Genomic DNA, 71,579 nt, shown 5'->3' on the forward strand with positions numbered 1-71,579 from the left:
CCCATTTCGCCTTGTTAGGGACCAAGCAGTGATACAATGAGGAAACAGGAGTTGTAGATGAAAACTGGGTTTTTATTTACCCACAAGGTGCAAAACCATTGCAAACCAAGAATTTGATAACTAGGCCTATAGATGGGTTTCTCGTCCACGTCAGCAAGGAGACCAAAAGGAACGTAATAATCCTGGTCAGAACAATGGGGCAGACTGTATAGAGGATACTTTGTAGGACATGACCTCGAGAACATTTGAAACTGTTTGGGGAGAGATTTCAGAGACACAACCAGGAATGAGGAAGATATGGATAGTGGTTTAGCCAGCTCTTCATAACAACTCATCAACAATAGTCTTCCGGGATTCTGAAATCGGGGAGGAGATAGCGGGGGGAGGAAATGAATGAATGTGGATGAGAGCCGTGATGTAAGTGATTGCAGCTACGGCTGTGGGGGTGCTGGAGACATGATCGAATAGACTTGTATGCGCCTGAATCTCCTGAACACGGCGCGACCCATTCCTAATCGATCAGAACTAAATCGGCAGAGAAAAAGCCCATTTTTAAGCACCTATTCCCCATGCACATGCGCAGATTGCCCACGGATTGTGATGCCACGCACACCCGCCCTGGACTGTTCCATCAGAGGGGGGAGCTTCGGTGGTAGTGTGAGTGGCTACAGACCACTGCACTTAAATATAAACATTAGTCTACCTGGAGACTCAATGAGGTAATTGTAGATGTCGCCATAAGACGCGTCTGGCGATTTAGTGGGATCATTGTTTCATTATCCTGTTCGGCTGAAAGGACACTGGCCACCGAAGCTCGCCCCTCTGTGGGAACAGTCCAGGGCGGGTGTGCGTGGCGTCACAATCCGTGGGCAATCTGCGCATGTGCATGGGGAATAGGTGCTTAAAAATGGGCTTTTTCTCTGCCGATTTAGTTCTGATCGATTAGGAATGCAACCACTTACATCACGGCTCTCATCCACATTCATTCATTTGCTCCCCCCACAATCTCCTCCCCGATTTCAATGTAACGCGGAAGTGTAGCGGTCTATTAGGCGCTCTACAAATTAAAGTTATTATTATTATCATTCTGTTTACAATTGAACATTCCATGAAAATTATCTATAAATTCTGCATCTTCTGAAACATTTATAAACAGAAAATTCATAAAAAATGGCACCAAAATTTGGTAAATTCCAGTAAATATTGCAATTTTGAAACTTTTTTCTTCTCTTAACCCTTTCCCCGCCAATAACGTCGTACAACGGGTTTCAAGTTCATGCGAATTCTGCCAATAACAGCGTACGACGTGATTCTGATCATAATTTCATATTTTCGCCATGGTATTCATATTTCACTCACGGAGCCTTGTCGGATGCTGTGTGAGCCAGCACAACTCTGCAACGCTTCAATACTGCCACCTGGTGGCTGATCGGCGAGTTGCAACCGGAAGTGGATCTCTTGTGATCACGGTGCGTCTCCCTATTCCGTCCGGCCACTAGTTTATCGTCGCGGGACTCAATACACACACCGTGGATATGGATCTTTGCCATAACTCAATAATCTACATGATTTGGGCGTGTATTAGTAATATACAAACCGGAAATGGATCGCCTCGATCCCCACCACATAACTGGGATGTTTGCTCCACTCTCATCGCCCAACGGTACGAGAAGACTGACGTGAGTTTCAGCGTTTTTGTTTATCATTTTCTATACAAACTGCTCTGATCAATATATCACCCATACTACATGAAGCATCTAACGACTATCACGGAATTATAAACGACCCTCCCCCCCTCCGTTCACCCGCGCATGATCAGTCATAACGTTTAGGACCATGTACAGTTGAAATTTTTATTATAGCGTCGATCGGTATCAAACTGCATTTGATGATCTAATATGCATTTGTGCCTATATCTCACGTTCTGGGAAATACTGCAGAAAACGATAAAAACATATTTATACTCGACGGTATTTTCGTATGAATGTGTGAATGAAAAAGTAAAACGTTCCTACATCCTGAACGATAGATAATCGATGTTGAATGGGCCATAGTAATGTCAATTTAGCAATACAATTTTAAAAGTTATAGCCCTGCAAAGAAGGTGAACATCTCCATAGACTTACAGTGCTGGCAGAGATCAAACAGCGATGGATATAAGCGTGGCAGAGAATGGGTTGTATCATAACTGGATTCAGTATCCCGAATAACCCCCAAAACAACTCCAACATTGTTGAAATTGATCAAGTAGTTTCTGAGATTTGGCCATTTAGGCGATTATGCAAATGTTTGCTAATTATGCAAATAAAAAAAAGTTGCCCAACATTTACAACTTAGCATCCGGCAGTTTCTGAGTGCTGGGGATCCGTACTATCCATATCCATCATAAAACTTTGGTGGTTCCGAAATTTCCGGGTTCACAATGGGGCTCTATGGGATGGCAAATCAGGGGGACCAGACCTTGCTACCTTGAGCAAGGAACAACCCTGTCCCGTCCCATTTTCAGCATGAAACAAGACTAGAATAGGGCTTACTTATGGGACCAGTGCTCTCTTACTGTATATGGAATAAGACGAATCGCATCGGCGATCCTACAAAAAACAATGCATGCGTGTGTTCCTGTGTGTGTGTGCTAACCGCTAACATTGAGGATAATTGCATGCCAATTAAAGACCTCTGAACAGGTCCTGCATTATTATTATTTACTATTGGCAAAAATCTAACTCAAGCTGATCTAGTCATTTCATTGCAATGCTCAATCTGTAGACTGTGGGCACCATGGATGCACTCATGTACCAACCACCCACCAGTGGAATACAGCCTCCTGTCTGATCAAACCAGCAACATTTTAGTTACACGTCAACCTCCTTACTTGTAGGCCAACCTGCCACCTCTCCACATAGATGGTCACACAAAAACCAGCTACCTGTCATTACTAGGGCTGTCCCCGACTAAGGATTTGGATGGTCGACTATGATTGGCCAAAATGTGCCGTTAGTCGACTATTGGTAAAAAAAAAAAAAAAAAAAAAAGTATATAATATATATTTTTTCCATTCCATTTGGGCTGTGGGGGTGCTTAATGTCTGAAGGAGTCGACTGAAGCCTTCTTGTCCTCTGCAAAAGCATGCAATTGGTCCACTGATGGATACATCTTGATATTTGTCTAGTCTAGTGTTCATTAGATGGGTGAAATCCTCTTTCAGTGCCTCTGTGCCTGTTTTCGTAGGCAGTTAGCCTCTGGTATGCGTGCCATTAGCGTTAGCCACGGTTCTAGGCCTCTTGGAAAGAATGATAAATAAAAATAAAATTATATATATTTTTTTGTATTCGACTAAGAGGTTGGCAGTCGACCACGGCTGCTTTCGACCAATTAGTCGACTAATAGGGGTCAGCCCTAGTCATTACATATAGAGCAAACACTTCAGACACATGAACGAGTTCCTTTATCATCTCTCCACATCCATGCACGTCTGTCGTTTAGGGTTTTCATGGCACCTCACACTTGCCTTACCGCTTCCTGTACCCCACGTACAAACATGAAGACACTGACAAGTGAAGACTTTTCAAGGCAAGTTTTTTTTTTATTGGCAAATACTTGAAATAAAGTAGTAGCAATGCATCTATTTACAGTACGCCCCTCCAACAGCGACAATATCAGAAAGCCTAAAGAAAACACACATAACAAGGTTTGATTATATGATCGTTTATACGCACACGTTCTTTTTTTGTTTCAAACATAACACGTGCACTTATTTTCAGTTTTTGGTTTTGGAAACATCTAAAATTACATTTTGAAAATTTTCTTTCTCCTTTTAAATAAAACAATACAATTAAATCTGAGTAAAATCAATATACATATTAAAAAAAAAAAAAAAACATGAAGAAAAAAAACATAACATGCAAGGTATGTAGTGCATCATCACCAACTTTATTTTGTCTACAGACAGACATGTATAGAGACACACAGCAGGGCCCTAGAAAAGAGTGGAACCGGTAAAAAAAGAAATATGTTAAAGATACAGTAATTAAACTCCTAAAAAAATGCCAAGTTGTTCTTATATTTGTATTAATTTAATATATGTGCAAAGAAGCTTATTCATTTCCTACATGAATATACCTGTTTATATCCCTAATGCTAAACTCTATATAGACTACTATCACAACACACACACATTGTGGCTTACAAGCACTCTCATAGCAAGGGGCCACTGACCTCAGAGGAGTCAGGCATAAGGGGAACTATGACTGCAGGTAGTCGTGGTCTATTTTAGCTACTTCAATGACATCGCTTGAATTCGCATTCAGCTGCATTTACACCAATGCAAGGCGCCTTTTAGCATTCAGTTCCGAGTTACGTTTGCTCACAGTCCTTTCCCTCATTCTCGTTGGTGTCATGACCAAATTTGATGCTTGTGCATAGACGTGCCACCCAAGGGTGGCGTATTATCACGCCGAAATACAGGCGTACATAGGCCCAGAGACACACACCCATCCTTCAAAACAGTCAGTTATTTCACCTAGAACTGAATGCACGTCTAGTATCTCCATTCAAACATGGCTGCCTAATATCTACTGGGTTAAGTCTTTACTCTGCATCAACTGGCTAGTTGGTTATGTTATGAGACTATAGATGGAGAGGCAAGTGTGGGAGAGGCTTGGGCAGAGGAACTAACAGAGGAACTGGCAATGCTACAGATGTACTGTACTTACAGGGTACAAAAGATACAACAAGGACTATGCTCTTCCAAACAGCCTACAGTGACCTACGCAGAATGATTCACTTTTCCATCTTTTCCCTCCACAGACAGAGCAGTGAACGAATGCAGTAACAAGATTACAGAATACAACCTCTGATTGATGGTTGTCACTCTGTTAAGTCCACAGCCACTGCCAGAATTGAGCAGCATTTGGCTGGTAGTGGTGCTACTGGTGGCTTACTACTCTTAAGTGAAGCACTGCGAGTATATGAGCCAAGGTATGTATCACACAAGTACAGGAGTCTGGTGGCAAAGCCGCTGCTCTGGCAGGTGATACAAGGTGATAAATGGTACATACAGTAGTTGTTACTTAGCAGTTCAACTGTTCTGTGTACTGCCTGTTTGGGCTTAGGCATGTGTAAGGACATACAAGGGAGAGTATTGCACATGTGGTTACATTAAGTAGCTTAGTGTAATTAACCAACTACTGTAATTATTGTATTACAGTAAATGAGCCCCATAGTAGCCAATAACTAGTTGGCCCAGTGAGCTTCAGGCAAACTTGCAAATATACGTTTAAAAGCAGTCTCAGGATCAGACATGCCAGATAGCCTGCCCCTCGACTAAAAATGTTACAAAAGAAAAGATAAAATAAAATAAAAGAGTCAAACAATCACTAAGAATCTCCATTTTCAAACTAGTACTAGTCTACTGTTGCCACCCATGGGCATTTTGCTCTTATGCCATGCTCAGGTTGGATTCCTTTGAACATGGTCAATGAGCATGATATAAGAGCAAAATGGCCACGTGTGAACATGGTCAATTGAGTAAAAACTAAACGCAGCCGATTACCGGGTGGTTGTGAGCTCAACCATGCGCTGTGCTGTAGTGTACTTTACTGTGCTTCCATCTGTGTACATATATCAAGTACATTATACCAATTAATTTACCAGCCAAGTTTCCAAGTAAATTATGAGCAATGATTAGCTTGCAAGCAACTGCCCAAAATCAAGTTTAGCCTGCTTAAATCAAATCAACCGTGTAGTTATGACACTCATCAGCCAGCTGAAAATCTCCACTCATGCCTGGTTATCCCACCCCTTCGTTACAGGAGAAACCAATTTTAATGAGTCGGACGAAAGGAATAGCAGTGGATATAAAAGGGTTAAGTTACCAATCAGAGTTTGAGTTCCGATTTCTAATTCTAATTCCCAATTCTATCTTCATGGCGGACATGTTGCGCAAGTCATCCTGTATCTGTAGCTAGTGCTACATTTTAGGGCTGTCTTAAATACTTCAAAGCTTCGTTCGACATGGGATTCGAATATGAAAAGAAAATTCGATTTTCAACTCTGGCTCTCTTTGTTAACTACAACAAGCAATGCCGTTTGTTATTTAAGATGAGGTCGGACTCGGCACTGACAGATTTGTGTTCATTGTGCTGCTTTTATAAAGCCTCAAATGACGGCTTACAATATTTCACGAAAGCAAAGTGTTTTGTTTGTCTAAGATTTTAAAAGGTTTAAACTTTACAGCACTGACAAAGTTGAACAAAGTGCTGTACAAGTCCCACAACATAATATATTTTTTATATATTCAAAGCTTCTAATTTAAATCGAATCTCTGCCCCGAAGCTTAGAATTCCAAAATAAAAATCGAAGATCAGCCCTACTGCATTTACTGACCGATATCGGGAGATCACATAACTATGGGGGGAGGATAGATAGAGAAAAAGAGGGGGGGCATTGGGAGAAGGGGAGGAGACTATGCAGTGTAGGCAACGTGTGAGACTATATGGGAGGTTGGGGGGTTACTGGCGGATGTTAAGAGTAGATTTTTGCCAGTCTAACTCTTTATTCCCCTCTTCCAATACCATCTCCCTCTCTGTCCTCACCTCCCCTTTTCTCTTCTCCATCCTCTCCCTTTCTGTCACCACCTCCTCCTCCCTAGCAGCCGAAGGTCTCCTGCGAGGCGTAGACCATGTAGAGGAAGCCATCCTCGTCGCGCTCCTGCTCGTAGATCTCTGAGATGGACGTGGACACCGACACCATGCTGTGCTGGTTCACCAGCAGGAAGAAGGCCTGCGTGGGGTTCAGCTGCAGGCGACGCCTGGGGTGAGGAGAGGGAGAGGGGAGGGAGGGAGGAGAAGATGAGAGAAGGAGAAGAGGGGGCAATGAGAGGGAGGGAGGAGATGAGAGAAGGAGAAGAGGGGGCAGATGAGAGACAGAAAAAGAGACAAAGAGAAGGAATGGGGAAAAAAATAAACTGTGTGAGAGAAGTGTAACTATTACTCTTGTACTGACAAATATTTTATTACATGAGCGAGTGTGTTTTTCCTTCCCTGTATCGTGAATGTGAACAGGACACAAAAAGGACAAGAACTTGTCTTAAATTAGTAGCTGTGATGTAGGGATGTCTTGCTTTCAGCAGCCGCTCCTGCCCTGGGTCAAGCTAATTATGCAATGCTTGGAAATACAATTTCTGATCATTCTGACGTTCTGTATTGGTATCGTCCCATATCTTCCTACCTTTCGGGTCATTTGGATAACAAAAAAGCTATTGCTGCAGAATTCCTGCAGAATTCAAGCAGGGTGTAGGCTAATATCCACACAGAATGTAGAGGGAGAGATAGCCCACCCCCATATATGCGTGCATACATGGCACTATTGTGCACAAATCATCTTGCCTCCTTATTAATTTCAAAACGTGAAGGTACCTGATGAGAGAGAGGGAGAGGGAGGGAATCAAGATGAGCAGTGCCTAACATCATAATGAAAATCATAACTGGCCAGCAGGTAATGAATGCAGTGTGATGCCCCTCCATTCTCACTGTCGGGAAGCCTTTGAAAAGTTGTGTAGTCTCTCTAAATTAAAAAGGGATTTCACAGTAACATTGTAAATTGTAATGGAAACACGACTGCATGCGCTCTATTATATTATCTAATCCGCACGCTTCTTTAGTAATGTATGCATAATAGGGTTTAAGCATAATAAGTTAACAAGTGTTTATTTGCATCTTGAGCATGGAAGCGAGATCCGATCACAAGTGGTCACTCAAGATGTGTGTGGAGACACATTCTAATACCAGGTGTGAACAGACGTACTTAGAGCTGCCCACTTGTGATCGGATTACCCAGATCGGACCTTAATGCCAGGGGGAAAGTCTAACTGCGTTTTACAAGTAGGTCCGAATGTGAGTAACTAGGGGTGGGACAATTCATCGATCCAGATCGATATATGGATCTAATTATCAATGATGCAATAGGATCGATGCAATGTAAAAAGATTGGTTCATATCGATACTCTTATTTTGAAAATCCCGTGGCAAGTCTCATTTACGCACAAGCGCAGCTCCGGCAGCTGGATTCGTGCGAGATCATCACGCATCATGTGAAAACAGACCAACAGAAAACAACAGCACGTGAAGCGCCAGTGTGTGAAGACGTTACAGCAGGGCTCCCAGTGCACCTATTTGGTCACTTTTTGCAACCCGAAATAAGTCCCTGCTTTGTTTTGCACAACGGGTCCAATGAGTCTAACATGCTTTGCATCCTCGCCATTCGTGTATGCCCACGTCGCCGTAAAAATCTAAACTAACGTTAGTTTCCAGCGCTAGCTAAGCTAACCCTGCTCACAGGCGCAGAGAAAACAGCGGAACAGAGTTCCAATAGTGAGGGAAAGGGGGGGCATGCTGAGCCAGTCTCTCTCTCTCTCGCTCTCTCCCTCCCTCCCTCTCTTTACGTCCAATGATTTTAAGTAGCAAAACGTTACACTATAAAAACTAACTGGATAGTTGATGATAATAAACATAGTATAGATAGTATTTACTGAAGATGGCCAGATAATGTTGATATTTAAACGTAAAAAATAGAATACATAATAAATGTATACATGATCATGCAACATAAAACAATTGTTGTAGGAACGGTTTGGGAGAGATGTAGGGAGGGGTTTTAGGTTGTGTGTTCCAAAAAATGGAACTTAAGTTATTTCAAGTTTCTTTAATAGGATGTGAATATTTTAAAGCTCAATATATAAAAATGTGGCACTATACAGTGAACATGAGGTCTATTTGTATTAAAAACAATATTGTTTTTCATTTAAATGTCTGGAAGAGCTAAAAACAAAAGTCTAATTATATTTTAGTTTCCTTTTTTGAGTTGATATAAATGTTACTGCTTGTGTTAAATGGGCATATGATATTGTCTCATATCGATCGCAGGCACCTGAATCGAATCGTATCGTGGCAGACTTTGTGATATCGGCAAATATCGTATCGTTGTCCAAAGGATCTGTATCGTATCGTGATGAAACTGGTGATTCCCACCCCTATGAGTAACCTATACGATCTAATGTGGTGTCCTGAAATAGCAAGTGAAAGATATGACTGGTTTCCGTTATGATTATAACAGGATAAGTCCGTAAAGTATGTAGGTATTTAATTATGGCAAAGTGGTGCTTTAGTCTTTTACACCAAATCTGTAATAGACACACATTTCACTTCATTCTGTATGAGCTCAGGCCTGTGCCTGTGAGAGATAGGTGCCAAGCAACCAGGGGCGACGTCACAACAATCCATAAGAAAGGAGGTGGTTGCCGTAGCAACGCAGTGGAAGGATAGGGGGATGGAGCTAGTTGCTCAAGATTGGCATTCTTTAAAAGAACACCACGCTCATTAGGGAGACAGAGAGAGGAGCGGTCGCCGGACAAGATATAGTGATTTAGCCATATTCCACCTAACGATTGCCTCCATGAAACAAAACAAACAATGCAGAGGATCAAGAGATAACACGGACAGAGGCTGATAACGATCGATGACAGGCTGAAACGACCGAAATCAAACACAAGGCTGATCTATGAGTGACACCAGAGACTGCATGGCTCAGGAAGACAACAATTTGAGGAAGTAGAGGTTACAGCCTTTGTTTAAATTCTATTACAGAGGGCGGCCGGGTAGCGCAGCGGACTAAGCGTCTGTCTACACCACAGAGACAGTGGGATCGAATCCAGCTGTGGTGCTTCCGGGTTGGCCGACCGTCCATACTAACACAATTGGCAGTGTTAGCGGGTGGGAAACCCGGCGAGGGTGGGTCCTGGTCGTTGTAAACAGCGACTCCTACAGTTCGGTCGGGGCGCCTGCACATCAAGGGAAGGATCTAGGAGAGGTAGTGTGACCTTCCACACGTTACACTCTCCCAGTGAGAGTCCGCGCTGCCAAGTGAAAAGAAGCGGTGGGCTGGGTACACATGTGTCGGAGGAAGCATGTGATAGTCTCCGCCCTCCCGGACCGACGGTAGGGGGTGGACCGACGGTAGGGGGTAGAGTGCGCAACGACCAGGAAGGGGATTGGGAATTGGCATAACAACTAACATTGGGATGGGAGAAAAACGGAAAAAGAAGGGGGGAAAAGATAATAAAAATAAATCTATTTCAGAGATGGTGGGTTAGCACAGTGTTTCTCAATATCATGCTGGTCAGCAGTCCTTTGGCTGGATGTCTCAGAGACTATTCTCTACTGTTAGATTCAACACGGCAATCTATTAATGCCAGCGATCCCTGAAGCTGGCGATCTCACTGATCCATGAGACCAGCGAGAAACACTAAGCTAGTGCACTGTTGGTCCCACTCATTTTACCTAGAAAGATCATCATTCACATTAATCATTTGTAACAACAAAAGGAATGCAATCCCCCATTCAAATGTCCCCAATTCTCTTTTTTGTGGAAACCTCTTACATATCTCCAAATCAGTGTCTCCCATAGGTTATTTTGTTTTTAAATACTTTTTCTCCTCCTATATTTTCTGTATTTTTCCCATCCCAATTTACCGGTAGTCGTTATGCCAATTCCCCCCTCCCCGGTCGTTGCGTGCATTTCCCCCCTACTTGCCGGTCTAGGGAGCCCTGAAGTCTATCAGAAGCTTCCTCCGATACATAGGAGACAGCCAGCAGCCTCTTTTCACCTGACAGCGCGGACTCTCATTGGTGAAGTGTAACGCGTGGGAGGATCACACTACCTTCACCAGTTCCTTCCCTTGCTGTGCAGGCGCCCTGACAGACCTGTAGGAGTCGCCGTTTACAACGACCAGGATACCACCAACCGGCTTCCCACCTGCTGACACTGCCAATTGTGTCAGTATAACGACTGGCCAAGCCGGAGGCACCGCTGACAGCCGGATTCGATACCAGTGTCTCTGCGGTGGTAGACAGATGCGTAGTCCGCTGCGCTACCCGGCCGCCTTGTCTCCCAAAGGTTCTAAGAGTTATTTGTGCTAGTGAGAGGCTAGAGAAGCTGAAAAGTGTTGCATACAACTCCATAAACTACCTGTGGTGGTGATGTCTGCTAGCATATCCTAGCATTATGAAACATACCATGACCGTTTACGTTTATCAAAAACAGATTTCTCTTTTTCTCTATGCTGTTCCTGTGATTCTCACTAAACCTCAATCTAGTGACCACCATTTACAAAATATTAAAAAAGACCAGGTCAAACCGCTTGACCAGATTAGGGGCATGGTCAAAAGGTGTCATTGAGGATTCGAGCCGTCTCTGGGATATACCCGCTGTCGGCCACCATCAGTGCCATCTAGTTTTCTGTTGACATGTCAAACATTTACCGGTAATGTCAGACATGTTAAACTTGCATGTTTAAAAAAAAAATAACGTTTTATTTCATGTGTACTTTACAGATAACATTAATACCCAACCGACCATTATCTAGACAAGCGGTTCTCAAACTACGGGGTGGCGACCCAAATTTTGGGGTATATTTACTCTGCTTGATGGTTTTTGTAGGAATCAAATCAAATTATTTTTGTAGGAATATAATGTTGCAAAAGATTATTTGAAGCCCATCATCTGTAGACACTAGAAGGGCTCATTGAACAATTTCGGAGAGAGAGCGCGGACAACTGGATCAAAGATCCGTTCATTATGCATGTCGCAGCAGGCCTACCACTGTCTGAGCAGGAAGCGCTCAATGATCTTTCGTGTGACGAGCTACTGAAAGTAAAGTTCACTGGACAGGCCCTCGCAAAGTTCTGGATATCAGTCCGGAACGAGTACCCAGTGTTGTGTAATGCTGCGCTGAGAAAGCTTGTCACCTTCGCATCAACATACCTCTGTGAGGCCGGATTTTCAGAGTAGAAGCGGATCTCCGCCAAAGCGCACGTGAACGCATTTTCTTTATGTTCTGGCAACATATTTTGGCTAAATATGCCTCGTTTTATAAATGTGTATACAGAAACAATTCCGTTGGTTTTGTTGATAATATTCATTAATTTCATTGATAACATAGTGCTGTAATTTCATTTTCTAATACGTACTTTTCGGACTATAAGCCGCGGCTTTTTTCCCCATTTTTAGACCCTGCGGCTTATATAACGGTGCGGCTTATATGTGGACCAAACCCGAAAATATTGCTTTTTTTACTGCATTGAAATGTTATTTATCTGTTCCCTTATTTGCTAAACTTAATACAACTTGTAAATGAGTTAATTCTTGTTATTTGTCCGACAGTATTGTGACAATCCCCTCTGTGCACGAACCCTTACATATGGTAATTAAACATTAAAACACCTGCGGCTTATAGTCCAGTGCGGCTTATATATGTACACATCATTCAATTTAGCTGCTGCGGCTTATAGTCAGGTGCGGCTTATAGTGCGAAAAGGACGGTAAATATGCATGATCAAGTTCAACAACATGTACTTTTATTTTGATATTCCTTATTTCCATGTTGTAATTACTTGTGGGGTCGCCAAAATAAATCCTAAATAAAATGGGGTCGTGGTATAAAAAAGTTTGAGAACCCCTGATCTAGACATTACGGACATGGACCTACCTTGAAACGCTGAATTTGTTTACATTGGATTAACCCCCACAATATCTTACAGCTGAACTAAGAATGACCACAAAAGTCAGTCAGTGTGAGGTGCAATAGTAGTCACAAGAGGGGCTATTCTCTCACCTAACCTCACCTCGTACTCTTGGCTCACTCTCTCCCCGCCGACTCAATTTACACTCCTCTCCCTTTTTGGCAATTATCATCGCCCAACCAACACCCTCTTCTCCTATAATTAGTTCAATGTATTTATCTTTCTCAACTGACCCTCTCGCCAAAGCTCCCACCCCATTCTTGGCTCAGTACATCTCCTCCTCCTCCCTCACCTCCTCTCTACTCTTATGCGACCATGTCCAGACATGTAAACAAAACAAACCTAAAAGAGGAAATTCACCCAAAAACTGAATTTAAACTGTGCTATCCTAGTGATCTTGGGCAGTTAAATCAATATATGTAAACATGGACAACATGTTTCCCTAAGCCGGAAATCAGAGCATCAATAATTTGTGACCAAAACACCTTTTTGGAGTTAGTCCATTGACAATGAATTAGTGACCAACTCTGTGGGCTCATAACAATGTTTTGAGCCATTACATCTAAATTATTTTAATTTAAATGTAAGCTTTACACATCTGAATCAGAAAATGTACCCATATATAAAAAAGAATCACCATGGGTACTGTCATAAGGTGTCTCTGGAATTGTCCCACTATTTACCGTTTATAGAACAGCATCAGGATTTGCCGCTTGATGACATCCTCACTAGAGTCTTGTCTCTCTGATATTCAACTTAACACTTTGGTTGCCATGGGTTAAATTCATGATATACCATAGGTTGCCGGCTCTATTTGTCTATGGAGAAGTACCCCTTCTTTGCATGGCTATAACTTTTTAAATTCTATTGCTACATTGCCATTATTAGGGCCCATTCAAAGTCCTATATGTATTGTTCATTGTGTAGCAACGTTAAACTTTTTCATTCACATATTCATAGTAAAGTATGGTCTAATGTATAAGTATGTTTTCATCTCTTTCTGCAGCTTTCTCCAGAACGTGATCTATAGCCCCAAATGCATTATATTGATGATGCAATACAGTTTTATGGCAATCAGCGCGATATAAAAAATTCCAACTAGACGTACTTCTAGAAGTTACTACACATCATCTGATGTTGACCGGATGGGCTAGGGGGCGTTTATAATTCCGTGGGCAGCGTTATACCAATCATCTAATGTGGGTCAAATGTTGATCATAGCAGTTAGTATCGAAGACTGTAATTTTACACGCTAAAACTCACCCCAGTCTCCGCGCGCCGTTGGGCGATCATCGTAGAGATTTTATCATTATGGGATGTAGATTTACCCGGTCCATTTCCAGCTTGTATAATGGTATATACGTGCAAATCATGTTGTTTATCGAGTTATTGGCAATCGATCGCTATGTAGTGTGTCGAGATCAAGTCCCGGAACCTATAGCGAGTGTCCGGAAGTAATACGGCCGATCAGCACAACCTCCATAGCACTTCCTGTTAAGCGATTGCGCCGATCGGCCACCAGATGGCGCTCCTGAACCGCCAGAGAGCTCAGTGGGTCCTCCTGGTGGATCTCAGGCCAGCGGAGGGGAAATATGAATCCGATCGCAGATTTTTGAAATATTGATATAAGGACGCTGTAAAGCGTCCTCCGGCAACTTGAGCATGGCCGGGAATGACGCTTTTAAGCGTTTTCCGGCAGTCAAAGTGTTAAGGAGAGACGTGTTGACATTCAGAAATTGAGTACCTCAAACAAAGAACCATTTAACTCTGACATTTTCAGAGGACATTCTTTTTTTAAACTTCATCTAAAGATGGTAAGTGTGCTCAAGGTTGAGTAGTTTCTTGTGATATATCACATTCACACTCCTCCTTATTCACACTAACTTCACAACTGCAAATACACAGGCTGTCCAAAACAATGTCAAAACATACGTATATGGTTCTTCAGTGCAGGGGTTCAATGAATACCCAGCTGTACAGTAATATAGAAATAACATTATGTGAATTCTGTTTTAGGGTGGATTTTTCAACAGGAACCGGAGAAACTAGACATGCACACGTGTTGAAGCAAGCCTGTAACGCACATTGTTGTTAGTGTATTACACACATACATACCAAAATACACCTCAACAACCGCTCTAATAGAATGTGTATGTGTCTGTGTTTACCTGATAATCTTGACCAGCTCACTCATGTTAACATGGTCAGGTACAAGGAACTTGGTCTTGTCCAGGACTGGCAGCTGTTTCTCTCCCTTATACCTCTCAATGATCACCTATCAGACAGACACCATACAGGACAGCCATTTCACACACATACAACAATCATTTGGCTGGGGCATGCATGAAAACACACATACAAGGTCTAGTGAATGAATGAATGAAAACTTTATTTAACAGATTGCAGAATGGGTACAATGCAGTACGGCTCAATACACACAATTGTTAAGGGGATGCAGACCAGAGAAAGACATTCGTCTTGTTTACATCAGGGTCCCCCATTTTCAATTCATAGTGACATTTAAGACATACGCAACATACATGACATACAGGTATATAGTACTGTTACATTTGTGACATATAAGATAACAGAGAATATATACATATGATGGGGAGGAGACTGTTTATTAGGAGAGGGTGGGGGTGGGGTTTGGACATTTACGGAGGCCAATTTCAAATTGCAGCCTCCCGTAGGTGCTCTTTAAAAGCGGTTTTGAATGTGGGTAGGGATTCACATCTTTTTACGGCTGTAGGTAGGGCGTTCCACATTGTTGTGGCATAATTGCTAAATGTGTTTAGTCCCTTGTTTGTGCCAAATCTGGGTTGCACATGATTTGTGGAACTCCCTCTGGTGTTGTGGGCGTGGTATTCACTGACCTTTGGGAAGTATTTCGACATGTACATGGGTACCTGTGTGGTGTAGTGTATCTTGTAGACCAGGCCCATTGCAAGTTGGTGTACTCTGTCGTCTACTCTAAGCCAGTGGTTCCCAAAGTCGGGGTCGCGACCCAAAGGTGGGCCGCGAGATGATTTAAAAAAAAATATATATATTTTTTTTTTTTTTTTTTTTATAATTTTTTTTTGTCAGGCCACTGAACTTAGAAGCAGGCCAGGACAGTGTTTCTAGTTGTATTCTAAAATTATATTCTATTGTATTCTAAAATGTGACTATATGGTTTTATATTAACTTAATAAATAAACAAAAACGAAAAATCTACTTATTTCAACGAACATTTCAAACTAAATAACAGATTATGCACATAAAACGCTGAAAACAACCGAAGCAACAATAGTATTTTAATGAGGCTATTATTATTATCATTATTATTTTGCAACAAGTTAGCCCTCTCATAAATAGCACATATAAATGAATAACTAACTTGAACTAACTTAATAGGATTGAAGTGATATTTGGCTTAAAAAAATCGCTTGCCTGGCAAAAAAAAAAAAAAAAAAAAGCCTGACGATGTGCATTGGGCCACGGCTCTCTGACGCCTTATTTTCTGGGCCCTGGCCTGAAAAGTTTGGGAACCCCTGCTCTAAGCCATCCTAGTGAAGGATTTGGGGTGCTTTTTCAATGTATGTGATGTATAGATTGGGGGGAGATGACCACAGCTAAAAAACGGTGAGATCGAAATGTGCATGGAAGACGGTGATAGAACGGTGGTTCAGGGTTTCACAAGCACACTGCCAGCTAGGGTGTTATGTTTTGAATTCCTTGTAACAAAACATTGATAAGAGCGAGTGTACTGTAGGCCCAGAGCAGGAGGGAGAGAGGTTCATCTTAATGAAACGTGAAATGTGTGTAAAGGTTAAACGCTGTTGTCATGACAGCGCGGCACATGACAACCAGAAGGCAGGGCCGTCGTTGTTACGACGAAGATCTATAAGTCGAACGGTGTTTCCGGGTGTAAGGCAGACCAAGAGCGAGTAGGACTGAGATCACACAGAAGACACTCTCTCTCTCATCGAGAGGGGGGGGGGGGGGGGGGGGGGGGGAGGAAGAATACCACATCATCATTAGCTTCGGCTAACGCGAGGAGGGTTAGGCTGACGACCAGGCCTGAACACTATTGGACTGAATAACAAAAGGACGATAGACGAACACACCGAAAGATCATTAGAATAGACTTTTCAAGGACAATACAATCTGTTAACATCTGAGCTGAGGTTTCTGTTTATCAAATAAACCACGCTTTTCCTTGTAAGGTATTTCACGTTGTCGAAGTGTCGAATTCTTACGGAGGTGGAGAATTATTATAGTTTGCGGATTGTACTAACGGGGAGAGATAAGGATCTTATCTGCCGGTATCGGAGACGTCAGGACCATTAAAATGACACAACGCAGAGGAATTGAATGGAGAGCCAAACAGACGAAGACGTGATACTGGCCAGTTTGATCAGGATCTAACAAAGTGGACAGGGGTGAGGTGGGTTCTAGGAGTAAGGTCAAGTAGTAGTCTGACCAGTTTGTTTTGTGATGTTTGTAATCTTGTTTTTAGCGCCTTTGAGGTGCTTTGGTACCATGAGGTGCAAGCATAGTCGTAGTGCACAGCTGCACACAATTGGAATATGGATATTATGAGATAAATGTAAAGATATGACTGCAGCATTTATAACAGTGGCACTGGCTTATGGGGATCTTGTTGGGGTTAGGGTTAGTGTTTGCTTTACAGGGATCTTGTTGGGGTTAGTGTTTGGCTTACAAGGATCTTGTAGGGCAGCGGTTCTCAACAGGGGTGCCGCAGAGAGCTGCCAGGGGTGCCTTGAGATTTATTAAATTATTTTTGGATTACAGAAAATTATCACTAAAGTGCTATCTGTTGCAGCTGCACTGTTTTCCATGAAAATACCATATTTGGATAAGTTTGACCATTTCTCAAAATCTGAAAATCATTATTTAATAAAACACAGAAAAGGATCACAAAAAAAAACCTTTACAGACAACATTGAGACAAAGCTTCCTGACACATCTCCATCCAAACTCTTGGAAGAACTCATTGAAATCTCATCTGATACCACCTGGAGAGCTCGTTTCAGAGTGTGGTGCTGAGTACCAAGTATCTCATGATGCAGCAGTTAAGGTGTTGATACCATTCAGCACCACATATCTGTGTGAAGCTGGCTTTTCATCCATGACAGCTCTGAAAACAAAATATAGGGCCAAGTTGAGCCTTGAGGATGGCGTGTTGCCTTGTCAAAGATCTCCCCACGTATTGACCGTATTATTAGCCAGCAGCAGCAGACCTCGCATTGAGCTAGAAATGTCCACTGAGTGAACGAGTGCTTATTTTCTGTATTTATTTATATTTTTTTTAGAAATGGTAACTTGATGATCCTTTTCTGTATTTAAAAAAATACACATGATTTTTTGTTTTTGAGAAATGGTCAAACTTATCCAAATGTGCTATTTTATGGAGAACAGTGCAGCTGCAACCGATAGCACTTTAGTGATCCTTTTCTGTATTTAAAAAAAAATACATGATTTTCAGTTTGAGAAATGGTCACACTTATCCAAATATGCTATTTTTATGGAAAAGTGTGCAGCTGCAACAGATAGCACTTTAGTGATAATTTTCTGTAATTTTATTTAAAGAAATATGCCATTTGATTTACTACTACAAGTAGTGTAATGGCAACAGTACTAAGCCATTTAGACCTGAAACAACAAATGTGTTTCCCGGTTTCTTAAATAAACATTATTTTGAAAGCAAGCACTTGTCATCATTGTAGCAAAAAAGACAGGACCGGATAAGTCTTTATCGTATGTAGGGGTGCCCTGGAATATTTTATTGAACACAGGGGTGCCTTGGCAGCAGTTGTAGGGGTTAGTGTTTGGCTTACAGGGATCTTGTTGGGGTTAGGGTTAGTGTTTGGCTTACAGGGATCTTGTTGGGGTTAGTGTTTGGCTTACAGGGATCTTGTTGGGGTTAGGGTTTGGCTTACAGGGATCTTGTTGGGGTTAGTGTTTGGCTTACAGGGATCTTGTTGGGGTTAGTGTTTGGCTTACAGGGATCTTGTTGGAGTTAGTGTTTGGCTTACAAGGATCTTGTAGGGGTTAGTGTTTGGCTTACAGGGATCTTGTTGGGGTTAGGGTTAGTGTTTGGCTTACAGGGATCTTGTTGGGGTTAGTGTTTGGCTTACAGGGATCTTGTTGGGGTGCTGTTCACGGATCTGCTCGACTTCTTTGCATCGGTCAGCTGTGGGTGACAAAGACAGCCGGTCAACAAAATGACGCCAAAAAGCAATGTTTCCCCTGCTTTCTGCAATACTTAGAGGATTTCATAACATTTCTCAATCCCAAACTAAAGTTGATTTTGCATAGCACATATATAATTAAGTAGCCTCTGTTAGCCTTCACTCTGGAGTCCCCCTCAATCATTTAAAAAAAAATTTGATCCACTTTCTCCCATTTTCAATTTTTCTCCCATCCCAATTTTCATATCGTCCAATTCAACCCTCCCCTGTCTTCGAACGTTGTTTCTTGCCTCCCACAAGCCAGCTGCAATGTGGACTAAGTCATACATAGCACGAGTCCCCTCCTATACTCGAGGTAACAGCCGTCGCATCTTTTCACCTGCACGGCTCGATCTTTCAGCGTCGGGGGTCTGGGCTTTGGAGGGGCCTCGCCCCCGTCGCTTCTTGATTCTACTGCGCAGGCGCACCAACCGACCTGTAGGAGTCGCTGTCCACAACGCCCGATCCCCACCCTTCAGTTTCCCTCCCCGTAATACGGCCAATGTGTATTACTGTGGACGACCAGCTAAACTGAAAGCAATGTGGAGAGCGGGGCTCGAACAGGAGGCATCCTGTTCGAGCCCAGTCTACAGAATTCGTTGCGAGCGCCTTGCCCACTGCGCCACGTAGCCGCCCCTCAATCATTTAAACATATTGCTACTTTTGTCATATGGTAAGCCACTGGAGACAGGTTGTAGTAATCTGTAGATGGTGTGATCTGGTCTTAAATGTAGCTTGAGTTGACACCAGTCCTATTCAGTGAGTCTAGGCCTACGCTTTATCAGGTTTTAGAAGCATTAACCTAATGACCATTATGATTGAGGCAATAGTGATTGATAAATCAGTTTTATAGTGTCAGATTTCTAACTCTGGAATAGTGTCTTCTCAGGTATAGTACATTGAGTGTGGTGGAATATTGGGTTTTGCAAACCAGACAAGCGGTTGGGATCACATTAAAGTGGACCCCACAAGTATTCGGCAGTAAGCTCCACCCATTTCTAGAATAAAGGCCTGGTTTAAGCCACTCTCTACTAACCAACCTTTGAAAGCAAGGGTTCATAAATGGTTCTCTCCCCAGACCTAAATGGATATTCATTCTCACATGCTGCTAACGTTACCCTTGCTCATGAAAACATCTTGGACTATATGGATATCTGTCCAACATGGCCCACAAAACGTATTTTATGATGATCTGCCGATTAAAGATTTAATTAGGCTAGATGTTTTCTTAAAGGCTATCAGAGTTGTATAATGGCCTAATTGAGCGATGTGTGTCAATGTTTTTAATTTATTGACTTAAAAATGTGCAAGCCAGTTAAGAACAGATTATTATTTACAATGTGTAACGCAAACTGCTTCTAGAAATTACCTTGTTGAGAGTAAATTATATAATTAAATGAAAAGTTAAACCTATAAGAGCAAGTTCAATATAAGCCAGGTCACTGTCACTTGCGCTCTCACTTAAGGAGTTCCACTGCAGTGCCTGTGTCATCATCAAGTAGGAAAACGTTCAGGTTTAAATAAGGGTTTGTTGATCTCCCAGCCCACCTTTCTCAGTTAGCTGAGATTACGCAATGACCCGATTCTTGGCTCCACCTTCTCCAACACCCAGTCGTCATATCGGAGCATCACATTACAACATAACCCACTGAACACGTGTACTGGGAGGATGTGTCAGCACAAGTTGTTTTCCTCCTGAGTTAACTAGCCCAGCACACATAGCCAGCAGCAATATAACGTTAGTTATCAAACTGGAAAAATTAGTAACGTTACAGGCCCAGCTGCACAAGTTTACTGGACACCGACTTAACATTAAATCGCCCATTTAACTAACGTTAAGTGTTTTAACACTAGCCCCTCTCTACACTACTGACTGAATATTAAGCAATAATTGACTAGCTACAGTAAACAAGACCAATCTAAACGAGTTTAGCTAACGTTACTACACACAGGCCTCCCTCTCAAGACTGACAGTCAGTACGCGTATCAGTAATGTTAGTCATTCAGCCCAAACTGTTGAAAGGCCGAATGGCAAAAATAACACCACGTTCAGTTGACAACAAACAAGACATTACCATTAGCTACGTTGCTAGTTAGCAGGCAAACTGTTCCCTGGTTTTAGCCGAAGTCGAACGTCTTTGAACTAAACTAGCATTAGCCAGCTAGCCAACTAACGTTACACACTGGTTTCTTACCAAATGTTCTTCTTTGTTTGAAAGGTCTGTCGGACGGCATCTCTGTTGATAATTTCACAGCAGTTACTACAACTATCGAATGTTGTGTAACTCCAACCAACTGTTTATAACGCAACTTGATGAAGCAACAGTCAGCAGCGGCTTCGGTTGAGTGTCCTCAGGTTGGTCTCTGTCTGTAGACTGGAGCCAACAGCAGCTTGGGACAAACAAAGCAAGTCAACCAAGGCACTGACGTCACCCTCAGGATTTAAAGAGCCACTTCCACTAAGGCACTTTGAGCAATAGTATGCAGCTGCAGAGCCGCAGAGGCAGAGCAATGATCTATGACATCATACTGTGACATCACAAATGTTCTAGAATGTTCTATTATGACATCATACTGTGACATCACAAATGTTCTAGAATGTTCTATTATGACATCACAACGGAACATGTTTGAGTTCCATTTGAATAATATAAATAATATGTATGGTAAGGCTGTCCCCGAAGCCTGTTTTTGGGATTCAAACTTCGTCAGGGTTCTTCGAACGGACATCCGAACCTTCGTTTTTAATTAAAAAAAATAGACAATTAGACAAATAGACAAAATAGACAATTCTGCGCGGGGAAATTGTGAAAGTGTAGGTGATGCCTGTGCACCACCTGCCAATGGGAGAGGGTCTGTATTGTCTCTATGACAAACGGTTCAAAAGATACAACAATGTGGCGCGGCCTAAGGACGTGGTCAATATAGACCAATGAAAGAGGATATCCCTACTGAGTACAATGGTACAACCCGCAAGTCTCTACGACAAACGGTTCAATTTAGAGGAGTCTAACTTCAAGAAACAGGCTGTTCATTCAACAATGTATGTATATTTCAGTTTGTGGAGTGAATATGAGTTGCATAAGATAAGAGTGTGAAGGTATACTGAATACTGTATCTGTATGTCATGTATGTCATTATATGTTATGATTCATTGAAAATGGGGGAAGACGAAAGTCTTTCTCTGGTCTGCATCCCCTTAACAATTGTGTATATTGAGCCGTACTGTATTGTACCCATTCTGCAATCTGTTAATAAAGTTTTCAATCAAGGGGGTAGGAATACATACGTTTACACTTCATCATCCTACTCCTGCTTGTTTGTTTTTTAATCTGTTCATTACTTGTTTTTTATTATTTATTTTCAATTTATGTTCGAAATAAATAAACGCATTCATTCAAGATATTGTGTGAGCAAAAGTATAGTTAATTTACTCATACAGTATGTACATCCTCTGGCCTCGTGCGGATCTCACAGCTGTGCCCGCACAGTGCAATACTCCAATTCAGCCATTGTGGGTGGCGCTGCCGAGCGGCCCTCACAGTGCGGACGTCAGAGCGCGACCCTGAGAGCGCCGCTGGCTCTGCGGCTCTGCAGCTGCATGCTTCTCCTAAGGCACTTTGAGCTCTATTATTGATATGGAAAATATTAATTGGTTTATCTTCACAAGAAACTACTGTAGAAGTTGTCGGATAACCATTTCAACCCAGAGGATTTAGTACACAGCTTTTCAATTCCCTTAATATAATTACTTTCTTTCAGCCCGTCAAGACCGATTCCCTGGGAGCACTACCCCATTTAGTGCTTGGCTTCAAGGTCATATAATAGATAAATAACCATGTTGGCCTCAAACTAAAGTGAAATCTATTCAGATTTCCATGAAAAATAATCCATGTCAGTAGAAATGGCAAGGACCAAGCCCTCAAACTTTTTTCTCTTCAACACTAGACTAAACTCCAGGGCCCTCATTCATCAACGTGTCTTACGCACAGATATGTGCTTAACCTGTGCGTACGACCATTTCTAAGCAAAGAGTGGGATTCATCTATTTCAACTTGAACTTGACTTCGTGCTTATGTGTACGCACAGCTCGGAGCACACTTAGCTGACGCCCAGTGGTAGAACATCGTTACTACGGCATAAGCGCTCCTCAGTTCTGTATTAGTTTCAAGGCGGAAATAAGCTTCCGTGCATTAGTGTTCAACTTCTGTATGACCCGTAATTCATTATAGTTCATTATAAAATAGCGACAGTAGTGTAATTATAACGGGCTCACACGCGAACAAGAGGTTGGCCTGCTTGTTTGGCACGGGGGGGGCAGACGCAAAACACCAACCTCCAAACGCGATTAAATATTGTTTCAAATAAAAAGCGAATTATTTTGTGTGTCATGTTTCCAAATAAGATTGGTCACGAAATGCTTTCTACTTCAATTTGTTGGTTAGAATAGATGACCTCCGTTGAAACTTCACTGAGACTAACAGTCTATTTGTGAGCTCCCGCTCAGATGTGATAATAATAACAATAATAATTGTAGCTGAGGGGTACAATTCCCTGACTGTATTGTTAGATATGATATTTAATACCACTACCTCATGTACTTTAACTTCTGGCCACCCAGTACAAGATATAAGTATGATGAACACTTTCCCACCTGATGAAACGAACCAACACAAATGGACCAAATCGAATATTTAATACAGCAAAGGGTGTATACAACATTCACTTAATTACATTTATGATTTGAAATGTTGAGTATGCACTTTTATGGCAAATGAGTATTCGTAGGTAAATCAACATTGAATGTCCAATCTCTGGTTGCGCAGGGAGTAAGTATACAACCTGGAATATTTAGGAAACGATAGCGATAGTACTTAAATGATTATAGCTGGATACACTAAGGGGGGGGGGGGGTCCCGCTGGTTGTAAGACAGTAGGAGGGGGGGGGTTAGAGAAGTCGCTGGCGGTATCCCATCTGGCCGACGGTGTCTTGGGAGAATCCAAAGTCTTAGACCCAGTGCCCACAGAACCTCGGGCCGCAGACGAATACAGCTGGACCCTCTGTGGAACGGTATCTGCCGGTCCACAACGGAGAGACGTGGTGCGACCTCACGTGTAGAGCGCCGCCTCACCTGTAGTCCTCTCCGGGGGGTAATTCCAACACTCGACAGTGTTGGCCATTATCCATGGAATAATCAAAGCACATAAAGCATAATCCAAGAGCCGTGGAAGGCTCGCCGTCGTCGGGTAGAGTAATCCAATATACAGGTCCAGTCGCTCTTGACCCGGAGCTCCTCGGATGCAATCACCACTAGGGGTCTGACCAGCCTGGATAAGCGTCCAGATAACGTCAGGAACGATGGGGGTACGGATAACTGTAGAACTCGAACCGAACGATGCACCATACATAAATAGACTATTATTAGCTTAATAGAATACGTCCAACTCGACGGTATGGTGCCAAACTATGACCATTCAACTATTAATCTACACGATATCTCAATGCCTATTCTGGGACAAGTAGGCCCTACTACACCGCACGTGCTTCGTGGGGAGGCTTTTGCGTCTGTCACTCTGTTGGAGGGTAAAGAACTGGACTAAAAGAAAGTTCTACTTTACGAGCGCCATATATATATGCGCTATGAACAAATAGTACCACACGTATTTCGCCCGGCGTATTTCGCCCGGCATATTACTGCGCGGAACCGGGGGTTGCCTCGACATGTTAGGCGGCACGATTGAACTTGAACCTAGGGGTATGGCAACCTGGCGCCAGGTTCTCGTCCAATGGTAGAATGAAACTATTATGGGCTGTTTAGTAGAAACGGGGATATTCAATGCATATTGTACAAGGAATATACAGGGGATATCAAACGATATACAAATACAATTAAATATATATATATAAATAAATATACATATTCGGTTTAATCTGATCCTTCACAACAGCCGCCCCCTAATTAGTCCCACCTAATTAGCTAAGCAGAGACAGATTAACCGCACTGTCTTCCACTCAAGGTCCGCTGTAAGGTCAGTCAACTCACAAAGTCATAGGGTCATGGTCATCATCGATAGTATCTGGGAGTCGGGGCAGTTCTATGAGCCTCGCCACGGGCCGTGTGTAGGTGCGCCCTTGGACGAGTACTTCAGCTGCTCGGACCTTGCCATCGGCACCGGTGATCACTTTGCTTACGCGGCCAGCCGGCCACATAGCTCTGGGGAGTGACTGGTCAACTATCATGACGACTGTTCCTTCTGTCAAATTGTCTCTCTCTTTTACCCACTTCTGGCGGGTCTGTAGAGACGGTAGGTAGTGAAGTAGGAAGCTGCTCCAAAACTTGTCAGCTAGTACTTGGCTGTACCTCCACATTCTTCGGCCGTTCGCTTCTTCGGGCCTGTACATTGTCTGGGGTAGCGCGGGGTCCAGCCGCCCCATTAGGAGTGTGTTGGGGGTGACTGGGTCGACATCTGCTACATCACTGGAGACGTAACCGAGGGGCTTTGAGTTCAATACTCCCTCGATCTCCGTGAGGACTGTCATTAGGACTTCCTCTGCCACAGTCTGGGCTCCGAGTACGGCATACAGGGCTGTCTTTATAGAACGTACTTCTCGTTCCCAGGTTCCACCGAAGTGGGGTGCGTTCGGGGGATTAAACTGGAAGTCAACCTGGGCTGGAGCGAGGTGGGTCTTAAGTTCTGGGCCCATAGCTTGGAAGCTCTCTCTCAGCTCTCTTTCTCCGCCTTTGAAGTTGGTCCCGTGATCAGACAACAATGTAGACGGTTGTCCTTTCCGTGATATGAATCTCCGGAAGGCCATAAGGAATGAGTCTGTGCTCATGGTCGGAAGGAGCTCGATATGTATCGCTCTGGTGGTCATGCATTTGAATACAATACCCCACCGCTTCTCGGTGCCTCTTCCTCTCTTTATATACAACGGGCCAAAACAGTCCATGCCTGTGGAGTGGAATGGCTTGTCGCCGATTCGGAGGCGACAGGGGGGTAGGTCAGCCATCCGTGGTATGCTGGGCTGCGCGCGCCACTTACGGCAGTCTAGACAGGTTCGCTGGAAGCGCCGTACTGCTTCTCTCCCTTGTAATATCCAATAACGACGTCTGATCTCCGCGAAGACTCTCTCTGCTCCTGCGTGGTGCACATCCTCGTCGTATTTCTTTATGATCAGCTCTGTGACCTTGTGTCGGCTGTTCAAGACGATCGGGTGCTTAATGTCATCTGGTAGATCGGGGGCTCTCCGCAGGCGACCACCCACTCTGATGAGATTATGTGCGTCACTCTCTGGTGCCAGGTGAATCAGTCTGCTGTCTGATGGGACAGGGTTTCCTCCCTGTAGACAGTCTAGCTCATCGGGGAACGAGTCTCTCTGGGCTCGTTGTAGTAGAAGAAGTTCTGCTTCTTCGTAGTCAGCTGCTGACATGTCAGTGGTGGACTGAATCTCTGGGTGGTGCCGCAGGAATGTCCTTTGTTGCGCACTCTCTAGGGTAATGCAGTCATCTATGTTCGGGTCTGTGGAGGCGACAGTGCTCAGTCCACAGAACATAGGCTTCTTGTTCTCAGCCTCCTCGCTACTTGCTTCCCTCGGGGTGGGCGTAGGCCAGTCTCCTTCCGGGAGCTGGAGGAATGCTGGTCCGTCACTGTAGATGTTGCGACGGGTTAGGTCATCCAGGGACATTCCCCGGGTGATGACGTCAGCTGGGTTGTGTTTGGTATCCACATATCTCCAGCTTGCTTCTTCTGTTAGTTCCTGAATCTCGGTGACTCTGACTCCCACGAAGACTTTGTATCTGCATGAATCAGACTTAATCCATGTGAGTACTGTCGTGGAATCTGACCACAAGATTGTTCTATGCACCGGAATGGTGAGTTCACGTTGGATTAACGTGGCTAGATGCGCTCCTGCGAGGGCTGCGCAGAGCTCTAGACGTGGGATAGATTGTTGCTTACGTGGGGCTATCCTTGAGCGGGCCAGTATGAAATCAGTGTGTATCTCTCCTCCCATCTCTTGGGCACGCAAATAAGCAACCGATCCGTAGGCTACTTCGGAGGCATCGCTGAAGACGTGTAGCTCAATCTCGCATGTCTCTGGCCTCACTGTGGATGGGAAGTAGCTGCGGCGTATATTGACACCTGGGAGTGAGCGGAGTTCCGTCTCCCACTCTCTCCATGTTGAGGCAAGGTGTGCGGGTATTGGGTCGTCCCAGCCCTGGTCCTTGTCCCATAGTGCTCGTACAATCATCTTTGCCCTGGTGGTGTAAGGTAGAATACATCCCAACGGGTCATATTGTCTGGCGAGTGTTCTGTACATACTCCGTCTGGTGGTCGGTATCGCCGCCGACCTTCCTTGCTCTGGAGCCAAGGGTTTGTGTCTATAGTGGAGCGAGTCTGTTTTGAAGCGCCAGACTAATCCTAGTGTCATTTCTTGGGCTTCTCCTGGGATTGTCGCCATCCAGGTCTCGCTGCTGGCAGCCTTGTCTGCGGAGGAGAGGCTGCGCAATACGTGCGGGTCACTGCTGGCCCACTGCCTGAGATCAAAGCCTCCTTTGATTAGGGAGGCGCGTAACTTGATTAGGAGAGCCTCGGCTTCTTCTTGAGTCGAGACGCTTTGTAGACAGTTGTCTACGTAGAAACTGTTCTTCACACTGTGTTGGACCTCTTCATCTGCTGCTGGGTCCTCTGTGACGTGTTTCTGTAGTGCAAATGTAGCACAGCACGGGCTGCATGTGGTTCCGAAGGGGAGTACTTCCCACTGGTAGATGGATGGGTTCTCATCTCCGATCTTCTCTCTCCATAGGAACCGTAGCAGAGGCTTGTCCTCCTCTACTAGTCTCACTTGCAAGAACATCCCTTTGATATCCCCGCTTATAGCCACCTTGTCCTGGCGGAAGCGCAGTAGCACGCCTAGTAGGGAGGGGCCGAGTGTGGGGCCGGGCAAGAGCTCTTTATTCAGATTTTGGGATCCGATCTGGTAGCTGCAGTTAAACACAATGCGATCCTTGCCATTGTGATGGACCTTGTGATGCGGCACGTACCATGATTCGGTCGTCTGATCGGCCTCTTTAATGTCAATCTTTGTTACGTGTCCCGCTGTGATTAGCTTCTCAATCTCAGCTCGGTACACACTCTGTTGAGCGGGGTCTTTGGCTAGGCGCCGCTCTGTGTTCAGTAGATAGCGCTCCGTGGCGTCTTTCTTTGCGTGAAAGGGGGGCATTCCCTCTCGCCTCAGGAGTGGAGTTGCGTATCTCATCACTCCGCCGACTGTGACTCTCTTTGTCCCCTGCTCGAGTAGGTGGATGGCGTAAATGTCTTCTTTAGAGCGAATGTCTTTCTTTTCGTTCTTAAAGGGCATTGTCTCTAGGGTCCATAGCCTCTCGACATGCTGCAGGAGAGTGGTGTCTTCTTCTGTCGTTCGGGAGTGGAAGCAGCTAGTGGCTGCGGTTCGGTTGAGAGATTTAGCGAGGGGGCCTTGTAATGTCCATCCTAGGCGGGTCTCGACGGCTGCAGGACAGCCTCGGGGACCTGTATGGACCCGGTCAATCGGGACTATGAGTTCTGCATGGTCGGAGCCTATCAACAGGGTCGGGGTAGCGCCGTTTATGAGCGGGATAGGTAATTGGCGCAGGTGCACATATTTATCCATCAACTTGGTGACAGGGTAGGTGTACTGCGAGAGTCCTATTTCTTGGCTGGTGAAAGCATTTGTGATCTTGTACCGTCGCTCTGGCTGCCCGTTGGCTGCGATAGTGAAGGAGACATTCTCGCCCTTTATCGTCTTTAAATCTCTTCTTATTGTCCGAATCGTCATTTCGTTCTTGCTCCCCCGCAGTCCCAGTTGAGTCGCAGCGGAGGCGAGCAGAAGGGTCTTCTCTGACCCGTCATCAAGGACGGCGTAAGTGTCCATGACTTTATCCTGGTAGCTCAATGTCACACGGACTACCTTTAAGAGCACTTGAGCTCCGTTGCTGCTGGCGGGGTCAATGTACATGACACTTGCCTTGGTGCCGCTCCGTGGTGCAGGTATAGGCCGTCTTCCGTTACTATCGTGTAGTATATCTAGATGGGCTCCATCGCACCGGCTGCACCTTTTCTTTAGGCGGCATTCGGCTGCCATGTGGGGCCGCGCACATCGATAACAGCGCCGGTTGGACTTTATCCATTGGCTCACTTCTTCTGCATTCATCTTTGTGAATGAGTCACATTGTGACAGCCAGTGTTCTTTCTCACAGTAGGGACACGCTATCTTCCACTTCTCTTTTCTCGAGGGGGTGCTGTGACTCTTACTGCTCGGTACTGACTCTGATTGGTGCATGACAGTCACCGATCTTCTTCCATCACTTATTCTCCTGGGTCCCTCTCTGGAGCTTGGCGTGCTCCGCCCGAAGGTGTCCAGTCGTAAGCTGCTGACCTCTCTCGCCAAGAAGTCGGCCAGATCAAGGAGGGATGGCTCGGGGCCGTCGGGATCTCGGTAGTCCCTCTGCCGCCGAAAGCGCTCCTGTCTTGCGGGTGGCAGCTTCTCCAAAATCCTCTCAACGTTAGAGTTGGCGTACAGCTCATGCCTGCCCTTCTCCCGTTGAGCTCCCAGCATCCCCACCAGGGACTGCACTTTGATTGACAGGTCGTCCAGTGAGCGATTGTCTGTGGCTGGGGGTAGGCGGTCAATATGCTTTATCTCCTGGATTACGTAATCCCATATACGTCCATATCTTTGATCCAGCGCTGCAAGGGCCGCTGTGTATGGGGTCGAGGAGGTAGCATAGGCAAGCGCTATATTGTGCGCTCGCGGTACTTTCAGGTGCTTCAATAATATTGCATACTTGTGGCGTTCATCAACGACATCCACCATCATTGTCTCTAAACACATCCGGAGCTCCGTGTACTGTGCTCGACTCTCATAGGCGAAGTCTGGGAATGACGGCGTGGCGTTGTATGACGCTGTGGATTGCTGATACATCGGCGAGCGTTGGGGGAGACCTCCTGGGCGAGTCCCCTCTTGCGCCTCGCTGTGGGCTGGTACTGGCAGGGTACCATGGCCCACTGGTCCAGGTACTGTTCCTCGGGGCTGGTCGTGCGTCGTGCTCACCCGTAAATAGAGTCGGGGGTCTGTAGCGCAGCGCCGCGGGGGTATAGCCTGGACTGTATGGGACCTCCTGGTCCGGTGGAGTACTGTGCTGTCGTCGGGCTTGGTTCTCCTCTTCTCCCTCTTCTTCTTCTATCAAATCTTCCAGATCTTGTAATCGTTTATTTAGCTTCTCCGCAGTGTAGGCCGCTCCTTCCTTGTAGCTGGGTCTCGCTTGGACCGGTATGGGAAGGGGGTCTGCGGGGGGTCTAGACTCGGTCTGTTGGTCAAGTTCAGGGTCGCTTGCTTGTTGCGGTGACGCTGCTCTTGACTGCTGTCTCGACGAGTTCCTTGAGCCCCTGGCGGAGGGGGAGGGAGTTGTCCTTTTGATCAGCTGTTCTATTAGTTGCGCTTGTAGTCTGTCGCGCTCTGCGTCTCTTTGGGCACCGGCAGCGGCGCGCTGGGCGTCGGCCCGGTCTCTTGCCATATTCTCTTCCATCTGGAAGCATCTCATCTCCAGACTTGTGCGCTGTTCTTCGCTCCGTTGCTGTGCTTGGAGGTGTTCGCGCTCGCTGGTCGCCTGGGCTTGGAGACGTTCGCGCTCGCTAAACGTCTGTGCTTGGAGCCCATCGCGTTCGGTAGAGGCTGTCAGGCTGACGAGGAACGCCTGTTGTAGTATCCTCTCCGCTTCGCTGGGGGAAGGCGGTAGTGGAGGTGAGCCGCTCCTGCGTGAACCGCTCCTGGGGGTACTCGTTGGGGAGTCCTGGAGCTCTAGTTCCTCGGCGCTCTCCTCTTCTTCTTCCGTGCAGAGTTCCCTCTCTGTAGGGCTATCTTCCTCCCGGGGCGTGTCGGGGACTACTTCTTTAGTAGTGGCGGGGGGTAAAGGCATGTCAATTCCCTCCTGGTCCCCACCGTTGGCTTGGTCAGTTACGTTAGGACCTACTAGGGCCTCTGTGGTCGGGGAAACCTGGTCGTTAAGGTCAGACATAATTTTACTTTCTACTTTTACCACGTTTACCGTTTGTCGAAGGCTAGGTAGTTGACTGACAGTGTAAGCCTCTAAGTACTGAGGTGTCTGTCGTCTGCGCCGCGGGCGTTCTAGGTTAGGAGGATCGTTTCGTGGAGTGTTCATCATAGGCCATTTCGATATTAATAACACTATATTAATATTACACTAGTTACCCTCCGGCTCGAAGGACCAATTGTAGCTGAGGGGTACAATTCCCTGACTGTATTGTTAGATATGATATTTAATACCACTACCTCATGTACTTTAACTTCTGGCCACCCAGTACAAGATATAAGTATGATGAACACTTTCCCACCTGATGAAACGAACCAACACAAATGGACCAAATCGAATATTTAATACAGCAAAGGGTGTATACAACATTCACTTAATTACATTTATGATTTGAAATGTTGAGTATGCACTTTTATGGCAAATGAGTATTCGTAGGTAAATCAACATTGAATGTCCAATCTCTGGTTGCGCAGGGAGTAAGTATACAACCTGGAATATTTAGGAAACGATAGCGATAGTACTTAAATGATTATAGCTGGATACACTAAGGGGGGGGGGGGTCCCGCTGGTTGTAAGACAGTAGGAGGGGGGGGGGTTAGAGAAGTCGCTGGCGGTATCCCATCTGGCCGACGGTGTCTTGGGAGAATCCAAAGTCTTAGACCCAGTGCCCACAGAACCTCGGGCCGCAGATGAATACAGCTGGACCCTCTGTGGAACGGTATCTGCCGGTCCACAACGGAGAGACGTGGTGCGACCTCACGTGTAGAGCGCCGCCTCACCTGTAGTCCTCTCCGGGGGGTAATTCCAACACTCGACAGTGTTGGCCTTTATCCATGGAATAATCAAAGCACATAAAGCATAATCCAAGAGCCGTGGAAGGCTCGCCGTCGTCGGGTAGAGTAATCCAATATACAGGTCCAGTCGCTCTTGACCCGGAGCTCCTCGGATGCAATCACCACTAGGGGTCTGACCAGCCTGGATAAGCGTCCAGATAACGTCAGGAACGATGGGGGTACGGATAACTGTAGAACTCGAACCGAACGATGCACCATACATAAATAGACTATTATTGGCTTAATAGAATACGTCCAACTCGACGGTATGGTGCCAAACTATGACCATTCAACTATTAATCTACACGATATCTCAATGCCTATTCTGGGCCAAGTAGGCCCTACTACACCGCACGTGCTTCGTGGGGAGGCTTTTGCGTCTGTCACTCTGTTGGAGGGTAAAGAACTGGACTAAAAGAAAGTTCTACTTTACGAGCGCCATATATATATGCGCTATGAACAAATAGTACCACACGTATTTCGCCCGGCATATTACTGCGCGGAACCGGGGGTTGCCTCGACATGTTAGGCGGCACGATTGAACTTGAACCTAGGGGTATGGCAACCTGGCGCCAGGTTCTCGTCCAATGGTAGAATGAAACTATTATGGGCTGTTTAGTAGAAACGGGGATATTCAATGCATATTGTACAAGGAATATACAGGGGATATCAAACGATATACAAATACAATTAAATATATATATATAAATAAATATACATATTCGGTTTAATCTGATCCTTCACAACAATAATAATAGCTTCATTTTATATAGCGCCTTTCAAGAGACCCAAGGTCGCTTTACATAGATAGGGGGGGGGGAATAACAAAGTAACAGACATAGTGGACAGACACACAACATATAAATATGATGATGGAATTCATTCAAGATCCTCTCCACCCTCGGGTCTTTGCCACCGGCACGGTCCATCGTGATATTGGAGCACTTGTGTACTGAGTGTGATCTCAGAGCCCTGTCACTGCTTAAAAGCAGAACCTCAGCATCTCCTGGAATCACTCTGTACTACATTCTGTTGTGGAAGGACAGCTCATTCACTGAGAGACTTACACTGCATCAGGGTAAGACATTTTAAGTCATTTAGTAATATCTTTAAACTGAGACTTGATTGCTGACTTGACCAGCTGACTTGATTAAGGGGCGTGTTTAAAGCGGCCATTTTGTTTCCTTAAGTGACCCATTAAAAGCTGCTTCCTGCTTAAAGACAGCACTTGTGTACTGAGTGTGATCTCAGAGCCCTGTCACTGCTTAAAAGCAGAACCTCAGCCTCTCCTGGAATCACTCTGTACTACATTCTGTTGTGGAAGGACAGCTCATTCACTGAGAGACTTACACTGCATCAGGGTAAGACATTTTAAGTCATTTAGTAATATCTTTAAACTGAGACTTGATTGCTGACTTGACCAGCTGACTTGATTAAGGGGCGTGTTTAAAGCGGCCATTTTGTTTCCTTAAGTGACCCATTAAAAGCTGCTTCCTGCTTAAAGACAGCACTTGTGTACTGAGTGTGATCTCAGAGCCCTGTCACTGCTTAAAAGCAGAACCTCAGCCTCTCCTGGAATCACTCTGTACTACATTCTGTTGTGGAAGGACAGCTCATTCACTGAGAGACTTACACTGCATCAGGGTAAGACATTTTAAGTCATTTAGTAATATCTTTAAACTGAGACTTGATTGCTGACTTGACCAGCTGACTTGATTAAGGGGCGTGTTTAAAGCGGCCATTTTGTTTCCTTAAGTGACCCATTAAGGGCCAGGTGTTAGAAAGCACTAATTAGTGATAGGGATTTAAAGGCCTGCTGGCTTAGCGTCAGCGAAGCGTCGAGAAACGAAGAGGGACAAAGAGGAGTTTTCCTGGAGTTATCCACAGAGGAATCCAGGGATCCACCCAGTGCTAAGTACATCATAATCCTATCTTACACTCCACTCTGAAAAATCTCCCTTTCCCTCCCACTCTGCCATTTCTCTACTTCCTCCCTGCCACTCTTGACACCACAATGTGTCTCATATCCACAATCTGCTCCCCCAGAACAGACTCAACCCACCCACGGCAGTTTGCTAGCAACCCGGCTAATCTATCCTACCCTCCTACAGCCACTAATACACCTGTCACAGTACAGGGAGGCCTATGGAATTGTCAATCAGCAGTCAAGAAAGCTGACTTCATTACTGCCTACGCCCATAGTCAAAATCTGCAGCTCCTGGCTCTAACTGAGACCTGGATAACCCCCAATAACTCATCAACACCTGCAGCATTATCTACAAACTATAACTTCACTCACACACCTCGACCTTCCAGGCGGGGTGGAGGCACTGGCCTCATGACATCTCCTTCATGGACTACAAACTTAACACCCCTCCCAGCACTGTCACTCTCCTCTTTTGAATATCATGCAGTATCTGTCTCTAATCCTTTCAATCTCACCATTGTTACACTCTACCGCCCTCCAGGTCCGCTCGATCACTTCACAGATGAGCTGGACATGCTTCTAAGCTCCTTACCGGAAGATGGTACCCCTCTCCTTCTATTGGGCGACTTCAACCTGCCTGACTCATCTCAGTCAGTCATAGTAGTCTCCCTCCTACAATCATTTGACCTGACTCCCACTGCCATGCCTCCCACCCACAAAGCAGGCAACTCCTTGGATCTCATATTTTCCCGTAACTCCAGCATCATTAACACCACGGTAACTCCCCTACATGTATCTGACCATTCCTTCATATCCTTCTCACTAACTCTCATGCTTAACCGAAAGGTCTTCACCCCAACTCAAACCGTCTCACTCAGACGCAACCTGCCCTCCCTATCCCCCTCCACCCTCTCCTCTGACATACTATCCACTCTACCTTTGAGTGACACCTTCTCTGCTCTCTCCACAGAGATGGCAACCTCCACCCTCCTCTCAGCCCTTGCAACCTCCTTCGACAAGCTCTGTCCCCTCGTTGAGAAACCTGCATGCCGTTCCCCACCCAGTCCATGGCTGACAGATCCAGTGAGAGAACAAAGACAGGTCCTGAGAGCAGCTGAAAGGAAGTATAGAAAGTCACGCCTCACTGCTGACATCGACACATATCACAACCTCTTGTTAACATTCTCCAAAACCATTACTAATGCCAAAGCTTCTTTCTTTCACCATAGGATCGAGGCCTCTGCCAAGAATCTTCGCAAACTGCATGCTACCATGTCCTCCCTCCTCACTCCCCCCCCTCCCTCATCTTTCTCTGCCGAAGACTTTGCGATCTTCTTTGAGGAAAAAGTGGAGAACATCCGCAGCTCCTTCTCCCAACCCCCACCCATTCCAAATGCTGAATCGAGAACCTCATCCTTCACTCTGTCATCTTTCTCTCCCATTACAGAAGCCGAGACCCTGACACTGGTAACGTCGAACCGTCCGACTACATGCCAGCTGGACCGGCTACCTTCCCCACTCCTCCAGTCCATAGCACCAGACATCCTCCCATTCCTAACTGCAACCATCAACTCCTCACTCAACTCGGGGGTGGTCCCCACCTCCCTAAAACAAGCCAGAGTCACGCCCCTCATAAAAAAACCATCCCTGAACCCTACCGTCATAGGCAACTACCGTCCTGTCTCTCTTCTCTCCTTCCTTTCTAAAACACTTGAACGTGCTGTATCCAACCAACTTACTGCTTATCTCTTACAGAATGAACTCCTAGACCCTAATCAGTCAGGCTTCAGGACTGGTCACTCCACAGAGACAGCCCTCATTGCGGTCACAGAGGCACTTCACTTAGCAAAAGCGAAAGGCCTCTCCTCTGTCCTGATTCTCCTAGATCTATCTGCAGCCTTCGACACAGTCAACCACCAGATCCTCCTCGCGGCCCTCGCAGGAATGGGAGTGGCTGGCTCTGCGCTGACATGGTTGTCATCATACCTCAATGACCGCTCCTACCAAGTGTCATGGAGAGGGACCCTGTCGGCCACCCGCCCCCTGCGGACGGGTGTCCCCCAGGGCTCGGTTTTAGGACCCCTTCTCTTCTCCCTCTACACTAAATCACTGGGTAACATTATCACGTCTCATGGCTTCTCCTACCACTGTTATGCCGACGATACTCAACTCTTCCTCTCCTTCCCTCCCTCAGATATCCACGTCTCTGAGCGGATCTCGGCCTGTCTGTCCGACATCTCCGCCTGGATGACGACCAACCACCTCAAACTGAACCTAAGCAAAACAGAATTGCTCCACCTGCCGGCCAAATCCTCCCCCCTGACCGACCTTTCCATCACAGTCGAGAATGCAGCTGTGACCGCGTCCCCGACCGCCAAGAACCTTGGTGTTGTCCTCGACGACCAGTTGAACTTCTCTGCTCACATCGCAGCGACAACCAGAACCTGCCGATTCCTCCTGAGCAACGTCAGAAGGATACGCCCCTTCCTGACAAAAGAAGCCACCCAACTCCTCGTCCAATCAACAGTCATCTCCCGCCTCGACTACTGCAACGCACTGCTCGCTGGCCTCCCGGCCACTGCCACTAAGCCTCTTCAACTCATTCAGAACGCAGCGGCCCGCCTGATCTCAAACCTACCGAAGTCGGCCCATGTCACCCCACTTCTTAGGGACCTGCACTGGCTCCCCATTGCTGCACGAATCCGCTTCAAGGCCCTCGACCTAGCATACCGTGCGGCAAAGGGAACTGCTCCCGCCTACCTCCGGTCAATGGTCTCTAACTACACACCCTCAAGACCCCTACGCTCTGCATCTTCTGGCCGCCTCAGACCTACTCCTATCCAAGCTCCGGGAGGGTCATCAAAGAGAAGTCGCCTATTCTCAGTCCTTGCCCCACAATGGTGGAATGAACTACCCACCCCAGTTAGGACAGCCGAAACACGTCCAATCTTTCGCCGTCGACTAAAGACGCACTTCTTCAACCATTATCTGAATAAAAAAAAAAAAAAAAAATCTAACCCTAACTAACCATACTGTCATGCACTTGTCCTAATAAACTAACCTACACTGTAGCACTCAACACTTTGATGAACATTGTTACTCAGCTGATAGAGTTGTGCTCTTCCTGATGGCTTGTCGTACAGAACTTGTAAGTCGCTTTGGATAAAAGCGTCAGCTAAATGACTAAATGTAAATGTAAATGGATCAAGCAATAGACTGTTACTGTAGCTGTCAAAGCTCCATCACAAATGCAGTTATGTGAATAGAAAGGGATTCCACTAAGTCAATGTTGCGATGCGCATTTGCCTGATACATGTTGTTGCTGCATGCCGGGAGGAAGGCGATGCTGAATGTTTTCAATTCATTAAATAAAACGGATACTTTTTGCAAGGGTTTACTGACTGTCATACAAATAATCAACCAACTACATACTGTAACTTTTCAGTGCACGTTCTTATTTACATTGTGACAACAGCCTTGTGAGTTCCCGCAGTGACCCGCACACAGACATGATGGAATTCAAGTTCAAGTTTGTATTGATCACATATAGGCAGGCTACACATGGCGTATAGGCTACATCATTGGCAGTGAGATTCATTGTTCTTGTATATGCTCTCGTATTATTGTTTATATAGGCTACCCAATACTGACATCAAAATAGATTGTATGACTCTAGAAATCATATGCAGCAGGTAGAAAATTGACGGAAAATCCGTCGCGATTTGGAATAAAATTGAGGAGAACTTTAATCCCTGGGTATTAATCAAACAAAACGGGAAAAGGCAGTCATATTCCAGCACGGTCTTTATTAGTGTTTGCGCTGCCCAGGCAGCAATGGTTAATAGATATCATATCCGACATCACCGTACGTGTACACGTCTGTCAGCCTGTCGCATAACACGCTTCCCTCGGCTTAGTCCATTTTTCCACATTTCATGGGGGTATTCCATTACCGTATATGGTTAATCGGGGCGGTTCTGGTATGCAAATACTTAAAACAGTGCACGAGCTCAAACGTAGGATCAAAGTCATATTTATCAAGACAGGTGTGCGTAGAACCTGCTTACGCACGTGTGGTAAATCCCGTTTTTTTTGTGCATGCACTGATTCTAAATTCTGTGCTTATGTGTGGAAATAGAAAATTTTCTACGCCACGTTGATGAATGAGGGCCTGGGCACATAAGCACAGAGGGCCTGGGCCCTCATTCATCAACGTGGCGTAGAAAATGTTCTATTTCCACACGTAAGCACAGAATTTAGAATCAGTGCACGCACAAAAAAAACGGGATTTACCACACGTGCGTACGCAGGTTCTACGCACACCTGTCTTGATAAATATGACTTTGATCCTACGTTTGAGCTCGTGCACTGTTTTAAGTATTTGCATACCAGAACCGCCCCGATTAACCATATACGGTAATGGAATACCCCCATGAAATGTGGAAAAATGGACTAAGCCGAGGGAAGCGTGTTATGCGACAGGCTGACAGACGTGTACACGTAGATGTCGGATATGATATCTATTAACCATTGCTGCCTGGGCAGCGCAAACACTAATAAAGACCGTGCTGGAATATGACTGCCTTTTCCCGTTTTGTTTGATTAATACCCAGGGATTAAAGTTCCCCTCAATTTTATTCCAAATCGCGACGGATTTTCCGTCAATTTTCTACCTGCTGCATATGATTTCTAGAGTCATACAATCTATTTTGATGTCAGTATTGGGTAGCCTATATAAACAATAATACGAGAGCATATACAAGAACAATGAATCTCACTGCCAATGATGTAGCGATACGCCATGTGTAGCCTGCCTATATGTGATCAATACAAACTTGAACTTGAATTCCATCATGTCTGTGTGCGCATCGCAACATTGACTTAGTGGAATCCCTTTCTATTCACATAACTGCATTTGTGATGGAGCTTTGACAGCTACAGTAACAGTCTATTGCTCGATCCATCTCCAATATCACGATGGGCCGTGCCGGTGGCAAAGACCCGAGGGTGGAGAGGATCTTGAATGAATTCCATCATCATATTTATATGTTGTGTGTCTGTCCACTATGTCTGTTACTTTGTTATCCCCCCCCCCCTATCTATGTAAAGCGACCTTGGGTCTCTTGAAAGGCGCTATATAAAATGAAGCTATTATTATTATTGTTATTATTATCACATCTGAGCGGGAGCTCACAAATAGACTGTTAGTCTCAGTGAAGTTTCAACGGAGGTCATCTATTCTAACCAACAAATTGAAGTAGAAAGCATTTCGTGACCAATCTTATTTGGAAACATGAAACACAAAATAATTCGCTTTTTATTTGAAACAATATTTAATCGCGTTTGGAGGTTGGTGTTTTGCGTCTGCCCCCCCGTGCCAAACAAGCAGGCCAACCTCTTGTTCGCGTGTGAGCCCGTTATAATTACACTACTGTCGCTATTTTATAATGAACTATAATGAATTACGGGTCATACAGAAGTTGAACACTAATGCACGGAAGCTTATTTCCGCCTTGAAACTAATGCAGAACTGAGGAGCGCTTATGCCATAGTAACGATGTTCTACCACTGGGCGTCAGCTAAGTGTGCTCCGAGCTGTGCGTACACATAAGCACGGAGTCAAGTTCAAGTTGAAATTGATGAATCCCACTCTTTGCTTAGAAATGGTCGTACGCACAGGTTAAGCACAAATCTGTGCGTAAGTCGGGTTGATGAATGAGGGCCCAGGTCTGGATGCAAAGTGTACCCCTCTACAAGTGACCCGTTTCCATGGGGTCCCAGTCAGTATTAATTAGTTTGAGTCAGATGATGCACTGAATTCAAGGGTTTAACCACTGCTTTGCATAAAATCCCCAATACGGCTTGGGTGGGACGATACATCGATCCAGATCGATATATCGATCTATTATCAATAATCAAATAGGATCGATGAAACGTAAAAAGATCGATTTATATTGCGATACTCTTATTTTGAAAATCCCGCGAGTCATATCCGCCGGCGCCCAGTATTGTGAAACTCCGTGTAGACATTACAGCAGTGTTTGCGTCTGCTGTAAAGCACTACAGAGTCTATTTTGCGAGCCGATATAAGTCTGTGCAGTTTTTTCCCCGCAACGGGTCAAATGCATCTAACATGCGTCGCATCGTCGCCATTCCTTTATGCCCACGTCGCGTTAAATATCTAAATGAACGTAGCGTTGGCTGCTTAAGCTAAGCAGCTAACCGTGAGAGAGAACAGGAGAGGGGACAGGAGACTTGGGAAGGAGGGGTGGGGGCAGTGGGGGAGTGTGTGTGTTACTGAGGATGGACAGATAATGTTGATATTTAACACTTTGATTGCCTAAGGCTAAATTCATTATATACCATAGGTTGCCGGCTCTATTTGTCTATGGAGAAATTCCCCTTCTTTGCAGGGCTATAACTTTTTAAATTCTATTGCTAAATTGCCATTATTAGGGCCCATTCAATGTCCTATATGTATTGTTCAGGGTGAAGCAACGTTAAACTTTTTCATTCACATATTCATACTAAAGTATGGTCTAATGTATAAGTATGTTTTCATCTCTTTCTGCAGCTTTCTCCAGAACGTGATCTATAGCCCCAAATGCATTATATTGATGATGAAATACAGTTTGATGGCAATCGGCGCGATATAAAAAATTCCAACTAGACATGGTTCTAGAAGTTACTACACGTCATCTGATGTTGACCGGATGGGTGAGGGGGCGTTTATAATTCCGTGGGCAACATTATACCATTTATCTAGTGTGGGTCATATGTTCATCGGATCGGTTAGTATAGGAGACATTGAAAAATAACGCTGAATCTTACCGTATCTTCCTCGCGCCGTTGGGCGATGAGTGTGGAACAGTCATTTACCTATTATGGGATGTAGAAATATCAGGTCCATTTCCAGCTTGTATAATAGTATATACGTCCAAATCATGTTGTTTATCGAGTTATTGGCAACGGATCGCTATGTATTGTGACTAGCTAGAATGCCGGGACAAATACCGAGTGCCCGGAAGTAATATAGGTGAATAGCACATCGTCCATGTAACATCCTGTTAGGCGATTGCGCCGATCGGCCACCAGATGGCGCTCTTGAACCGCTAGAGGGTTCAGTGGGGCTTGTTGGTGGGTCTCAGGCCAGCGGATGGGAAATATGAATCCGATCACAGATTTTTGAAATATTGATATCAAAGACGAGTTACGGCGTCCTCGGCACCTTGAGCATGGCGGGGAAGGACGCCTAAAAGCGTCTTCCGGCAGTTAAAGTGTTAAACATGAATACATAATAAATGTATTCATGATCATCATGCAACATAAAACAATTGTAGGAAGTTTGGGAGAGGAAGGGGTTTTAGCTTGCGTGTTGTGAGTTCCAAAACATTTTACTTAAAGTTTAAAGCTCAATATATAAAAAGTGAACAGGAGGTCTATTTGTATTAAAAACAATAGATTGTTTTTCATTTAAATGTCTGGAAGAGCTCAAAAATAAAAACATCAATTGATATTTCCGTAGCCTTTTTTTTGTCAATCTAAATGTGACCGATTGTGTTAAATGGGCACATAATATCGCCTCATATCGATCGCAGGCACCTGAATCGAATCGTATCGTGGCAGAATTTCTGATATCGGCAAATATCGTATCGTTGTCCAGAGAATCGATATCGTATCGTATCGTGATGAAACTGGTGATTCCCACCCTGTTAACGTGATGTATATTCTTCAAATCAATAGATGCATATGACAATATTTTCAACTTTTTATTGGTCTTACAAGTAACCAACGTAAAATGTTGTGAAAAGAGCAGAGATGTTTTGTAGTGTGTGGTTTACTGCTCACCAAATAAATATTGTAATGGGCTTTTAAATCACTGTTGGCAATTGGTAGGTGACCAATACAACACAATAAATAAAAATATCAAAATATTCAATAAATTGTAAAGATTAAAAAAAAGAAAAAATAATCGCTACAAAAGTACATACAGTTTGAAATATGATTATTTATCTATGTAGGGAACAGAGCTGATATCTGTGCACTTTTCAGGTTTTAATATTCCACATACTTAAGCCAAGTCACTATAGTCATAGGTATTTTAGCCAGTATGTGCCTCATATCTAACCAACAAAGGGATATATACAAGGCTAATTATAGGCCAACATCTGATGCTACAGGGTGACATGTGACAATGCATGCTAGATATGGAAGAAACAGAAATAGAAATGCTCAAACATATCTACACCTGTATCTGTACAAGTCCTGTATATGAGCATACACGTCTGTGATACATGTCTGACATCTCCTTCTTGAATGTCTTCATCATCTCATCATAGTCTGACAAAATCAACTTCATCTAGTTAAAATTGCCTTTACTTACTTGTACAGTAAGTGCATAACAAGCTTCTGGTAAGTTGTCAGCTGAAGACAGAATATGCATTTGGCCATTACAACACAAAAGAAAAAATAATAAAATCAGACATTAAGGAGATGGTTGACATGTTCCTCTGTCTCAATCCGATGGGTTCTGAATGACGATCAGCAGATAGTCCTTATCTATGAAGAGGATGACAAAGGAATCAATCACAACAAGCTATTGTATGTTGACCATCAAATTCAAACAGATGGGGACAAATTCTGAACGATGATAGTCCTCATTTGTGAGAAAGAAAACACAAAGTCAGGTGAATTGCCTGACTAGATATAATGAACAAACATGAAACATTAAAATCAGTATATAATTAGATTATAAACAGTTTAGTCAACATCTTCCAAATGATGTGCGGGATGCCCCGATCGATCGGCCAGCGATCGGTATCGGCCGATAATCAGTATAAATATAGGTAGCTAACGTTAGCTCACGAAATGACCCAGTAAACTAAATAGTTCACTTTAGTATAATACATGATGCATTGTCTAACTGTATCTGGCTGGCTAGCTACTGATAGCTCCTGATATCAACAAGCTCCGCCAATAGTCTGCATGAGCAGCTCCGTTAGCTAGGTAGCTAACGTTAGCTCACGAAATGACCCAGTAAACTAAATAGTTCACTTTAGTATAATACATGATGCATTGTCTAACGGTATATAGCTGGCTAGCTACTGATAGCTCCTGATATCAACAAGCTCCGGCAATAGTCTGCATGAGCAGCTCCGTTAGCTAGGTAGCTAACGTTAGCTCACATTAGCTCACTGTTTACACGAAATGACCCAGTAAACTAAATAGTAGGGATGCACAGATATGAAAATTTGCGGCCGATACCGATTGTTCAACTAACACAATCGGCCGATACCGATACTTGTGGCAAAAAATTAAGAAATAAAAATCTATTTTTATTTTATAATTTTTTTATGAAACTACTGTATATTTGTATGTCTCTAAATATTTTGATGAGTTGAAAATAGAGGACCCTTATGTAAAAAAGCCGAAAGTCTTTTTCTGGTATTCATCATTCAGTCTTAGCACTGTTGTTGTATTGAGCTGTACTGTATTGTACCCATTCTGCAATCTGTTAATAAAGTTTTCAATCAATCAATCAGACAAATGTATAGAAAAGCTTTTATTATAACCATATAACAAAAAATTGAGGTCATGCTCAATGTCCAATCTGTTCCTCCGCTTTGTCTTCAGCTGGACCAGAGCTGAGAAGCCACTTTCACAAAGATAGGTAGTGAAAAAAAAAAAAAAAAAAATATATATATATATATTTTTTTTTTACACACACATCCGCAACCCACTCAAAATGGCCCCGCGACCCACTTTTGGGTCGCGACCCACCAGTTGAGAAACACTGGTCTAGTCTGTCTTCAAACTTCCACTCCTCTCGAACCTTTTTTATATTTGCATATCAACATCATCTGTCCATCCTCAGTAATCCTCAGTTTACTATAATATACTCCTGTCCTGAGTCCTCCTGACTAGTGACTTCATCGTCTTTCCAAACGCACGCACGCACACACAGGGAAGGGGAGAGAGTGCCCCCCAATTTCCCTTTCCCCAGTCGACACTGTGTCTGCTGGCTCTGCGCCTCTGCCTCTGATCAGGATTAGCTTGTTAGCTTGCTAACGTTGTAGTGATTGTAATGGTACATAAACGTTAATTTCGGGCGATGTGCGCATAAAGGAATGGCGACTGTGCAAAGCATGTAGATGCATTTGACCCGTTGCGAGAGAAAAAAAAACACCACAGACTTATTTCGGGACGTGTAGGCGCACTGCTGTGTTAACGCAGCAGTGCGCACCAACCGACCAACGCGCTGCTCTGCTTGCAGAAGCACGGATAGGGCGGATATGACTCGTCGAGTTGTCACAGAGTTTTTTCAAAATAAGAGTATCATATGCACCTGAACGTTGCTAGCTGTCAGAGCCTAGTTATTATAGCTGGAGCTGCGCATGGGCAGAAATGAGACCCGCTACAGGATTTTCAAAATAAGAGTATCTATATGAACTGAATCCCTATCGCACCAGTGCTACTGAAGTAAATCCATTCATCGCACAGACCGCTGTTGCTGTAGCATGTGCGATATATATGTCGCACTGTACAGCCCTGCACTGATGGATACATCTTGATATTTGTCTAGTCTAGTGTGTTCATTAGATGGGTGAAATCCTCTTTCAGTCCCTCTGTGCCTGTTTTCTTAGGCAGTTAGCCTCTGGTATGTGTGCCATTAGCGTTAGCCACGCTTCTAGGCCTATTTTCTTTTGGAAAGAATGATAAAAGAAAATCTTAAAAAAAAATATATATATATTTTTTTACTATTCGACTAAGAGGTTAGTTAGTCGACTACGGCCCCTTTCGACCGATTAGTCGACTAATAAGGGTCAGCCCTACTAAACGGTATCTAGCTGGCTAGCAGTAGCTACAGATATCTCCTGATATCAATGTCTTATAACATAAGACATTCGTTTTTGCAGCTGTTGGCTGATCATGCTTCATAACAACACTGCGAACATCTTATACGTTTCAGACCCTGTTAGTCAGAGTATACACACAGACAGTGGAGCCGTTTGCAGATAGCGAGCATTTTGACTTGTTGCGTGGTGGCGATGTCTCGCAGATAATACAACTACAAGTATAATTATATAATATATATATATTTTATTTTAAAAAAAATGTAAAAATGACATCCTTTTTTTTTATCAAACCAAAAACGATCGGTATCGGCAGTGTATCGGCCGATATGGCTCATAGACGATCGGTGATCGGTATCGGTGGCAAAAAACGTGATCGGGGCTCTAATGCCAAATCCTCCCTAGATGCAGACTCCAGTAACCTGTAATAATAAAATATAAATAAATTGGTTAGACTAGAAGTCTTTATTTGTCATGCAGTTTTAACACACACGCGAGATGGGCGACCCACAGAAACACACACACACATGTGCTGAGTCGCCGATGAAATGTCTCTCTGCACTTTTCCCATCCCGTTGTCCTTCCCCCCATGGGCAGCCGGGAGCAGATAGGGCGTCAACGTGAGCCGCGCCCCGGGGACCAATCCAAGTGCTCCTGTCCGTCTTCGTCAAGGACGCCACAGCGTTAGCGATCTGTTGCGCATGTTTTTCCATTGGGTTTATCTTATCGGGGGGGAAACCCTTGCGAGCATGGGGAGAACATGCAAACTCCACACAGAAAGGCCTGGGAGATACCCCACCTGAGTACCTGGCTGCCATCATGGAAACCTGGTCCCCAAGCGGGAATCGAACCCTGGACCTTCTTGCTGTGAGGCAACAGTGTTAACCACTACACCACCGTGCCGCTGGTGCAGATGACATAAGATGCAGGTTCATGCTTTTTCTGAGGAGCAGCATGAGCTTCCAGTCTGTGAAGGCTGCCTAATAGCTGTAGCCAACTGCAATAGATAGTGCAGCACAGCAGTATTTTTTTAAACCTGAAAAGACCAACTATTTTCCTTGGCTGGAGGGGATTAGACACTAGCTGACATGGTACCGTTTTGATTGCTACACTAGCTTCCGTAAAGTCACACATTCTAAGCCTTAGAAGTATGGTCAGTATAAAGACACTACAAACAATGTTGCATCCCAAAAAAAATACATACTATTTTTCCTTGCATAAGGCTGCTAAATGGTTCCAGTATTGCTAAGGACTGTTTTTTATTTGGAAGTATTTAGCCTTCTCCAGTCTGGTATATCCTTCAGAGCCATATAATGTGTGACTTTAAGGAAGCTAGTGTAGCAATCAAAACGGTACCATGTCAGCTAGTGTCTAATCCCCTCCAGCCAAGGAAAATAGTTGGTCTTTTCAGGTTTTCTATTGGCCTGCCACGGTAGTCTGTGTTACCAGTGTTACTCTGTGTTCAGGCATCCACAGTACATTACTTGCCCACCGCCCCCACCAGTGTATGTATGCTTTCAGGGTTCGAAATTAACGGGGGCTTGGGGCATAATGCCCTTGAAAATGGACAAAATGCCCTCGAAAATCAGTTAAGGAGGGCACTTAATGCCCCCGACAGTTTACTAATTATATATATATATTTATCCGGTAATGGAGCGTCTGTGGGAGTACGGTTCAGATGACGCGCAAATAAAAAAAAATCATTTGGCGGAGCCGGTGTTCTGCACTGGCTGCAGGCTGCAGGCAGCAGCAGCCAGCTGCCAGGTGCTAGTCAGTTTGTGTAAAAATGGCACGCACAATATAAATCAATCTTCATTACGACTTTAAAAACATAGCCATTAACATTACATATGCCTACACACATCTTGCCATAGCGTTAGGAGTTTGTAAACACAACGCACGTTTTAACTATGGTAGCCCGACGCAGCCCGCAAGCTAATACTGTAGTCAATGAAATGTCACCGTAGCTACTAGCTACTGTAGCAGAGGAGGAAATGGGAGTCTGAGAGGCGGGGTGTTTAAAGACAATGATAGGCGTTTATTCAACATCCAAGAAGGCTAACATACAACTGTGTTTTACTAACTCCAACCGGGACTATTGCCGCTTTTCCACTGCATGTTGATGTTAGAACGTCTCCTCCTAACGTTACCGGAGCTGATAACATTGTGGTCCGTGACGCTAAAATGTCCGTGGGGACCCGGCGCCAACCCATAGAATTACGTAATCCACCACAGTTGCACACAATATTTAAATAATGTTAGTCTAAATAAATGTAGACAGAAACATAATAATTTCAAGCAGAAAACGAATCTTTCCATTAAGAACTGACAATCAGGGAATTTAAACATGGTTGACATTGTTTTTGTGTGTTTATATTAAAGAAAGGAAAGTCTAGTGCTGGCTGAGCATATTGTTTGTTTGCACTAAGTTAATACTTTGACAAATGTAGCCTATATTTTTCAGTCAGTTCGGTCTTTGTGTGCCAAACATTATTTAAGGCTGTAAACACTGTAAACCTTTTATTTTATTTTTAATAAATGAGAAGCATGTTTAGATTTGAGTTTTGAGTGTTAGATTTGAGATTTGAGTGTTAAATTTTTTTTTAATAAAAATTAACATATATCGAACTGAAAACTGTGACCCCAAAATCGTGATACGAACCAAACCGTCCCATTTTGTGAACCGTCCCACCCCTACCGTTTATCATAAAAATGCAGTGCCCCCGAAATACAAAAAAAAGCCCCCGAAAATCAATTAAGGGGGGCAAAAAAAGCCCTTGAAAAAAAATGTTAATTTCTAACCCTGTATGCTTTATTAAAATATAAATGAAACCCATTTAGTTCATTATAGCACATTAGTGCTAGTGACATTCATCAAATAAAAAATACTTAGTCAGACATTATAAACCGAAATTGTCTGTCTGCTCCAGACAGCAGAGTCACAGCACAGAGTCGATTTCACTTCACATGACAGAGAAAGAAGGCCCAGGACAACATGACAGGTTACACAGCGATGGCAGATAATTTGGCAATATTTTGGATTTAAACCCAGTGCTAATAGGGAACCTGCTAACGTTAACACTTTGAGTGCCAGGGACGGCATAACTCGTTTTATTAGCCCCCCCCACTGAGTGCCACAGACGACAAATATCGTTTTATTAGCGATCTGAAATCATATTTCATCAACCGAGTCTCCCGTTGGTACAGCAGCCCCTACAGGAGCTCAGAATGGAAAAAAGCGCCCCCTATCGTCTATCCCTGTGTAACTGCAGGTCAGTCGCTTAGACTGACCTGGGATCTGTAGATATGTAGGGGCGGAGCCAGCTGGTTCCTTGTGCTGGTAAGAAGTCTGATCAACATGGAAGTCATCGCGGGACAGGAATCAGCCTGGAATATATATTTACAGCAGCCAATACTCAATCAATAAGCGTGATCGATATTTGGAATGGCGATCAGGAATTGGAATGATCTTTTTGGAGAACATCTGATCTGAGGTAAGGAATCTATTTGACCAGTCTTGGGATAATCAGAGTTGTATTCGCTGAGATCTCAGCGTTTGCCCTATGTGTAATGTGGCTGTTTGTGCGCGATCGCTGATGAGGAAATAAGATAATCGATTTTTCAGATTGCCTCTATAGCGTGCATACGTACACATATACTATCGATAATCTAGCGTTTATTTGAAAACGATTCATAAATAGGCTGAAAAATGACAACGTTTGTGTATTCTAGAATATTCCAGTAAATGTAATTTATCATGGAATCTTTATATTTTCATTGAAAACGAGGGCTTTTCAAAATGCTATAAAACGAAAATGAACCAATAAAAAAACAATACGCTTCGACAATGTTGACTGGAAAATGAGTCATTGATAAGCGACGTGCAGATTAGACACATAGCCAAATCACGGTGCTACTATCGTTAGCTCTCAGAATGGTAGCCAGAAGCCCGCAGCATCTAGTGCTACTATCGTTAGCTCTCAGAATGGTAGCCAGTTAGCCTGCAGCACCGTAGTTAGGGATGGGAATCAAAAACCATCCTAATTGTCCGATGCCTGGAATCGCGTGCCTCCCGTGACTTTCGATTCCCTTATCGCTGCCAGGTTTTCCCGACCGTTGCGCATTTCAAAACAATAACGTTAGCGTTAGCATGTAGCCTAGCCATGGCAGACTATTTGATTCCTTAACACTTTGGCGACCACACTCTTGCGGCGATTTATGCCGTTTGTTTACAAACCGATGTACTTTCTAAGAGCTATAATTTATAGTATTGCTATCTGTCCATTCTCATTGTCACTTGAGTGCATAAACCGTGCCTTCATAATGGCTTAAAGAAAATAAAAATCCATCGGTTGGTTGTCATTTTATAGCGTCGTGAATATAAGGTTTATCGCGCTTTTCGTCTCGTCTTTTTTCCAGGAAGCTAGATAATAGGCTAAACGTTGGCGCCGTTATATCAAACGCCATTTCTGCTGTATATATACGAATGAAATAAAACAAACTGCGTAGCATCCGGACTATTACAGAGCATCTATGGATGAAATGGGGGCGGCGGGGAACGCCGATTAGTATTATTTATTAGCAATATAGTTCACTGATCGATCACGTTAGGTTTTAAAACAATGTCCAATCCAGCTGTAATTTGGGGGAATAGTATCCTACCGTCAGGCCATGTGATCGCCGGCAGCATTTCTTCATTAGTCATCGGATTCTGGTAGATCGATATGTCCATTGGCTAATCATAAATCCCATTATTCCAGGCTGAAATATGCGTTCGGTAACGTGATCAAAGATGGAGGGTCTTCGTTTGGAATCGAGGCTCATATGATCCGCCCACAGACTGTAAAAGATTTTTTTTTTAATCCCCTCAATGATACTGCAGTGGAGCGATGGCGCCCCTAAGCGGATCTGGCCGGTATTGCATGTTTAGAAAATCAAATATGTTGGTAGGTCATGGATCTCGATCGCGGACGTTAATAGCGTTATAAATATGGAATAAAACAATAACAACTTGCCACGGCTATATACGTGGCTCTGGTCCACAACGCATGGAATCGAAACACGTATATATATATGTGCACGGTCCTTAAAGTGTTAAGGGCTCGAAATTGCCTGGGTTTTGGTCATATGCTCCCGCTGTTTGGCTACTTCTATGTGCAGTGAAAACTACTCGAATGCTTTATAACCTAGTCATTGATTTAGTTCAGGGTAATCTAAGATTAGCCGCGGAGCTAACGCTAGCTAACGTGAGCTAACGCTAGTTAATCAAGCTCACAGAGAGAGATAAACAGCTGACAGCGGATAGTACAGGTACAAATACAATACAAAAGCGGGTGGGGGCTGTTGTGTAAACCTTGTACTCTTTAGTTCATATATAATAAGAGACGGATTATTTGCTTGCTCCACCAGTGCACAACAACACACACCAACTCTCGTTACCACACCGCTTTACGGTATTTTCACAGCACTGTCGCAACATTACCGTAAAACGTGAACACCGTTGTGATCCACTCGCTCCACTAGTGAGGACTGGTCTCGCCCTCTGCTAGCGCGCGTGTGCACTACACTCAAAACTCCGTTTCACTGTAATAGAAACTGAAGCGCATCTGTGATTTTGACGGTATTGATTTTCAATACCGTCGGGATTTCTAAATACCCTGGTATACCGTAATACCGTCATACCGCCCAAGCCTAATAGATCAGTCAAGGAACAGATTAAAGGGGACATGCATTGCTATTCCTTGCACTATTTGGGCAACTTTACACAATTCCTGACAGTCTATGGAAGACATCTGTACGTTTTTTTTCTTTTTTTTTTTAATCATTGTTTTATATTTCTAATGAAGTACTCAAAAGCATCATTTTTCAGCCTCAGGATTTTAGGCTGTTATTGGATGGGCTCCGCCCATAAGCGCTTTCAGTGACAGTCACCCACACAGCGTGATACATTAAGAGAGCGAGAGAGAGAACGAGCAAGCGAGAGAGAGAGGGGAGATGCGTCCCCGACACACACGCAGTCAAGTTTGTGTGTAAATGCTCCGACGAGGGAGAGAGAGAGAGAGAGAGAGGAGAGATGCGTCCCCGACACACACGCAGTCAAGTTTGTGTGTAAATGCTCCAACGAGGGAGAGAGATGGTGCACACACATTTTTACACACACTTCTGCACGGTCCCGCCGGTCCCTCTCTCTCTCTCTCTCCCCCTCTATTAGGGATGCCCCGATCACGTTTTTTGCCACAGATACCGATCGTCTGAGTCATATCGGCCGATACACTGCCGATACTAGGGCTGTACCAAATGTAATTTTTTAACATTTGAAGCTTCGATTGAAGTATTCGAACGAAGCTTCGAATGTCTATTAAATCAACTTTCTTTAATGAATATAACTCATCAGTTTCGTCAACATAAATAATCCAATAAGGGCACGGTTGGTATGAAAGTGATGGTGACGTCTTATACGTCTTAACACTTTTTTTTTAATTTTTTTTTTAACTTTCTTTTTTAGCGTTTATCGCTTTTTCTGGTCAAGCATGACCGACAGAAACAGGTTGAAATAGGATGTAGAGCAGGGGAAGACATTCTGAGAAATGACGGCGGGTCCGGGAATCGAACTCGTGTCCCCCAGATCCGTGACGAGCACGGTTTTCCCCGACGCAGAAATAGCGCCGAGATATGCGGTGAGCTACGGGAGCTCCCCTTCTTAACACTTTCTATGCCACTCACGAGTTCTCGGAATTATTAATATTACGTTGAAAGCCACTCAAGAGATTTCTCGGATTTTTTATTTTTTTTTAGCGATCTGAAATCATATTGCATCACGCGAGCCTACCCTAGTCTACCCGAGAGCCGCCGGCGATCAGACATGGAAAAAAGCGCCCCCTATCGTCTCCCACATGACATAAGGGATTTTGGAATGGACTCAAAAAATCCTGTACTCCACATTTTCCAGTCCACTGATGCAGCCGGGGTTACCACAGTTCATTATGGATCCTCTGAGCGCCGCGGATCATGAATTCTACTGTATCATGTTAGATCTATACACTTATCGATTTTTTCGAATGGTGATCAGGAATTGGAATATACCAGTTGGATACCATCTGATGTCAGGTAAGGAATCTATGTTATCAGTGTTAGGATAATCAGACTCATTTTGATGAAGATATAAGCTGTTTTGTGAAATGTCCTCTATCGGTTTCACTGTAAAATCCATGAGGAAATGAACACGGCTATTATCAGCGCGAGGCTCGAATGGGCGTGCGTGTACGTATAATATTGATCATCTAGCGTTTATTTGAAAACGATTCATAAATAGGCAGACAAATATCAACGTTCTGGAATATTCCAGTAAAAGACGATTATCACAGAATGGCCCAGAATGGGCTGTTTTTTTACCTCAAAACGGGTGCTTTTCAAAATGCTCTCAAACGGAAATGAAGCGATAAAAAACCACACAAAAATAGATTAGGCGATATTAACGTTAACATTAAAGTGGATGGTGGCATTCAAGCGCTAACTCTGGCGCCACCTGGTGGCACTGAAAGTGTTAAGTATAATATTATAATATTAGTGTAAGCCTAATCTTTAACTGCAACTGTGAAGAAAACCCCCATTGGTTTAAACAGATTGAATACATTTTTTTTTAAAGATTAAAAAATGTATATATATTATTAAAAATAAAAAATTCGAATGTTGATTTAGAATTCGAATGTCAACATTATGATCGAAGCTTCGAAGCATTCGGTACAGCCCTAGCAGATACCAATAGTTTTTGGTTTTCTTATAGCAGCTGGCAGTATTATACTGTAGGTCTAACACAGGCATTCTCAAAGTCCTGTCAAAATTATCTAATCTAATCTTAGAAATTAAGTAAAGGTGACATGCATTATAAATGTCATTTTTCAGTCTTTAGCATTGTATTATAGTAATAGGAGTTAGTATCAATGTGTTTTTGTGTCTAAATACCATATTGACGGATTGCTCTCATTCAGCTCAGACCATTTCCTGCTTGATTTAATTAGGTCGTTCTGATTTGAGGCGCATGCTGACGTCAGTTGGCGCTGGGTAAGCGGACAGTGATCCGATTGGCTCTGTGGTTGCCAATGCCCTACCACAACCTAGGCAGCCCGCACAGCAATAGCAGAGCGAGTGGAAACCACTTCCTCAAACTGCACTCTCTCTCTCTCGCTCTCTCTACCAGTCGCAGACTCTGTGGATGACTGCCACTGAAAGTGCTTATGGGCGGAGCCCAGCCAATATCAGGCTGAAATCTTGAGGCTGGAAAATTATGCTTTTGAGTACTCCATTAGAAATATAAAACAATGATTTTTTTTTATTTTTATAAACCTTACAGATGTCTTCCATAGACTCACAGGAATTGTGTAAAGTTGCCCAAATAGTGCTAGGAATAGCAATGCAGGTCCCCTTTAAGTAAAGTGAATAGTACTGGGTGTTGAGCATAACAGTATCTAAGTTCATTTACTTCTGCCCATTATAGTCAAAGTATTTTCCTATGAACTGAAACTTATAAGATGTTCTCAGTGTTCAGTTACAGCTATGAAGCACGATAGCTAATTAGCCAACAGCTGCAAAAACGAATGATGTTATAAGACATTGATATCAGGAGCTATCTGTAGCTACTGCTAGAAAATGGGGGACCCTGATGTAAACAAGACGAAAGTCTCTCTCTGGTCTGCATCCCCTTAACACTTTAACTGCCGAAAACGCCGGAACTCGTCATTCCCCGCCATGCTCAAGTTGCCGAGGACGCCGTAACTCGTCTTTGATATCAATATTTCAAAAATCTGTGATCGAAATCATATTTCCCCTCCGCAGCCTTGACACACAGTGCTGATCTCCTCTCAACCCTCTAGCGGTTCAAGAGCGCCATCTGGTGGCCGATCGGCAGATCGAAACCGGATGTCAACCTTTGAAGCGGCAGGACTCACTCCATATGGGGTCCGGGCACTCGCTAATGTTAGAGAGACTCTGTCTTCACACAGTGAACATCGATCGGTGGAAATAACTCGAAAAAACAACATGATTTGGACGTATATACTATTATACAACCTGGAAATAGATCGGGCATTTCAACATCCCATAATTGAAAACTGTCTACTCCACGCTGATCGCCCAACGGCCCGAGGAGACTGGGGTGAGTTTTAGCGTGTAGTATTACCGTGTTCGATATAAACTGCTATGATGAACATATGACCCACATTAGATGAATGGTATAACGTTGCCCACGGAATTATAAACGCCCCCTCGCCCATCCGGTCAACATCAGATGACGTGTAGTAAATTCTAGAAGTACGTCCAGTTGAAATTTTTGATCTCGCACAGATTCCTACCAAACTGTATTTGATCATCAATATAATGCATTTGGGGCTATAAATCACGTTCTGGAGAAAGCTGCAGAAAGAGATGAAAACATACTTATACTTTAGATCATATTTTAGTATGAATATGTGAATGAAAAAGTTTAACGTTGCTACACCATGAACAATACATATAGGACATTGAATGGGCCCTAATAATGGCAATCTCGCAATAGAATTTAAAAAGTTATAGCCCTGCAAAGAAGGGGAACTTCTCCATGTTAAATAGAGCTGGCAAGGGATGGTATATCATGAATTTAACCATGGCAATCAAAGTGTTAACAATTGTGTGTATTGAGCTGTACTGTACCCATTCTGCAATCTGTTAATAAAGTTTTCAATCAATCAATTCAATCAATCAATCAATCAGCTATTTAACGTTAGACAATGCCTCATGTATTAAACTAAAGTGAATAGTTGACTGGGTAATTTTGTTTAAACAGTAACGTTAGCTAGTATCACTCGAGGTGCACTCAACTCTTGCCGGAGCATTTGTTGACATGGGTCTGTGAGGGGAGGGGCAAGGCGTGCAGCAGCTGTGAGCAAGAGAGACAGCGAGTGAGAACTCTGAGAATTGGATCATGTTTTTCGTGCGTGTCATCGATCGTTTTTCACGATCTGCAAAAATAAAACATTATCGGAATTCACCAATCTCATATTTATACTGAATATCGGCCGATACCGATGATCGCTGGCCAATCGATCGTGGCATCCCTACTCTCTCTCTCTCTCTCTCTCTCTCGTTCTCTGCCTCTCTGTCAAAACCTGTTTGAGGAAGTGTCGGGTTACACTATGCGCTACAACCATAGAGGGGGCGTTACTGCAGATCAGCTACTTGTTACGTCGCATTGCGAGTCAAATCAGAACAGCTTAGTTGAGTGAGGGAAGATCTCGTGAACTCGAGACTAGACTGATGAGTCAATATGATAATTAACAACACAGACCACATTGATTTAATCCCCAATTGCTAGGATACAATGCTAAACAGAAAGAAGCATTTCATGCAAAAGTATTCTGTATGACAACTAATAAAGAAACTTGAAACACTGGAAAAGGCCATTTATAATGCATGGGATCTTAAACAGAAAATGTACAGAAGGTGTTACTGTCCGTTGGTTTCTTTTTAAATTAGAACCTAACGTCAACTCTGTCTGTCCAACAAATAGATACTCCTCTATTGTGTTAAAAACAGACATAATGTTAGACGGACAGACACAGTGGATCAATGTAGCCGGCGCCGCATAACATTAAAGATCAAGTAAGCAGGCAAAATTTGGTGCACAACTTTTCGTTGCATATGCTACGAATTCCTCACAAGAACAGTTAAGTAAGCGCTCTACAGATACGGAGCATCATTTTGTAAAGTGTCCGGTGTCACTGGTAACACCAGTGTTGTCATGAGTTTAACCAATGGGAAAATGTCCTCACCGTGGCAGCCCTAATATGTGTAAGCCTATCTGGTCAATATTAAAAGTTAAAACCATGATATAAATCATGTCAACACTGATAAAGACCTTCCCTCCTGTGTCTCCCCTACTCCATCTCCCTCTTAGCCTTCCTATTGACCTATCTTAAGCCCTCTTTTCTTGATCTTCTGAAAATTGAAAATGGAGGATCAACGGTGAATGGCAGATCAAGAAACAGTGGCTCAGTAAACAGGGTGACAGTGGCTCAGGAGGTAGAGCAGTCGTCTGGTAATCAGAAGGTTCCCGGTTAGATTCCGCCTCCTCCCGGCAGTGTCCTTAAGCAAGAGTCACTGACTTAACCCCTAACTGCTCCAGGTTGCCTCCACTGTCAGAGTGTGAATGTGTGAGGCATAAATTGCCATTCCACCCTTTTAAACAGGAATCAACAGACTGCCCACAATCTCATCTCACCTGGAGCGATCATGATCTCATTCTTCTTGGAGCGGACACGGAGGAAGGTGAGGTCGTTCTGGGGGTCGATGTCTCGCACAGTACTCCTGGCCTTCATCACCAGCTGGTGAATCAGCCCTGCGTACTGCACCGTGGTGGAGTTATCCAGGGTGGTCTTGATGGGGATGCCTTGAGAGGTGAGACAGAAGAGGAGGGTGGGAAAGAGACTGATACAGATTTATGAACATACAGTAGATAAAAAGATAGGCAGGTTAAATATTTAGGCAGTCCAAAAGGTAGCCGGTAAGCCCTCCTGTATATGCCCCCCTCTCCAGATACAGTTGGGATTAAATCCATAGGGAAATCTTTAGGTCTAGATATTGAAGGTGCCTTGCAACATAGATGTGATCAGTTTAGGTCTCTAGATGTGTGAGGATATGATGTTTACTTGAAAATCAAGAATCTGTGACATTAGATTGAAGGTAGGGCTGGGCGATATGGCCAAAAACGTTACCACGATAAAATTATAAAATTATTTTCATATAACTCGATATCGATAATTATCGTCGATATAATGTCTGTCAAGTTTAATTAACTTCTTATGCCCGGCGCCGATGGACGGGCTATTAATAGACTTGTTTTGCTGCTGCGAATGTCTTGAGTTGATGTCATCATCAGTCCGCGCACGTTAGCAGTTAGCTAGAGCAAGCGGTGTATCCCATGACAATGTACTAAATATGACCATAAAATACTCTGTTCCGCCCCAATACATTGCAACGACGTCCACCGTATACCCCACACTACTATAACAGTTACCCTCAGAATTCAAAACACACACCAACTCGGCAGGTAAACTATAAAATAGCGCCGTGCAAGCTAATTATCCTAGCCAGCCTCGTTTCCAAGCGGTGTATCGCATGACAATGTACTAAATATGACCATAAAATACTCTGTTCCGCCCCAATACATTGCAACGACGTCCACCGTATACCCCACACTACTATAACAGTTACCCTCAGAATTCAAAACACACACCAACTCGGCAGGTAAACTATAAAATAGCGCCGTGCAAGCTAATTATCCTAGCCAGCCTTGTTTACTACTTGAGTCATACCTCTCTACGTCTCCTTCCGCTGTCGGCCATCTCCTTCACTGATTGGTTGTTAGTGCGTGTGCTCATATCCAAGCTTGGAAAATCGATATATATATATCGAAACTTTGCGACCACGTTTCATGTTTATTTCGAGGAAATAATTTATCGCGATAGTTATCGTTTTATCGCCCAGCCCTAATTGAAGATAATGTTATCTGGGGCGACAGTGGCTCAAGGAAGTAGAGCAGTCGTCTGGCAATCCGGAGGTTCCCGGTTCGATTCCCGCTCCTCCTGGGCAGCATGTCGATGTGTCCTTGAGCAAGACACTTAACCCCTAATTGCTCCCGATGAGCAGGTTGGCACCTTGCATGGTTGCCTCCGCCGTCGGTGTGTGAATGTGTGAGTGAATGTGAGTAACAAATTGTAAAGCGCTTTGGATAAAAGCGCTATATAAAAAAGCAGCCATTTACCATCTGGGGCATATGGCTTATGGCTACAAACATCTGAGAGGCAGCTAGTTAACAACTAACCTACACAACTACCGTCCTGTCTCTCTTCTCTCCTTCCTTTCTAAAACACTTGAACGTGCTGTATCCAACCAACTTACTGCTTATCTCTTACAGAATGACCTCCTAGACCCTAATCAGTCAGGCTTCAGGACTGGTCACTCCACAGAGACAGCCCTCATTGCGGTCACAGAGGCACTTCACTTAGCAAAAGCGAAAGGCCTCTCCTCTGTCCTGATTCTCCTAGATCTATCTGCAGCCTTCGACACAGTCAACCACCAGATCCTCCTCGCGGCCCTCGCAGGAATGGGAGTGGCTGGCTCTGCGCTGACATGGTTGTCATCATACCTCAATGACCGCTCCTACCAAGTGTCATGGAGAGGGACCCTGTCGGCCACCCGCCCCCTGCGGACGGGTGTCCCCCAGGGCTCGGTTTTAGGACCCCTTCTCTTCTCCCTCTACACTAAATCACTGGGTAACATTATCACGTCTCATGGCTTCTCCTACCACTGTTATGCCGACGATACTCAACTCTTCCTCTCCTTCCCTCCCTCAGATATCCACGTCTCTGAGCGGATCTCGGCCTGTCTGTCCGACATCTCCGCCTGGATGACGACCAACCACCTCAAACTGAACCTAAGCAAAACAGAATTGCTCCACCTGCCGGCCAAATCCTCCCCCCTGACCGACCTTTCCATCACAGTCGAGAATGCAGCTGTGACCGCGTCCCCGACCGCCAAGAACCTTGGTGTTGTCCTCGACGACCAGTTGAACTTCTCTGCTCACATCGCAGCGACAACCAGAACCTGCCGATTCCTCCTGAGCAACGTCAGAAGGATACGCCCCTTCCTGACAAAAGAAGCCACCCAACTCCTCGTCCAATCAACAGTCATCTCCCGCCTCGACTACTGCAACGCACTGCTCGCTGGCCTCCCGGCCACTGCCACTAAGCCTCTTCAACTCATTCAGAACGCAGCGGCCCGCCTGATCTCAAACCTACCGAAGTCGGCCCATGTCACCCCACTTCTTAGGGACCTGCACTGGCTCCCCATTGCTGCACGAATCCGCTTCAAGGCCCTTGACCTAGCATACCGTGCGGCAAAGGGAACTGCTCCCGCCTACCTCCGGTCAATGGTCTCTAACTACACACCCTCAAGACCCCTACGCTCTGCATCTTCTGGCCGCCTCAGACCTACTCCTATCCAAGCTCCGGGAGGGTCATCAAAGAGAAGTCGCCTATTCTCAGTCCTTGCCCCACAATGGTGGAATGAACTACCCACCCCAGTTAGGACAGCCGAAACACGTCCAATCTTTCGCCGTCGACTAAAGACTCACTTCTTCAACCATTATCTGAATAAAAAAAAAAAAAAAAAAAAAAAAAAAAATCTAACCCTAACTAACCATACTGTCATGCACTTGTCCTAATAAACTAACCTACACTGTAGCACTCAACACTTTGATGAACATTGTTACTCAGCTGATAGAGTTGTGCTCTTCCTGATGGCTTGTCGTACAGAACTTGTAAGTCGCTTTGGATAAAAGCGTCAGCTAAATGACTAAATGTAAATGTAAATGTAACCTTGCTGTCATGCACTCAACACTTTGATGAACATTGTTACTCAGCTGATAGAGTTGTGCCCTTCCTGATGACTTGTCGTACAGAACTTGTAAGTCGCTTTGGATAAAAGCGTCAGCTAAATGACTAAATGTAAATGGCCATTTACCGGGGCCAGTTTCGAATTGCGGCCTCCCATAGGTGCTTTTTTAGAGCGATTTTGAAGGTGGGTAGGGATTCACATTCTCTATTTTACGGCTGTGGGTAGGGAATTCCACATTGTTGTGGCATAATTGCAAAACGTGTTTAGTCCCTCCCTTGTTTGAGCTGAATCTGGTTTGGACATGATTTGTGGAACTCCCTCTGGTGTTGTGGTCGTGGTACTCACTGACCTTTGGGAAGTATCTCGACATGTACATGGGTACTTTAGTTGTGTAGTAGTGCATCTTGTAGACCAGGCCCATTGCAAGTTGCTGTACTCTGTCGTCTACTTTAAGCCATCCTAGGTTGTCAAAATGGGCAACACTGCTCAAAACGGCTTTAGCTACCTGATGCGCAGGACTGTGATCACAACGCATGCGCATCAGACACCCAATGCCGTAAATAAAGCTGTGTTGACCAGTTTATAAAAATTATTTAAAATGTGTATTAGCAACGCCAAGCTTTCAAACCATTATCTGTCCAATAATTTTTTTTTGGACAGATGTTTTTTTGTTTTGCAAAATAGTACACTCATTTGAGTAGTGGAAAAGGGGTAGGATTAAATAAGTGTATACTTCTTCCTACTCCTTTTCGAACATGTAGATTGAGTTGTGTTTTGCTTTTGTTATTGTTTGTTTGTATTCATTGCATGTTCGAAATAAAGATTTCAAATCAAATCAAAACCCTCGTGCAACTGTGAGTACATTTGAAATGTCTCTGTGATACTTGTATAACAAACGGTTCAGGTAGGAGCAGTTCTTCATGGTAAATCTAGGTTGGTTTCCTATTGAGTAGCAAGAGACTGTGGATTCACTCGGCCAAACCTTGTTGGCGTGCATCACAGTCACAAAAGAGGCTACTTTGGTACCAATGCTGGACTAGACTCACTAAATGTGACAAGAGTCTATGGGCAGTCTTTTATGGAATATATGAACCAATGTTTGAAAAACATAAGAAAATATGCGTTTGATATTAGTTAGCATGTTAACTAACATTACCTTCATTATTGACTACAATGATTCCTTGCACTCCCTTCTGGCTCTGGATTCTCTTCAGGGTCTCCTCGACTTCAGCCTAGTAAAAAGTAACATTCTTTGTAGTAGCAACACAATACGAAAATGCCAAATTTACAAGGTGACAATATAGTTGTTACTTGGTAACACTGGATAACTAGGATTAACACTAGCCATGTATTCCATTTCAGGTTGACAACGCCCGACTAGCTAACGGTTGGCTAACTGTCATCTCATCTATAAAAAAAAATCGCTAAAATCGTATTCAGTGGCTACCATCGTGACGACAGTGTACATAGAATCTCACAGTGTAATATACAGTTCAGTTCTCCACCTACCATTTTGTAAGGTGTGTGGGGGTTTAATCGGTTTTACACAATGGTCTCTAAATATAACAAACAGTTAGCCAGCTAACGTTAGCTATGTTTGTTGCTTCGGAAATGATTCACTTCCGGGTCGTGACGTTGCGCGTGTTTAAAAAAACAACAACAACACATTGATTGATTGAATTGATTTAACATTGTATTAACAGATTGCAGAATGGGTACAATACAGTACGGCTCAATACACACAATTTGTTAATGGAATGCAGACCAAAGAAAGACTTTAGTTGTAACCTTCGTTGGTATTCGAAACTGGCCCCCGTAAATGTCAAAACCCACCCACCCCCTCCTAATGGTAATGTACAGTCCCCCCCCCTCGTATGTATTATCTGTTAGGATCTCTGTGTAAAGAAGATTTATGTAAATATTACTGTATCAAATATGAGAAATATGAATAATATGAATTATGATAATCATACAGATAAAAGGGTTAGACCCGCCTACTTGGCCGTCTCTGGCAACCGGACTTGGGCCGACTAATTTCTTCCGGATACAGGCCATTAATGGGCCGGAACTTTTTGGCCACCTGGGACCTCATGGTACCAAAGCACCTCAAAGGCACTAAAAACCAAATTACAAACATCTCAAAACAAACTAGTCAGACTACTGCTTGACCTGACTCCTAGAACCCACCTCACCCCTGCACACTTTGCCAACCTAGGATGGCTTAGAGTAGACGACAGAGTACAGCAACTTGCAATGGGCCTGGTCTACAAGATACACTACACGACCAAGGTACCCATGTACATGTCAAAATACTTCCCAAAGGTCAGTGAATACCACGATCACAACACCAGAGGGAGCTCCACAAATCATGTAAAACCCAGATTCGGCTCAAACAAGGGACTAAACACGTTTCGCAATTATGCCACAACAATGTGGAACGCCCTACCCAAAGCTGTAAAGGAATGTGAATCACTACCCACCTTCAAAAACACTCTCAAAGAACACCTACGGGAGACTGCAATTCAAAACTGGCCCCTACAAATGTCCTAACCCAGTTGTACAATAAAGACCAAGCATGGCTTTGTCAGTATTCCAATGTACAGCCCCACCCAACCCCACCCCACCTACCCAACCTCCTCCAATGTACAGTTTCTATGTCAAATGTATGTCAGTATTCCAATGTACAGTGTGTCCCCCCCTACCCTTGAATTAGAATTTCTTTTATTTACAAAAAAATAAATATGTAGGCCTACAATTATTATATACAATTATTATATACTGCAGGTATATAATACTGTAATGTGTACTATACCTCCAGCTCCCTGGATATTATCAGCTTTTAATGCCTTGCTAAGGGGCTCCTCAACAGTGGTGCTCACTGTGGATGTGGTTCTAGACACCAGGGTTTCCCATTTCCCATTGTATTGCACTACCAAAGCTAACTAGCATGTCCCATATGCTCTGTAAATAACTATGTACAGATACCGAGATGTCACTCCATGTTACCTGTTACCTGTTACTGCACAATGTTGTTTTCTTCTTTGATTCTATTATATGTACCACTGTATTGCACATCGTTGCGGGCTAGACCACCCGCATTTCATTGTATACCTGTATGCCGTGACAATTAAAACTCTTGACTTGACTTGACTTGACTTGTCTTGGGTTCTTTGGTTATTTGTGGTGGTGGCAAGTTGGGACTGCCATATACACAGTGGAGCAGTGGAAAGGACTGTGTGCATGCAAGATGAGACATCGATTGTATCACTGTTTGTGGTGGTGCCGTTTAATAGTAAATACACGTATGTATCGGAAACACAGAGACATAGGTCCAACAATTTCAGCTCTGCTGTCACTGTCAGTACTCGTGAGTCCTAACTGTCATACACTGCTATTCTTGTAGCTCTCTGCTTCTCCCTATTAGTCAGTGTTGAAGAACAATGTTTAAGGAATGAACCTGACTTTATACCCATCTGTTCTGTTTTGCACCACATTTAAATTGCAGGTGATGTTTGAGGGATTTCATATGCAGCATTCTTGTGATATCCAAACCTTCTTCGAAAGAATCTCCTCCTTTCAAACAACAGAGGTTTGTACATTTAAATGGGACATTTATCTACCATGACACATTTCTTCTACTTCTTTAGTTCTTGTCCACATGTGTTAATTTGCACGTAGGTTATTGTTAATGAGTGTTAGTAGTGTGTCACAATCACGGCGAGAGCCTCCATCTCTCTACCTGCTTCCACGCCCTTATATGGGCAGCTTCCGACGCCATCTTCCCCACGCTGTGACCTGGCAATTATCAGCCCAGCTGAGAGTCGTCAGCTCATCAACGGTCCGGATATCAACCCTGTGGATCCTGCTCCTGATCGTCTCAGTGTTATTCCATCTAACCTAGGTACGAGGACGTACTTAGCCTTGCCTGCTCTGTCTGTACTGCCTGCCATGTCCTAACCTCTGTTCTCCCTGTGCCCAGGACCACCACTATCGGCTGACGCTGTCTCCTGACGTACTACCTGCCTGGACGTTCCTGAGGACCTCAAGCAAGAGTCACTACTCATCCAAAGTCGCACATTCTTGTATATTCTCTACTGCCTTGTCTGCTTGGTACCCAAAGGAATTAAAACCTACTTAAAACGCTCCATTCTCTCTCTCCCTCTGTTCTGCTATTGGGTTCCGCCACCGCTGCCCTAACATAGTGTGCTTAGCAGATGTTAAAAATGTCTAGATCCAAGAGGTATTCAAATAAGCAGGATTACCCAGTTAGCCAGGTAACTGGGAAAATGAATTATGAACACTTTAGAAATTATTTCCTTGTGTTTTAGAATTGGTTATCTGGCTAACTGCATACTCTTGCTTCTTGAAACCCCTTGACTAAATTAGGTTATTAATTTTTACAGTCCCCCCCCCCCCCCCCCATAGATTTATCTGATGTCATGTTGTGTACATGCTTATGTAATGAAATAATAGTTCACTAGTATTTACTACACTAATAATGTTATGGTTTGTAACCGACCCCAAACGCAACGGCACAGAGAGAGTTGTTTTCAGAGTTAGCCAAAAACAAGGGCGTGTTTATTCTCAGAGTCACAAGATTGAATTAGGTGGAAAACAGAACAAACAGGGAATCTGGCATGTGAAGAATGTCTTGCGGCTCTGCAGATTCTCCCAGACGGTGTTGGTGATGAATTTGCTTGTGACGTCTGAGCCGCTCTGCAGATCCCCCCGCATACACTCCAGATGGAACACGGAGGGAGAGAGAGAATCCCAGTTAGCTCAGCGCACAACAGATAACAGAGAGGTGACTGATCCAAATTAATATCCAAGTGACTTGATCTTCGGTGTGATACACACAGTTAGCAGAGTCCAGAGGAAAAACAATACGGTAATCCAAAGAGTAAATCCAACAACAAAAAATAGGTGAGAACAGTATAACAAAAACGGGATCTCTTCTGTGTTTCACAAACACACAAAAAACTGGTGATCCAAAAAGACTGTTTCAAAAACTCACCAAAGCGCAACGCGTAAAGCGGGCAGATAAACGAGGCGTAGCTTCGTACGGGGAATCAGGTTCTCCAAGGGATACTTCACGAGAGTCCTGGAGAGCAACAGACAGCGAACGGGAAAGAAAGGCAGATGCAGGGAATATTCAAAACGATCCAACCTCGATATTAGGGGGAACAGAGTATATAAAGCCCTCTGGGGCACTGATTAGAACACACATCAGGTGCGTGATGGTAATTGATACTTGACTTAGAAGTGTGCGTTCGGCCACGGACCAATCATCACAGAATCCTCACAGAACCTTAAGGGAACGGAGCGTGGCGGGGAATGCAATTACTCAACAAAGTACCTTAAAGGAACGGAGCGTGTGGCCGGGAACGGACCAATCATCACAGTACTTTAAGAAGCCTGTGGTGGGGAAAGAACCAATCCTCACAAATAATACATCAATAGAGAGCATAATACATCAATAGAGCTACTGTAAGCAACATGAATGAACACAAAAGACAACACAATCAGACATTAAATGTTAGTGTAGGGACTAAACACGTTTAGCAATTATGTAAGGGATAATGTATAGCTACGAGGTCATTGTCGCAAAATAATTGACCGACACAGAGTTTAAAATACCGAGGCGCAGCGCCGAGGTGTTTTAAACGTCAGTGAAGGTCAATTATTTTGCGACAATGATCGAGTATAACATTATCCCGCTTATTACATGGCTAACTTACTAACAAATATACCTAATTCATTGTACACCATCGACAAGACGAGATCAAATGCAAACGCACTTTGTTCTGTGGCTCTGTCAGCCCAAATAAAGTGATTATTATTATCGGCAGTCGGCAGGTCTGTGGTCTGATTGCACTGATGACTGAGTGCAGCTGTGCATATGCTGAGCAGCACTGATACAGTGTTGTAGTGGGCTTGATTGCGAACAGCTGCGCACAGCGGTCATTATTGCTTGGCAGAGGTCCGTTATTGTGTGATAACGGACCTCTGACGCGCGCTATTGACCAATCACAAGCAAGCATTTCGGCGATTGTGAAAACGCCATGTAATAAGCTGCAATAATGTGGAATGGCTATGTGAATCCCTACCCTCCTTCAAAACCGCTCACAAAGAGCACCTACAGGTGGCTCCAATTAGAAACTGGCCCCTGTAAATGTCCAAATACCCCCTCGCCACCAATGTACAGTTTCTTCCCCTTTGGATGTATATATTTTTTATGATCTCTTTTTACTACACAGTTCTGTATATCTGTATGTCTTGTATGTCATAAATGTCCTGATGAATTGAAAATGGGGGACCTGATGTGAACAAGACGAAAGTATTTTTCTTGTCTGCATCCTCTTAGCAGTTGTTTTGTATTGAGCCGTACTGTATTGTACCCATTCTGCAATCTGTTAATAAAGAATAAAGTTTTCAATCAATCAATCAATCAAGTGTTACAGCAGTTTTGGAGCTGCCTGTTAAACTTTACCTTGCAATGCCTCTGCTTTATAGTGCTATGAAGTGGCAACACCTGAAGCAGACTTCACCAGGTTTTATTTTTAATTGTTTCTTGATTGATTTTTTATTTATTGATTGAAGTTTATTTCAAATATGCAAAATAACAAACAAACATCAAGTACATATATAGCCTTAAGCCGTTCAAATAATAAATGTATATATAAAAAAAATCAACATTTTTGTTGTTGTCATTTACATATTTGAAAAGGAGTGGGAAGAAGCATACACTTATTTAATCCCACACATATTTACTCATCAGAACATACTATATTTTATTTACTAATTCATACATTACTAGACTTATATTGATTGATTGATTGATTGATATACATTTTTTAATAATACCTTATTAATATGCCAAAACTGTATGTTACCCTGTATAGTTCCTTTAGCCATTTTGTATACATATATACAACTATATACCTACATATGCACATAATACATTTATATATACATACATATACATACATACATACATACATACATACATACATACATTACATACATACATACATACATACATACATACATACATACATACATACATACATACATACATACATACACATACATACATACATACATACATACATACATACATACATACATACATACATACATACATACATACATACATACATACATACATACATACATACATACATACATACATACATACATACATACTGCCAGTTATCAAACCCCTTCTTCATCTCTGTACCTCTGGAAAACCATTTGACTGTATTTTATTTAAACTGTTTTATGTTTTGACATTGCTTTAACTCCACAATCAGACCGTTCCATAATTTTACTCCGCAAATTGAAATACAAAGACTCTTCATGGTCGTTCGAAAACTGTATCTTTTGAAATTAAATGTTCCCCTTAAATTGTAACCCCCGTCTTGCACGTTGAACAATCTTTGAATATTTCTTGGGAGTTTATAATCTTTTGCTTTGTACATTATTTGTGCAGTTTAATACATTACAATATCAGTCCATTTTAATAATTTTGACTGTAAGAAAAGTGAATGAGTATGTTCCAGATATCCAACCTTGTGAATGATGCGCACAGCTCTTTTCTGTAGGATGGTTAATGGGTGTAATGAGCATTTGTAATTATTTCCCCAGACTTCAACGCAGTAAGTTAAATATGGTGAAACTAGTGAACAGCACCTTTCCAGACAGAATGAAAATAGCAAAGGTTATTCCTCTATTTAAATCTGGGGACAAACACAGCTTTACCAACTACAGACCAGTGTCTTTGCTTTCACAATTTTCCAAGATTCTTGAAAAGGTGTTTGCTCATAAATTAGATGGTTTTATTGAAAAGAATAACCTGCTGAGTGAGAGTCAGTATGGATTCAGGGCAAATCGATCAACAGCCTTAGCCTTAATGAATATATATGAAGAAATAACCACAGCAGTAGATGAGAGGAATTACACAATAGGGGTGTTTATTGACTTAAAAAAAGCATTTGATACGATAGATCATCACATTTTAATTTCTAAATTACAAACATACGGTGTGAGAGGGGTGGCGATGAACTGGTTAAGTAGCTATCTTGAAAATAGACAACAATATGTACAACTCTCTGGTTACACATCTGAATGTATGAATATTGAATGTGGTGTCCCTCAAGGTTCGGTCCTGGGGCCCAAACTTTTTATTTTATATATTAATGATATATGTGAAGTGTCAAAAATATTACAATTTGTTTTATTTGCTGACGATACAAATTTCTTCAGTTCAGGAAAATACCTTAAGAAATTAGCAGATGACATTGTAAATGAAATGTGTAAACTTAAGATATGGTTTGATAACAATAAGCTATCCCTAAATTTGGAAAAAATGAAATGTATGATATTTACTAATCGAAAGAAGGAGGACAATGTGGCATTATGTATTGACGGAGTTAATATTGAAAGAGTATCTGAGTTAAAAAATTTGGGTGTTATGTTGGATGAGAAATTGACATGGAAGCCACATATAATGTACATAAGAGTGTTTTTGTTTTGAACAAGGCAAAGAATGTGCTTGATTATAATTCTATGCAAATATTATATTGTTCACTCATCCTACCATATTTGAGTTACTGTGTGGAAGTGTGGGGTAACACGTATGAAAACAACATAAAGTCATTATTTATATTACAGAAGAGAGCAGTAAGAATAGTTCACAATGTAGATTCAAGAGAACATACCAACAAATTATTTATTAAATCCAGACTATTGAAACTTAAAGAGTTAGCTGAAATACAGCCTTTATTAGTTTTGTTTAGAGCAAAATGCAGAGTATTACCAGCAAATATACAGAGGTTGTTCATTCCCTGTCCAGATGACAGCAGAAGGAAATTAAATTTTAAACACCAATTTGCACGAACAACCTTAAAACAAAGGTGCACCTCAGTTATAGGTATCAAACTATGGAACTCTTTGCAGAACGATGAAAAGAGTTCCACTAATATATTTCACTTCAAAAGGTTGTGCAAGGAAAAGATACATAGACAGTACAGTTTAGTGGGCGGCTACGTGGCGCAGTGGGCATCGCGCTCACAACGAATGCTGGAGACTAGGCTCGAACAGGATGCATTGAATCTATATACCTTGATCAGTGTCATTTGTTGCATATGTATGGAAAGGATGAGTGCACTTTTTTTTTGGACTGTAGGACATCTTCCTGTTAGTGATGAATCACACCTGGACGAGTGTCTTCAGTCCCATACAGGAGATCCCGGGTGTTTACTTCAGAGTCATTGGTGTCTCATAAAGATAGACATGGTAAGACTACATTTGTCATGTACAAAGGTCTGATGACCACACAAAATAGTAACTGGAGCCGGCTGCACATGAACAAAAAACAGCCTCTCAGTAAATGCTTTTAAAACAGTCCCGGGCAGGCAGGTAATAAACAAAGGCGTTTTCAAATGGCAAATAATATTTATTGTAGCGGGACTTGAAACCCACTGCTTTTCCCAAGGGGAAAATTATGTTTATTTTAGTGGGGATTTAAACCCAGAACACACACAAAGGGAAAAAGGTAAGGGGAGAACAAACAAGGTAAGTATAAATAAACAAACTAAATTAGCGTCCACCGACACTAAAACGTACCAAAGGTACAAGTCCACACAAAGTGGCAATGGCATACAGTTTACCAATACATATATATATACAGTTCCACTTAAAGGGAACAATGGCAAAAGGGCAGCAAAGTATCACTCCACACTCAGTGGAAATAGGCACAAAGGCCAACAAGAGGATACTCACTCAGGTAGAGAAGTGGCACATAGGCCAACAATATATATATATTAACACACAGTACTTGGTCCACACAAAGTGGTAAATAAACACAATAATAAACCCACACAAACAGTGGAAACAATGGCAACCCCACTCCACTCTGGTCACTGGCAATTGACAGAATGAGGCGCCCAGACGTGTGTGTGCTGTCAGGTATTTGTCCACCCTTCCCTCTCGAGGTGATTGCCATCAGCTGTCATTCATTAGACAATCAGCACTCTTCAGTGTAGGGACGGGCGGCACCTGACAGGAAGAGAAAAAGAGACAGCATTAACTATCATGCACACACACACACATCACCTACAAAACATAACATATTTACATATACTAACCTGATGTTCAGATGGTGTCATAAAAACAGTAATAATGGTAATGACCAACCCACGTACCCATGTACGTCACAACATTGCACACAGTTGTACTTTCCCTGGTTAATGTAGTTTACATGACTGTTTAAATTCAGGATTATTTCCATGGATAATGTAGTTAATAGTGCTACACAACGGTTTAAATGCAGGATTACTCTGCCACTGCTTCTCCTTCATCCTGCACATGGGTTCTACCCTCCCACCTTTGTGACACCGTGATACTTCTTCTTCACATGGGGCCTCAGCACGTCTAAATTGAGAATTAAAACGGTTTTCATGGTGGTGTTTTCACCGCTTTATTTTGCTTTACATTGTTTTCTGAACTGTTGTGTTCTGTACAATTAGGCTACAATTTACTGTTACCAATTATATGTGTTCATTGCTATTTGTGTTTTGTAGCCTTCAATTAATTATTAAAGGTGACATGCATTATAAATGTCATTTTTCAGTCTCTAGCATTGTATTATAGTAATAGGAGTTAGTATCAATGTGTTTTTGTGTCTAAATACCATATTGGCGGATTGCTCTGATTCAGCTCAGATAATTTCCTGCTCCAGTAAATTAGGCCATCCTGATTTGAAGGCCTGAGTGACGTCACTCAGGCTCTGGGTAGCGGACAGTGATGTGATTGGCTCTGTGGTTGTAGCTAATGCCCGCCCACAATCTACCGCGTCTCTACTTTCCATAGCTCCATTCTGCAGAGCCCTCTCTGATTGGTTGAGCCCATTCTGCAGACCCCTCTCTGATTGGCCGAGCGCGCGCATGCGCATGAGCACGACAAGCTCCTCTAGCCAGAATCGAAACTCCGTTAAGCTCCAGAGAGAGAGGCTGAAAACCCACAGTTCTTGCCCGACGGATGGAGCCGAATCCCGGATCCGAGATGTTCTGATGAATACCCCCAAAAACATGGAGGTTGCGAACGCAATTTATACGCATGGAAGTATTGATTACGCCATAACGAATCATTAAAAAAATATACCGTTAACTGAATATGTTGTGTGTGCCTTTACCACATATGTTGGATTATGTAATTGGTTGTCATTAAAAACCAATATAATCGCTCGCATCGCCGGCTTCGCTGACCAGAGCTCTCTCAGATTCAAAGTTTTAATTGCAGCCTGGAACATACATGTTTCGGAACCAATGTGTAACTAGACAGTTTACAATATAACATTTATATTAATTAACCCAGTTAATGCCTTAAGAGAAAGAGTCTGGTGGTCAATGTCACTTCGGATTGCTACAGAAATGTTGTGTCTTACTAATAATAACTAATTCCTTGGTCAATAGAAGTCTCTGTGATACTTTCTGAATATGATTTGGGAACATCAATGGGCAGGGTTATAATAGAAGAAAGACAGTGTAAACAATATAATTAACTCTGAATATAATAATGAGGAAAAAGAAACAGGATACACAACAAGGTGCATGAGATGAGGTTATATGTAGAACATGGTACAGTTACAGTAAGTGGGGAGTGCGTCATGGTACAGTTACAGTAAGTGGGGAGTGTAAACACTAAACAGTGATTCAAACCCCCTCAATGTACAGTTTCTGACAGCTGGGCTGTGTTGAACTTGTCACGTGAAATAACGTTATGTGAATAAACCGCAAAATAACGCGAAATAACATAACGTTATGTTATATAACGTTACAATGTACAGTTTCTAACAGCTGGCTGTGTTTGAAATGTGCATAATAACGTTATGAATAAACCGCGAAGTCACGCACAATAACGTTATACGTGAATCTGGTAGTACATTTCTTTTTATCTTCTTGATATGATAACATTACATCCGCCTTTTACCGCATGACGAGCTAAACCAATCAGAGAGGGGCTTCGCTCAACCAATCAGAGAGGGGTCTGCAGAAATGGGCTCACCAATCAGAGAGGGGTCTGCAGAAATGGAGTTACGGAAAGTAGAGACGCCAATCTAGCTAGACTAGACAGCGAGTGGAAACCACTTCTTCATACTGTGGCAGAGTGAAACCCGACACCTCTGCATACACTCTGGAGGGAGAGAGATAGAGGAGAGAGAGAGGGAGAGAGAGGGAGAGACAGAGAGAGAGAGAGAGAGAGAGAGAGAGAGGGAGACAGAGAGAGAGAGGAGAGAGAGAGACCACTGTGCAAACACACGCGCAGGTCCCCCCCCCCCCCCCCCCCCCCCCCCCCCCCCCCCCATTCGGGAGCACAAGCTGCGCGCGGTGAAAGAAAGAAAAAATAAGAAAGGGAGAGAGGGAGGGAGGGAGAGAGGGGGCCTTATCAATAACGGCCTGTCTTGCAAACACTCCGTGCGCAGGTCCCCCCCCCCCCCCCCCCCCCCCCCCATTCGGGAGCACAAGCTGCCGCGCAGTGAAAGAAAGCAAAAAAGAAGAAAGGGAGAGAGGGAGGGAGGGAGGAGGGAGGGAGAGAGGGGGCCTTATCAATAACGGTCTGTCTTTTTTTTCTCTC

The 71,579-nt window shown here is 43.6% G+C and overlaps 2 protein-coding genes across 3 annotated transcripts; both read right to left on the bottom strand.

Moving 5' to 3' along the window:
- Positions 1 to 3,559: 3,559 nt before the first annotated feature.
- On the bottom strand, positions 3,560 to 21,187 carry LOC311230779 (microtubule-associated protein 1 light chain 3 alpha). 2 transcript variants are annotated; one of them, XR_014619831.1, is made up of 5 exons: positions 21,007 to 21,187; positions 18,719 to 18,774; positions 14,744 to 14,850; positions 6,594 to 6,808; positions 3,560 to 3,665 (listed from the first exon to the last, which is right to left on the bottom strand). XR_014619831.1 is itself a non-coding variant. In XM_084317138.1 (4 exons), exons 1-4 carry the CDS (start codon positions 21,044 to 21,046, stop codon positions 6,646 to 6,648), a joined length of 366 nt encoding a protein of 121 aa, XP_084173264.1. In that variant the 5' UTR covers positions 21,047 to 21,187; the 3' UTR covers positions 3,560 to 6,645. The 2 variants fall into 2 exon arrangements, 1 of the variants encoding a protein (XP_084173264.1); XM_084317138.1 differs by having other exon boundaries at positions 3,560 to 6,808.
- A 20,232-nt stretch (positions 21,188 to 41,419) lies between these two features.
- dynlrb1 (dynein, light chain, roadblock-type 1) lies at positions 41,420 to 60,567 on the bottom strand. The gene is made up of 4 exons (XM_084317139.1): positions 60,453 to 60,567; positions 60,100 to 60,175; positions 55,768 to 55,935; positions 41,420 to 42,222 (listed from the first exon to the last, which is right to left on the bottom strand). Exons 1-4 carry the CDS (start codon positions 60,453 to 60,455, stop codon positions 42,179 to 42,181), a joined length of 291 nt encoding a protein of 96 aa, XP_084173265.1. The 5' UTR covers positions 60,456 to 60,567; the 3' UTR covers positions 41,420 to 42,178.
- Between the last annotated feature and the right edge of the window lie 11,012 nt (positions 60,568 to 71,579).

Source organism: Notolepis coatsorum (genome assembly GCF_963971535.1).
Source record: "Notolepis coatsorum genome assembly, chromosome: 6".
Lineage (NCBI taxonomy): Eukaryota > Metazoa > Chordata > Actinopteri > Aulopiformes > Paralepididae > Notolepis > Notolepis coatsorum.

What these genes read in the sequence shown, in the direction of transcription:
- LOC311230779 (XM_084317138.1), bottom strand. Translation starts at nt 21,046, where the DNA reads ATGCCGTCCGACAGACCTTTCAAACAAAGAAGAACATTTG. An exon ending in CAAACAAAGAAGAACATTTG is followed by an intron (nt 18,775 to 21,006) that starts GTAAGAAACCAG and finishes TGTCACCCACAG; the next exon opens with CTGACCGATGCAAAGAAGTC. An exon ending in AGCACCCCAACAAGATCCCT is followed by an intron (nt 14,851 to 18,718) that starts GTAAGCCAAACA and finishes TCTGTCTGATAG; the next exon opens with GTGATCATTGAGAGGTATAA.
- dynlrb1 (XM_084317139.1), bottom strand. An exon ending in CATTGTAGTCAATAATGAAG is followed by an intron (nt 55,936 to 60,099) that starts GTAATGTTAGTT and finishes TCACCTCTCAAG; the next exon opens with GCATCCCCATCAAGACCACC. An exon ending in TGAGATCATGATCGCTCCAG is followed by an intron (nt 42,223 to 55,767) that starts GTGAGATGAGAT and finishes TCCTCTTCATAG; the next exon opens with ATAAGGACTATCTGCTGATC.